Here is a 68602-nt window from a genome sequence, read left to right on the forward strand (position 1 = left end):
CTAAAATTCTAATTCCAGACAGATTGGGGAAATGTTTGCTCCTTAGAATTGATAAATGACTTGATTCAATTATCTTTAAGACATCTAATTATTTGAACGATTCCTATTAGTATTTGCTAAACTGAATCTTTTTACTAATTGCAGGTTGCAAGAATATTGCTGTTCATTTACATGTTTTACCATGTCTATTTGCACTATGATCAGGTAACTCTTTGTTTATTGTCAACTCTCTCTTTCTCTGCTCAACAAACTCTTTTAACTTTTTCTTCTGAGGTATTAGGCTATTCTGGAATACGTTCTATACTCCCCGGAAATGTCCAAAGAAGTTTCGATAATTATTCACCCTTGTCAAAATCCAACCATTTTATTTGTCAACTTCGTTAGACGCAAAAACACATCAAAGTCTTGATCTTAAGAATTTTATGGTCTTAATTGTAAGACTAACAATATTATATGAGAGTGAATCTAAGATATTCATAAAATGAGTTTCACAGAAATGCAAATGTTAAGAATGAGGTGTGATACTACAAGATTAGACATGATCGATAGGAGATGAAAGAAACATAGATAGACGATGAACTGAGAGATTGCTTGAGATGGTCGTGTCTTACATAGATGTCCAAATGCTTCGTCCTCAGATGTGGAACCATGATGAAGAAAGGTGTTATAAGTTGACAGGGTAGACTAAAATCCCATGGAAGGAAGTTGTATATTGTGTTATAAGACCTACAATCTCTTGGACTTCATGCAAAGTTGGGGAAAAGTTTAACATAAAGGAAGCAAAAGATTCATACAGGCTATGTCCAATTGTCCATTAGTTGGGAGGAAGACTTAGATATGGGGGTAATGCTTACGTCATGTCTTCTTTTTGGTAGGTTTGTTTCAATCCTTCTACATATTTGTATGCCTGTAGTAATATAGAGAACTTGTTAGGTTAGAAAACCTCAAATCTTTGAATATTTGAATGAAATGGGTCCAAACTGATTGAAATGGATAGTTAGGATCCATATGGCTGATGTCAATTAGATCGAAATTGAGGTGGAATTATCGATAGTTTGAATTTAAAACTGGCCTGTTATTTTCAGTAAAGGATTTTCAAGAAAATGTTCAAAAACAAATTATATTATACTCTTAAAAGAAGTCTCTTGTGCAAGATTCTGCAGTGATATCCCATATAACTACTACCAACTCATTGATACAGATTTTTTCATAAGTAAAGCCTTTTCCCTCTTATTCATAGCTTTCACCAGAAAGTCTATTATTAATTTAGGTATTTGAACTTTAGATTGAATTAATGAAAAAAAAAACTTACTGATGCAAATTACAACGGAAAAGAATGAATACGCTTCTGCTTACAAAGATAAGAAAAGAAAAGGCAACTCTAATCAGGAAATGCAGATAACCTTAGTACTAATTTATCCAATAGATTCTAGAAGAGACACTCTGATCTTGAAATATCTTGACATTATACTCTAGCCATATGCAGCACTAGTAAAAAGTCTCTCATCGTTGTTGGAAATTTTATCTTGTATTGCTAGAGCCTTCTTCCCTCCAAAAGCTATAGATTTTGTGATAGCAAAGTTATTTAGCTTCAAGGAGTAGTACATGCCTCTACAAAAACTCCAATTTGCAAAACGCAAAAACACATTGCTCAAGATTCGTTACTACTTGTGCATGGCACCCGAAGTATGAAAAATTTCTTGTAGACTGTCAATATGCAAAAGGTCATGAAATTTGAGTAAGGGAAGATTCCTCCAGTGAGATACAAGAAGTCAAAACCCACCGCGGAATTGTCGATGCACCTTCGTGATTGTCTCAAAGACCAATGTCTACTATTAAGACACGCATGCATCTTGTAATCATAAAGTGGACTTATTGGGATCACAAAATAAATTAGCCTCTCTATTTGATTTATGTCAGAAAAACTGTGAAGCCCCCTTTGTGATGTGTTACCTACATGAGGTACAGAATGAGGTAACATGAGGTACAGAATGATGAAATGGGAGCATCATAAGCCTTGAACTCTAAGCTATGATATAAATGTTGATGGAGTGCATTATCCTTTTTGAGTGTTACCATACCTTATCAGTTCTAGTAAAACCAATAAAATTGGCTCTTAGAAGCTTACAAGTACAGGCAAAGTGCCCAGAAATATGAATAGCTTAAAGGTTATGCTCTTAACTAAAGATATAACTAGCATATTGTTGAATTTAGAAAGCTTCCGATCCTTCAATGTCCTATTTTTTATATCACTTCTCTTTCAGCATACATGCTTTCCTTATTTTATTTGTTGTTTAGTTTTGAACAAAGTAAACACGGGGCTGCAGTTGCACCAACTATAAGTAGTAAACACAATATAATGCAAATTTGTATCGCACCTAAGATTTAAAATTGTCATTATAGAACATTAAAAAAAATAAAATATTCATATTTACACATGGAGATCAACCAGAAGTAGCAATAGGCAATCTAATATTTATTGACTGAGAAAATTTTAAGATATACTAGTAAAGAGACCTATATGAATCTATAGAATATTCACATGAAGGAATTAACACTAAGCTTAATCTGTCTCCCCTGTTGAACTTTTGGTACTGTGCAAACCATTTTCTTCACATATCATGTATAAGATTAGACAGCATATGAAACAGACCTTCTGCTGGTTAAAAGTTTCTTCTTGCTGCAAAAAAGTTAATTATTGGCTGGTGAGTAATGCTGTTCTTGAAAGTGATGTTTTATTTCTATATTATATATGAGACATGGATCTACATGAATATCTCTGCAACAGTATACGAGGTTTGGAAATAGAAGAGGGGATTTGGAAATAGTATAAGATGTTCTTTTTTCAATACTCTTTTTCTTTTCCCCTCATTTGTTTCCTTTTGCGTACTTCAAGGAGTTTTAGGGTGCTTCATTTCCTTTCTTTCCAATAAGAGCAATCTATTTATTTTCTCATTCAAGATGTGCTAGTATCAAATGATTTCCATCATTTACTTATTTTTGTCTTTGAAACATTAACTGATTGCAGGTCATTCACATGCACATTTTCGGTATTCTCTTGGTTTTTGGAGTTCCGTCAGCTCTTGGTGTAATGAACTTAATGTGGTTTGGCAAAATTATCAAGGGGTTGAAAAAGAATCTTTCGAAAAGGGTGTGACAAGATGTCAGTTGTTAGTTTAATGCATTTTTCCCATGAACTCCTCTATACTGTACAAATGGGTTGTAAGGTAGCTAGCTGAAAGGGGAAGAGAGAAGGGTTAAAGACCTCGGAAGAATAGATTGTAAAATCAACAGAAACGAATTCATGTAACTGGATACTGGCAAAGCATGTTCAAGAAGCACACATATTCTATATCTATTGTGTGAAGGAAAGTAGAGCAATTCAATGAGAAGCCCCAACGGTAAGTAAGTAACACGAGCCCTGTATAAGTGATACAGTTGTTTTCATGCGATAAACATCTCAGAGCCAGTAATTCCACTTGCATGTTAGCGTGTTCATATGATTTCGTTGTTTCCTTCAACTTTAAATTAGTCATGTACGAGCCATCTCATTTTGCTTTGATTCTTTGTTTGGTGTCACGCCTTCAAGGCGTGTATAGATTTTGGTGTACTATCAGATTTTTCATTTTCCTGTAAAGATGTAAGTGTTCAAATGTGGAGAAATGTGAACTTTCTGTTCTCTTGCAAGTATTTAATGTTTTGCATCAAAGATAACATACAGATGAGAAATGAAATACATTTTGATGGAGATTTAAGAAGAAATATGTGCATCTTTAGTTGAGCACACAATTTCTCTTCCCAAAACAAGAACAAGTCCATTTCTCTATGCAAATGTGAAACAAAATCGTAATTAATCTTAGTCAAACAAATAATGGTAAGGACGGACCTTTTCTCAAATGAAAATGACAGATAAATAGATGCAGAGTGTAGCATGAATACCAAAACAACGAGTATCAGTAGGCATTAGGCATTGAAGGACGACTAAGCAGAAAGGCTAAAACCAATAAGAAATGATAGAATCTAGACATGGAGAGGTCCAAGTGGATATGAAAATAAAGCATACGAGCATACAGAAAATAAACTAAAGTACAAACAAAACGTAATCGGACCTCAAATCAATCTTAGAAGAGAACACTGAGGCTCCCTGTAGCTGGTCAAATAGGTCATCAATCCTAATTCGAGGTTAACAATTCTTCACCATCGCCTGAATCAAGTAGGTCATCAATCCTAATCCGAGGTTAACGATTCTTCACCATCACTTTATTCAGTTGCCTATAGTCAATGCACAGGCACATCGTACCGTCCTTAACAAAAAGAACGGAAGCGTCACAAGGTAGCCTTTAACACATGACATAGATGAGTCTTTTCCTAAAGTTCGATGATATATTTGAGAGATAAGTGTCAAAAAGAAACACCCACACTATACCTTTTTTTTGAATTTCATACGTAAGCGATTGAAAGTTTGAGTTTCATACCTAAATTATCACTTTTTAGTTTGAGAAACACAGTTTTCTCTTTTATACCACTCTCGTCATGGTATGTGTAATACACTCTCTCTCTTTTATTTTAAAGAATTTTCACATCACACTCCACATGGACAAAATATCCAACCTTGACAATTAATAAATAAATTATTAGTATTAGCTAAAATTAAAAATTAAAAAACTATTATAAAAAAATAATATTTTCTTTATAAAATAAAACGTAAAATATTTTTCTTACCCCACACCATTTTTTAAAGTTTTTTATTTTGCTAAAATTTCTTTTATAAAAGTATTTTATTTTTTACTTCATCTCCTCCCCATCATCAAATACTAATTTAGATATTATTTTATTTTCTCAAAAATATAATTCTACCCATCCCACTTAACCCTCAAAAATATTTTTTACTTGCTGCCACAAGAATTTTTATATTTTTTAGTTGTTTATGTTATATTCGGTACACTAGTAGAATTTTTTTCTAAAAATATGTGTATGTGCATATCTAAAACAAAATAAGAAAAACGTAAAAAAATAAAAATCAGGAGCGAAAAATTAAATAGGATTGGGTAGATTTTTTTAAAATAAAATAATACAAATATGAAAGTTTTGCAAATATTTTATAAATGATTTTTTTAAAAAAAAGGATGGCGTTATCGCGGTGGAGGGGGTACATGGAGGAGGTGGTGGAGTGAGATAAGAAAAATAATTAAATTTTTTATATGAATAATAATCTTTAATTTTTTTTAAATTAATATTAATTTTTTATTATTTACTTTTTATCTAGATAAAATATTTTATCTATGTGAAATTCCATGTGTCAAAGTTTTTTCATATAAAAGAGAAAGTGCACTACACACACCATTGAAGTGTGTTTCTCAAACTAAAAAGTGATTAGTTTAGGTATGAAACTCACACTTTCAATAGTTTAAGTATGAAACTAAAAAAAAGTGAATAATTTAAGTGTGTTTTTGGCACTCGTCTCTATATTTGAGCATTTTTTTTCTTTTTTAATACCCCACAATCTGCCTTAAATGCAATTGAGGTAGCTAAAATCCTCCGAATCTTTAATGCTCTAATAATATTAAAATTTGCAGATTAAAACAAAAAAAAAAGTTTGTTATAGATGGTATAAAGTAGTAATGAAGAGACAAAAAATTAATTGTATTTTATGGAGTTAGACAAAAACAAGTGCAGGCAGGCAGTTACATTGTACCTTATACTAACTTTGATTCTTCATTTTCCAATAGTTTCATGTCATTTTCCAATATCCCAAAGTTTACGATAAAAAGCGCAGCCACCTTTTTTATTTAACAAATATTAGCAAGTACAATTCATTGGTTGTATAAACCATATACTTGAAAGTGACTAACTCATTATTTTAACCAAATTAGTATAAAGCAGTCAAATCATTGACATTTTTCTACAAATAGAAAAAGCTATGTTGTATACTTAAAATAATCTCTTTTTTTTTCTTTTTTCATTTTCTTAAAAATTATTTGGTAAGTTTTTCAAAATTAACCCCTTACGTTTTCAAGTTTTTATGTTAGTATGAATTGAAATTGAAAGCTATGTAGTAGGAATTAATTCTAAAGGTAACATGGAAAAATAGAAATATGATTTCAATATCGAATATTGCAGGTTGAACATTTATTTCGAGAAAATTTGGCTAATAAATTCATTTGAGTTGCCAATTGGTAAAATAGCCTTCTTTGATAATGTTTCACACGGAGTGACTCAAACATATCAGTAGCCTAAAATCAAATTTGAACGGAGATCTTAAATTTTAATTTTAGACTAGTTAATCCATATAATTTTCTTGGAAACAAAGTATTTTAAATTTATCAAACTTCTAATCATTTTTAATCTAATGTGCATATTATTGTGGTTAAAAAATATTTTTGTCGTAGTGACTAATGTATTTAGCTAGGGAGTTGGGAAGCCAATTAAGAAAATTTTAGAAGTATAGGGGTGTGAAGTGTAAAAGCAGATCAACAAAGGGGTAAAATGAAAACAAACTAAATAAACAAAAGAAAAAAGATATTATGACAAGGTGGCGTAGTTTAAGGAATATAGCGTCATGTCCACATCAGATTAAACTTCCCTGCATTATGATCTGTCTCGACATTGCTGTCGTCGCAAAGTAAGGATTAAGAGTTTGGGGTTTTAAAATTACAAATTAACTTTGCTGTCTCGACATTGCTGCTAATTTAGAGTCGAAACCAAGATTTAGGAGTTTCTAAAATTTCTTTAAAAATAAAAAGAGAAACTTTTAATTGATAGTAAGGTTTGAGAATTCACAACTCTAGGGTGGAAAATATTTTCACAAGTTAATATACATACTTATATATTTATTTATTTTTCTTTGCACTTGTTCGAACTTACAAATCCTCATCTAGCTCCACCTTTAATCGTTATCGTACTTTGATTATGATATATGGCCTCTTTGTTTTCAATACTATAAAGCCAACCAAGGCAAGTACAAATAACGGGTATAGTAGAATAGATGAGATTTTTGGTTCATTTTTTTTTTTAAAGTTATGATAATTGTGTTATATGTAACCAGAAATGTTTTAATATACATAGTTGAAATTCGAATAACCAGTAAATTTTAAACAGAATGATTATTTTAATTATTTTTAAGAAAAATGAAAAATCAAAACCGGTTCTTGTTGGTAGTGACATGGTGGCCACTATCTCAAATTATGATCATTTGTGAATCATCATGCTTCTACTTTTTGTTCATAGTAATGTTTTTTTGTTTTGTTTAGTCTAAGATTCATTTTGATGAAGTTAAGATTGTTTGGTTTGTATTAATTTAAATAAAACTTATACAAGGATTTTTGACATCATAGGGGTAAAGAAGAATTTTGTATCCATCCGTAGAGGACATTAAATTCTTAAATTCATTTTAGATTAATTAAATTTGGAAAAATTAATTCAGTAGTCGTTTGTACATTAACAAAAAAATAATGTATATTTGAAGAAAAAGAGTATTTGGAAAATAGTTGAAAACGAGTAATACAAAATTAGAGTTAAATATTGATGTTTTGCTCTAATGTGCATTTTATTAAAGAGATTAAAAGACTATGTTTAGTTAGTAGCCTTTCGTTGATAGTGAGCGCACTACGCAAGTTCCTTTGATTCTGTTAAGATAAAAAATCAATATTAAATTGATAAGCCTAACTCATCGAGTTAATTAATTATAAACTCAAACCTCGTATACATATCAATATATATCGTGACAACACACCTATATATAGAGTGGTCCAAATCTGTGTCAGATGCGCCGTTTCTCGTAATGTCATCATCTAACTAATATGAATTAGCAAAACGATTTAATTTAATTTAATTTAATTTGTTCATGGTATTATTAGTAGTATCATTTTGTTGTGTGCATTTCCACGTGCAAACCACTTCTCATTTACTTCCATAAGGCAGCTTTTTAAACTCAAACATGACACCCTCTTTAATTAGCAGTTAAACACTCATTAATTATAAGTTTATAATGATACTAAAACTAATCTATAGTCATATATAATTGATAGAAATAATTAAAATAACAGCACGCCTAGTAGTTTTTCAACTGATTGATACGTACGAAATTGACTATACCTTTCTAGAATGACTAAATCACTATAAGAAAAGCCATGCAAACTCATTTCATTTTCAATTAGATTCCTCATTCTTCCACGCATCTTGATTAATTTCACGGTGTACTAGTAATTAACTATGTATAGAAGGAATCACGTAATATAACGCAATCTTGACTAAAATCATGGTGTATTAGTAAGTTTGGATAGAAGAAGTCACCTAATGTATTTTGTCTCCGAGAGATTTGAACCTAAGACTTGATGATTCTCAGTCCACTGGCCATTGGTACACTTCCTTATTTCTTTATTGAAATACCCATTAACAATATATAACAAAGAAAAGGAAAAGCTAATTCATCATTCTTCACCATGCAACATCTGTAAGCACAAAACATCTAAGTTAAAGTTCAAGAAACCCTAATTCCCTCCATTAACACAAAAAATTGCTATAAATACTAGCTTCCTCTTGCCTTATTTCATGTTAAGAATTTAAACATCAAGTAAAATGACAACACCTTTTAGCCTCTCAACTTACTTCTTCATCTTCTTCTTTCTTTCTAGTGCATTGCTTCATTTCAACCAATGCTATGCAAAGGAAAGAAAGCCTTCTTATTCCTTGGTGCTAAGCTTAACTCATACGAAAACCAGCCTTACGATACCTAAATCATCGTATAATTTAGTGAAAAAAAACTCAGAAACATTGGACATAAGGGAGCCATTGAGAGAAGTGAGAGATGGTTATTTGATATCATTGAATATAGGAACACCCCCACAAATTATCCAAGTGTATATGGACACTGGAAGTGACCTTACTTGGGTACCTTGTGGGAACCTATCATTTGATTGTATAGATTGTGATGACTATAGGGATCACAAGCTAATGTCAAGCTTTTCTCCTTCATTTTCATCTTCTTCCTATAGGGATTTATGTACTAGTTCCTCTTGTATCGATATCCATAGCTCCGATAACCCTTTTGATCAATGCACTATTGCTGGATGCTCATTGAATAGTTTACTTAAGGGCACTTGTTCAAGGCCATGTCCTTCTTTTGCTTACACATATGGTGAAGGTATCGTATCGGGAACCCTAACTAGGGATACTCTTCGAGTCCATGGGACTAGTTCAAACCCTAATTCCATTAGGGAAGTCCCAAAGTTTGTCTTTGGATGTGTTGGAACAACTTATAGAGAGCCTATTGGGATTGTAGGGTTTGGTAAAGGTCCACTTTCTTTGCCTTCACAATTAGGGTTTCTTCAAAAGGGTTTTTCACATTGCTTCTTGCCTTTCAAGTTTGCAAATAACCCTAATATATCTAGCCCTCTAGTTGTAGGGGATCAAGCCATTTCATCCAAAGAAAATTTCCAATTTACTCCTATGTTGAAAAGCCCTATGTACCCTAATTTCTATTACATTGGCCTAGAAGCTATAACTGTGGGAAATGGTGCCACTACACAAGTTCCCTTAACCTTGAGAGAATTTGATTCTTTAGGCAATGGAGGAATGTTGATTGATTCCGGAACCACTTACACTCACCTACCTGAACCATTCTACTCGTCTCTTCTAACCGCCCTTCGATCATCCATAAATTACCCACGTGCTGAGGATATCGAGGCACGGACAGGGTTTGACCTATGTTATAGGCTCCCATGCCCTAATAACAACCTTAATAGTCTAGTTACCGATGATTTCCCTTCAATAACATTCCATTTCTTGAACAATGTTAGCCTTGTTTTACCTAATGGGAACGATTTCTATGCCATGGGTGCACCACGAAACTCAACAGTGGTGAAATGTTTGTTGTTCCAAAGCATGGAAGGTTCTGAAGAAGGGCCAGCTGGGATTTTCGGAAACTTCCAACAACAAAATGTGGAAGTTGTGTATGACTTGGAGAAAGAAAGGATTGGGTTTCAAACTTCTGATTGTGCCTCAGCTGCAACTTCTCAAGGGCTTCACAAGACATAGCTTCATAAATAAATATTAATGAAAGCAATTGGATACTGCTAGCTGCTTTTGTGTCCAATAAGAACTATATATATATATATATATATATATATGGATGGACCTCAGCTAGGAGTTGTGATTTTAAATTTAGTGCTTTTGTTTTATGGTGTTTTTATGTATTGTTGAAGAAAGTTTAACTAAAAAAAAAAAAGGATGAATATTGTTCAGTCCAAAGGACTGAGCTGGATGTATTCTAGTTGTTGGGAAATAAAGAATCATTTTGAATTGTATCTACAATACTTTCAACAATATGATGTATCTATCTTCTTTTTTTTAATATAGAGAAAACAGTACCAACATGCATGTGCATTACATAATATGGATTATCGATACAATAACGTATAATCACAATGTAACCCGAAAAATTGATAAGTAATTAATTTTGAAGAGGTCGAGAAACAGATTGTTAAGATTTTAACGTAGGAAGTATTGCTACAAAGAATTGGGATGAAAATCCTACAATTTTTATTACTGTAATGTATGCTACTATACATATATATTTTATGTAATTGATAGAAAAAAAAGTAAAAAATTATTCTAGCTTCGAACGATAATTAAAACGAAAACTATACTCTTTCACTGGAAGGATATGCTTTAGTCAATAAAGAATAGAAGAGATAAAAGGGGACAGTGAGTCAGTGATATTATGATAAGTGTAATGAGTTCAGTGTAGTTTTTCTGTATCATGTTATGATTGGAACTTCCTTTGGGTTGATTTTGAGGTTTTATTTTAGAGTTTCAAATGCTATTCCTCTTCTCCAAGGTTAAAAAAGATGGATAAAATTGCAAAAAATACTCGTCAGAAGTAGATTGACATCTTGGAACAACAATAAAGTTGCCCCTCGAAGTGTTGTCCTCCTTCAAACGCAGGATGCTTTATGCACCGAGTTGTCGTTTCTCAAGTATATTGTTTGTTCTTAACGTGATTGATGTTTACTAACTAATCATATATCTATATCATTAGAAAGCATAGACATAATCTAAAACAAGTCATTGTCTATTCTAGAACTCAGATTGATCAACTCAATCATGAGTTATCCTCTAAAAGAACATTTCAGTATAACGGCCAGGTTGATTTCTTTTGGAGCCAACTTTATCCCATGCTCTATAACAATCTAACTATAGCAGTCAAAAAATTATTCAAATGAACGTTGTTATAGAGAAGTTTGATTATATATGCATAGCAGATGGCTGATTGATAAGTCCCTCCGGTACTACTGCTACTACACATCAATCTCAAACGACTGAGAGCTCCAATGAATAATAAATAGTTATATGATGCATGTATTGTTTAATTGCATACTTAAGCATGTCACAAATCTCATTACATTAGGAGGATTCACAGAAAAGAGTTCAGCACATTGAAGATTTTTTCATGAAATCTGTACAGCGATGGACCATGGGCACAACGAACTCTAATAATCAGCACAAACAAATTAAGCAAAAACAACATTGAGATGAGAAGCACCAGCAGAGATTTAAGAGCAACAAGAAGCACTAGCCGGTGTTTGAGCAGGCCTATCCATAAGAACCATCCCAGATGGATTTTGTGCTGGCTGAAGTCGAGGCAGTCTCTTTGCTGCAAGTGAATAAACAGTTCAAGATATATTCAGGTTGATAAAAAAGCTAGGTTTCCAGCTATATAAAGCAATTAGTCAAACAAAGTCCAACTTGGAGAGACTCTATTGCAGAGAAATTAATAGGTACGAAGTACGATAAACCACCACAACAATTAGAAGTTCCAAAGGAACCAGTTATTCACTATATGGCGAGATGTTCATTCGAAAATGATAAAATTTAAGAGTGATTTTACAATCCAAAGCCTGAGAAGTAATAATTTTGATCTTGTCATTTCTATGACATATAAATGTATCATCATCCACGTTGAATTCCATTTACGATAATGTCAATTGAAACATAGATACTACATGGTTTATTAATTAGTGGATTAAAAATGACAAAAAAAATTATAATTTATGTCGAGTAGTAGTAGTATTTCCAAGGAAAACTCAAACAAATCTGAAGATCCAAAAAAAAAAACAGAAAATAAACACCACATTTTAAATCATCATCTAGTGACCTACTCATCAAAGCTATCCACTATAACTAGTTTAATAATTTCTAATTCCTCTACTTTATTTTAATTTTTTTGTTCCCATTCATGACATGTCATACAAAATGCATATAAGTAGTGGTTTAAAATTGATAACACAACAATAGTGATATCTGTAGCCAATAAGAGCATAAACATGACTGATCTACCACAAATGCAAGCTGGCAGCCCATAACACAACAAAGTGAATGCAAGTGGTTACCTATTTCAGAGAAAACATCATTAACATTAGATGCAGTTTTTGCAGATGTTTCCATGAAGAACAGACCATTCTCCTCCGCATATGTTTGTGCTTCCTGAAAAAGCAATAATACCATATCAGTACTGGTGTATTTCAGTGAAAAATCTGTTATTCGGACACCAGTTCTGACATAATGCTAATTGAGCAAGAACTTTTGAGATCTTCTGGATGCACATTTATGTCATTGAATAGATAACACCAAATCTCATAGATACAAGTCTATATTTGTAAAAAATGGGTCACTGGCATAAAAGATTGACTCACTAACCAACTGAACTTTAGACCATGATATCCACCTAGTAAACGAGAGCAAAATCCAATGATTGTTTAATGTTTTCTTCTATAGTTACATCCAAATGCCGGTTAGGACATAACTAGGTTAGGAACTGCAAAAGAGTTTAGTCCCCAAGGGCATGACCTAACAGTCGAAGAGTACAATCTTGGAAACCAATCCCAGTAGGAAGAACACTATGTGAGTTCTACCCATATACCTATACTTTAGTTGGTATACTTACCCAGTACCCATGCTAGTGTATAGATAAACCCAAATAACTAGTCAAGGTGCACAATTATCCCTAGACCACCTAAATCCCAATCTAGTTTGCGGTTGACTATTTGAATCCCCATTATAATATTATTGTTCCATTTGAACACATTCCATCCCAATAACCAATAATGTACGTTCTCTATCAGTAGAAATTCTCTAAATTTTTCTACTGACATACAAATCTCACTCAGTAAAGTGTATCCAAAACCATCATTCGTCATGATAGAAAATAAAGATATCACAAAATCAAGCTAGAATAGCGAGCAGGCAGAGATATTTCAGTTAAGAATCTAGAACAATGCTAAACTACAGTTAAACAAATGAAACAAGAGGAAATATTCTAATGAAAATGCATAATTGGATGGGAAGCAGAATTGCTCAACTCTTAAGAGTGTGTCTGGTATGAAGGAAAACATTTTCTGGAAAATGTTATCCAATTTTCTCATGTTTGGTTGGGACAAAATCTTGGAAAATATTTTCCAAATCAACTCATTTTCCTCAAAATTAAGGAAAATGACTTCCCTTCAAAAATTAAGGAAAACATTTTCCTTAATTTTGAGGAAAATGAGTTGATTTGGAAAATATTTTCCAAGATTTTGTCCCAACCAAACATGAGAAAATAAGTCCAAAATCTACTTGTTCTCCAGGAAAACATTTTCTAGGAAAACATTTTCCATGGAAAACATTTTCCTCCATACCAAACACACACTCAGTCTCTCACAAATCCGAAGACTTTTCAACAAGATCCTAATAGGAAAATATCAATGCATGTTTAAATTATTATGTGTGCGCCTAGATTTACCCACTTTCACCAAATTTGTTTTTCTTTTTGATAACTGAGAAATCTCCGATAGTTAGCGGTTACACGGTTCGAGACTCAGTGGATAATGGGTCCACCCCTCTACTTTTCTCCACTTGTACCAGGTTTTTGTCCATTAATCACATGTTGCACTCTTACCACTAGACCAGAATTAGAGTGCATCTCTTGGGGGATTGACAAGAAGGGTGCTCCACTATTGGTTTTTTAAATAAAAAGAATTGCTGTGTATGATGTTGTTGTTGCACAAACCACATTGCAAACTATACCTTAAACTCCTTGTGCTTTATACTTAACATCATTGATGTATTGGAATTGTTCATATTTTTATTGGCAACTTCCAGCCAAAAAGAGCCTCGTTCTTTTGTTGTGAGCTGGTTTTTTAAATAAAAAGAATTACGGTGTATGATGTTGTTGCACAAACACATTGCGAACTATACCTTAAAACTCTCCTTGTGCGTTATACTTAACATCCTTGATGTATTGGAATTGTTCATATTTTTTCCTTGTGATTACTGGCAACTTCCAGCCAAAAAGAGCCTCGTTCTTTTGTTGTGAGTTGGAGAGAGAAGTTGGAAAAGTATCCACATAGATGAATAACCTATTCCTGAACAACAGCATCCCTCTCTGCCACTACTAAACACTCTCTCCTAACAAAAGGTTGCCCAATATTCCCTTCTCTTCCCCTTCGCTGTCCATATATGAATGCAATTGCAACTTTCTTAAGCATTCTGAGAAAACGAACAATAACTACTACAAAATAGTGCGATCATCGGAAACAACCTCTCTACCTCTCAATGTATGTGGGTAAGGTCTACATACACTCTACCCTCCCCATACCACTTGTGGATTTAAACTGGGTATGTTATTGTGGTTGTTCCTCTTCAGCCATCCAACACAACTTTCTCCCTGCCCTCAATAATTCCCACTTTTTCATCTTCGCTTCTTACAGGTCCTTGAAGATTTCATCCACCCACCATTTGCCAAAAAGTCCTCCTAATAAAAATTTCATATATATACATGCATCCTTCATTTACTCTACATATCTATGTCAAAGCGGTATGATATGAGTACTGTACTTACAGAAGATTCTTTAAAAGATGCTAAACCCCACCCCCACCCCCCACCCCCAAAAAATAAAAAGAGAACACATACCTTTAGTCCTTTACTGAATACTTAGTTCCATATCGGGTTACCAGTAGCAGTCAATGTAATGTTGGTCTACCTTCCTTCCCTGAGTTCTTTGTTTTTTTCTTCATTTTATCTTTGCTTTGCGGTTTATTTCTTATTGTTACTTTTCTTTTCTTACCTTAATTTCATATTGTGTTTCCAATAACATTTTCCCACTCATTCATATGGAATACAGTACTTTCTTTGGTGAGGTTTCTGACATTAGGTGGTTGAATCTATGAAAGATGTGCAGTCCAATACAAAATGGAAATAAAATTAGCACAAGAAAATTGCAAGTAAAATATGTGCTTACTATTAGAAATTTAGAATCAACAACCAAGAAATTACTGACATTTTAATTGAGCCAAACAAGACATTTATTTTCATTTCAGACTAGGATCTAAGGGTAGGAATTGAATTGCTCCCCTCTAAATCCAGTTCAAGGGAATTTTTATCGAGGCACCAGCACTTAGGCACAATTAGTACACTCAAACTGCATCTGTATCTGGTATCCAAGGCGATTTGACATATGAGAACCATCACCCCATTTTCATGCTCAGTTAATGAGCTTCAGATCATTGCTATGCATGATATCTCTGCCACTACAATGATAAACCCCGAAGAACCTAACCTATTATAGCCTTTAGAAAAATCAAGTACAACGAAATTTTTTATTTGTTATGCACACTAGCATGCAAATAAGGATATCAATGTTTTATCCTTGAAAATGAAGTTACTCTATACCGCTTTAGAACAAAAGATCCATTAATTCTGAAACTGAAAAGGCACTATTTTGGGATATATTACACTTCTATCTTAGAAAGTGATCAAATCATAATAAGATTCGGTTCTCGTTCTTTATTCCCTGGTGCAATTAAAAATTGCACATCAATATTTTTTCATCAACTCTAATTGACTGAAAGAGTGAGTGGTGGGCCACGACCCAATTGTTTCAAAATGCAACCCAAAATAATAAAGGGACAGTGGGAAAGGCAACAAAGAAACATAAAAGAGCAGGCCAACATGAAGCTCTAAGCATGTGTGTCTTGTTAATTTCAGTGACCAGTTTTACTTTTCCAAGTATGGTCAGTAACATGAGAAGGAGAAAATGGCACCGGATATCTCAACCCCTTAGGGTACAGCTCCTAAACCCTCGATATTGTTAGATTCAGCTGGTCATCTCAGGCTTGTAGTTGAAACTATCACTCACCCAACTCTTACATAGTTGGGCAGGTTACAACATCATATGCCTAAATTGATAGCCTAGCCAGACCTTTAGTTTTGTGGTGCTTCAGCACATCACTGACTATAGCATGGAAAACTGTGATTAGTTAGAGGAATAAAATGCACTAACCTCAGCAGCCACTTTTCTTGCATCTAACAAATCTGCCTTATTTCCGGCAAGTGCCATCACCATATTTGGATTACCTGGGCCCAATGTGAGATAGAAAAAAGTAAGACATATGAACAGACAACATGTTTCATTGAAAGAAAAAACTGATGTATGTATCACATGAGAAAAGGAACCAGTGATTAGCTCCTTTGATATGGCCAAACATCATTGTGTGACAATGTTCAAGTTCAGACACACCCATGGGTGAAGCACTATTTCCAATCCATACCCTCATATTACCCTCTAACAGAGAGTCAAAAGTTCAGAGAGTTTTTCAGCATTTTTTGGCCATCAAATTTTATCGTAATTCAAGCAGCTGAAACTCTCCCTAAGTATACATAACCTATTTCTTACATCAATTGAAGATAGGAACATTTAAATACAGCCTTGCAATAATGAGTCTTAAGATGTCAAAGGTACCTTGTGCTTGAAGTTCCTGAACCCATTTTTTTGCTCTATCAAATGATGCCTATCAATAATAAAATGAGAATCTTAGTTACCAAATCTAACATGCTAGCACTTACTGGAAGCAGTATAGAGTGGATAATAAGGATTTGACAGGATCTGGCTAAAAACTTACTTGATTTGTTATATCATAAACAATAATAGCAGCTGCAGCTCCTCTGTAATACATTGGAGCTAGACTGTGGTATCTCTCTTGGCCTGCTGTATCCCATATTTCAAATTTTACAGTTGCATCATTTACTGCTACTGTTTGAGAGAAAAATGCAGCACCTATGGTTGATTCCTACATAAAACATAAGCAAGTTAAATCAAGTCTCAAGGTCCCAATTTTAAAATGTGAGTGCAGAAACCATTCAGCTTCAAATATCTAATGGCAGACTAAACACCTACCTGAAATTCAATAAATTGTCCTTTAACAAAACGCAGAACTAGACTAGATTTTCCAGCTCCAACATCCCCAAGGAGCACCTAAATCCAAAAGACACTTCATTAGCTCATCAGTGTCAGAATCAACACATCACGTTCATAAAGAAAAAACTAAATCATTAGAATAATCCTTTTTTATCAGGACCACATCCTTAGAATAAGTGAAACAATGATCCCCTAGTGTAAAGTGTATTCATTGAAACAGAACATCAAACATTAAAATATGGAAGCAGTAAATGGGGAAAAGGAGCACAGAAAAAATTGAAATTCAAGATTGGAAGTACTAACCAATAATCATAGTACAAATAACATGGATTATCATGAAAAATAGGTACACACTTGAAGAAGTAAAAGAGGATAACTCATGGCAAAAGTAAGTATAATATATTCCAACCAAGCAACACTTCCACAACATAGCTCTACAACATAGCATCAGCAAATAATAACCAAATGAAAGATCAAATTTAGCAAATTAGAGTACAAACAAACAAACTTTATCAGCAAGGCAAAATTTTGAGAAAGAAAAAAAAACCATATCTAACTATTAGATATAGAAAAGAAAGCAAGATAAATCATTCCAATTGAGGAATTCTATGATCAAACCCAACACCCAAAATAAACAAAATACTATAGGTCATGAGTTATGATTCTGAAGAAATAAAGTAAACCCAGATCAGAGATGACAAAAAGAGAGAATCTTTACGAAATTTAAGCTAAACCCATAAGCAGAATTGATAAATCAAATATGAGAAGGAAAGCACACCAATTTGGCGTTCATATTCTTGTTTCCACTGGTCGCCATAGCTGTAATTGATCAAAATTGGGAAAGAGAAAAGTGATTATTTGAAGATTTAGCGATTGTTTCAATTAGGGTTCTGATCAGAATTTAGACTTCACAAAGACGATAGAGGAAGAAGAAGGGTTGACGCCAAGAAATTGCAAAAAAAGGGACACTCAACCAAAGTTGTTTCTCTCTCTTGTGGATGAATGATGATGAAAAAAAGATTCTTTTTATTTTATCTAGAAATTTCCATTTTTTTTTATTCCTTTGAATTTTTCTATAAATTAAAAAAAATTAATGCAAATTTGCTACGTATTTTTTCCACCATCTATCCACCTTTCCTCTTTGTCTCATCTCAAACTCAATAAATGAAAAAAAAAAGTATGGGAAGGTTTGAACGTAAGATATAATGGAAGTTTAGTAAGTAGTTGTTTAATTTACCTAATTTTTTAGGTGAAAAAGATATAGATACCTCTCTTTTTTTCCTTTTTATTAGTAATATATGAGATATAAAATTGTATTGGCACTAGTTGAATTTATGTTATTTATTTATTTTTATCTTAATTTATATAACACAAAAAATTTCAAAAGTCAATTAAATATTATATATATTTTAAATTTTAACTTACTATAATTTACCGTGCATTTTCAAATAACACCTTTTTTTCTCCCCGTTTATATGAAACAATAACCTCATGTTTTTTTTAAAATATTTTTGAAGTTGTTGATTGTGTAATGTTATTTGTGGTACTTTGTACACATATTTTATAATACTATTTTTTTCTCCATATTTATGTGATGTTTATAGAATTTGAAGGGTCAAAAAATTGTTAAATATTGTGAAATGTGATATATAGTATTTTTTATATAATTTGTAATATATATTTATTTTGAAATATTTTAAATTATTTATTATTATTGCAAAATATTATCTTTTCTTTATGTAAAATTTTAAATAGATAATCATCTAAAATCAAAAGTGAGACATAAATTAAAATAAAAATAATACAAAATAGTAAATTGTCACTAAATGGGATTATGTTTTCCCGAACAATATGTAGTAATTACTTGTTCTCACTTCTCAGCCGACATGAAAAAAGTAGGTTGATCCACAAATATCAAATTGAGAGAAAAAAAAATTTATAGTACATATGCGCAATTATCTAAAGAAGTGTTACTTGTGTTATTTTGTGGTACATTTATAAAGCACCAAGATATAAAAGATTATAGTAGCAAATAATAAGCAAATTAAAAAAATACCCCTATCACACGAATAGGCATGTTCACGAATAACTGGCTGTTTGTAGACTCTTATAATGGATAGTAAAGTAAAATAGTAAAATATAGGTTACAGCATAGTATCTTTTTTACTTTTTTTTCTTGTTAATTATTGCTTTATTAGTTGTATTTTGTCATCGTTATTTTGGCTTTAACTAGTTTTGTTTCATTAGTTGTGTTTATTTTGCCATTTTAATATTGTTAATCTTTAAAATTGTTTTGGTAGTTTTAGTAATGTGTCATTGTATGATGAGGGTCTACCAATAATGTGTATCTATCCCTATAAAGATAGAAAACGAGATTTTGTTTGATATAAACATTGGTTATACATAAAACTTGATAAATGGGGTAGAAATATAAATTACAAACTTCCCTTTTTTTATTCTTTTGGAGTAATAAGACACCATTGCTTACCTACTACCACTTTGACTTCTACTACAACTTCTGTTCTATTGACCAATAATAATTGAAGCAATAAGTACGAAAAAAAAAACTAAAAATTGTACTAATAAAAACAACCAATAATATATCCAATATAAAGCATATGGAGTTGGAGTTAAATAAAATTAAAGGAGAGTAATGCAGGTGGTTTTGCCTGTCCCTACTAATGAGGTATGTTCTGGTACTAGACACAAATAGGGAAAAGGCAAGAGTTTGTGTTATATCTCCTAAGTGACTCGAATAAGTAATACGACCATGACAAAGATTAATGTCATGACAAAGATCAAAAGCCACTGGAAGCATGTAGTCTTGAAACTCCGAGAATAGACGTCCATAGCTCTGGAAGTTGCATGCCCTGTACTTGCCAGACTATGCTCAACTGCTTTCTCAGTTGAATCGAGTATCTGCATCCACATTGTATATGAAAACTATGAGGACAATATAAACAAAGTCACTAGTAAAACCAGAGACTGAGGGAAGAAGTTTGTAACTAGAAATGATGAATCTGAATAAATTTGAGTACTAGCTGTTTTTTGTTTCTATTTCGCACTGAATTAGTAAAGAATCCTCAAACATATTGTAATATCAGAGGAAGACTAATGGCCTCATTGCCTCCTAAGACGAAATAGTTTAGATTGTAGATGGCAAAATCATTCTCAAAGCAAAAGCTGTATGAGGAATTTCCCGACAATTTAAGCAAAGTGAATTGAAACAAAAAAACTTACCTTTTCAGTATTTTTGATGGATTGATTCATCATGAGACTGCTCTCTTTGAGCTGCCGTGCCAAAACAACCATTTCATCAGTCAAATCCTCCTGAAGTTTCCTGCAAAAGGTGGCAACATCTGATAGTTTTATCAAGTAGAGTCTACCTAACTAACCTCACCCCTCTCTTAGAAAAATAAATATTGCACAAATAAGTGATTACTTTCTCTGGTTACTTTTCTTCTTCAATGAAAAAGACTAGACAAACATATGGCAGTGGCCAGTGGCAAAGAGTATGCCCCAGCCATGAGTCAATCTAGGATTTATCTAACCATCTCTAAAATTAAAACAGAACTTCATTATGAAATCTACAGATGAAGTGTAAACTATAGGAGGAAACAACAACCTTTGTGCCCTAATGTTCATCTATATACCATAATTTGCATCAACAACCTTCCCCACCAAGCGTCATCTTCTGGGTTCTATCTTCACAACGGTTTCCAACTCCCACATCCCCCCCACCCCACCCCACCCCAACACACACACACCTTTTCCTCTCTTTTTTCAGTATTAACACAACTTTTTGACTTGTGGTTGCCTTCCCATGAAATGTTCTTTCTTCTTTTGTCCAAATATTTCAAGAATTTATCAGGCACTAGAAAAAAAGACTTAAAAGTAGGGTGGACTGATGTCTAACTCTAATCAACTGTTTATGAGTTAATCTTCCCCACATTGACAAATATTTTGTCTTTCAAGTTGCTAACCTTTTTTCAAACTTTTCCTATACTTCAATAGAATTATGCTTTTCTCCTGAAGGGAGCTCCGAATAAATTGAATTCTCCTGCTTTTGCACCCAGATATATTAGCAAGTGTTAGCTTATAATCCATACTACTAATAGGATAAATCATACATTACTTAGGTTTATATTCAAACCTGAAACAACTTTCATAGCCAAATCGACCACCTTAAGGAACATCATATGTTTTTCCTTGTTTAACACATTAACAGTGCATCATTGGCGTAGAAACTATGTGAGGTTTTATGTTAGTCTTCTTATTTTCCAAAAAGATAGATTTCAAATCATTGTCCTCTGGACCTACCTTAAATCCACTAAAACAACATTTCTCCATTGTCTAGTCCAACATTCCACCAAGACATTTCAGTAACAAGAATAGGAAGAAGATCTGCCTAGCTCGAGATAAGAAAAATCAGCATAACTCCTATTTACTAATGTAGAAAATTTAACAGAGAAATGTTTATCCAACACTTGATTTCTACCAAGATCCATCTCTTTAAGCAAAACCAAACTTAACAGAGAAACACAATAGTTTATCCAACTCCTCAATTTCTACCAAAATCCATCTCTTTAAGCAAAACCGACCACTTCACACGGCCACTTCTCTACATCTAATTTACAACGGACACCTACTTTTCATTGTCTTCTTCTTCAGTACAACTTCTCATTAGCAACTAAGTTGATCCTATTATCTGCCTCCGTTCACAAAAGCATAGTGACATTGAACTACTTTAGTAAATATTAACTTCGACCTTACAAATACCTTTGTTAGTATGTTATCCATGAGAATACTCCCATAAATCTTTTTGAGTTCCTTTCTTCTTTTTTTTTTTTTTTTTTTGAGAAGGGGAAGAGGGGGGTTAGAGTATTCCTACACCGTTCTGGTTATATTTAACTAGATCAACTACACCATAAGAGCAGATATCTGTTACACTTTTTTTTTAGATGATGCATACCTATTACACTTTTAGCCACACATGGCAAGCTGTACCTTCTCAGGAACAGATATTCATTGGGAAAGCCTTGGAGGAACAGAAGTCAACAAATAAAAAAACTGTATAAATATTAATACAGAACAGTAGTACAGATAGAGTACCTGTGCTTCTCAATATGTGTCCGTGCAGCATCATCCAGTTTGACTGCAGCTGATGATTGATCAGAATCAATGGTATCTCGAGATCTCTCCTCATTGTTTGAATGGACCCTGTTTCATTCAAAGAACAACTGTCAAGAGATAGAATTATAAAACAAAACATTGCAACGGCTAAAATGCAGGTACCCAAATCTTCTTCTCAATCCTTCGGAAGCAGAATTCACACTTTCTTCTGCTTTAGGAGTTCCACTGCTGGAACTCTCAGCCACAGGTTCCTCGGGTGTATGCACATCAGACTGGACGTGGTTGAAGATGATTATTTGTTAATCATATAAATAGAAGCAAGAATATTTTCAAATAACTACTACCATATGTCTATAAGTTGAAAGGTGACTCCAGAAGAGAAGACTGAAACACGTGCAAAAACATCAAAAGAACAGAGTATGGCAACAGAAGTAACAGTAAGGTTAATGAAGTCTGAATGCTGAGCGCTATGGACTAAAGGCAAACAATAAGGCACTAAACTTCAAATACAGTCTATTTTATTAAAAAAATGGCAGCTCCTCCATATTCCATCAAAATCAGTAAAATAACTCAATATGATATGTTTTCGTATAAGAAAGCAAGGTGAATCTGAATGGTAAAATCACAAGAAATGACACTAGCACGTGCATACCATGGGCACAGCTAACTTGGCAGCAACAGTTTCAATGTTCTCAGCGTATTCATTCACCTTGGCTTTTGAAACCCTATATTGGGAGACAACGTGAAAATTGAACAAACGTCAGGAAGAAAGCATCTAGTAAATTTATTTATTTATTTTAACAAAAGAGATCCAATAAGAACATACACCCTTAAGTAAAGTGTTTCAGGCATTAAATCAATCCATATTAGCTTTTTCAATACAGGAAAAACTCTCAATGACTAGTTTATAGAAGCTCAAAACGTTCTCCTCATACAGTAAAGAAAAAATTTAGAGTTGTTAGAACTATATGCTGAAGTTCTATTCTAAACACAGGAAGACAATAATTCCTTTTATGTCATCCCTGGTCATTTCACTTATAACAAAAGCAGAAAAATGCAGAAAATAACTGCTTAGACACACCACCAAACGGTCTGCATAGAGCATCATAACTTCCTCCATAGAAGGAGATAAAATAGACTACTTACACTGTCAGGATGCAATTTTTTCATTATAGGCAGGATATTAGTCCACTCTATAAAAAATATAACTAAAATATGTCCAATTTGGAAGAGGGTAGGCAGAGTTGAGATCAAAGGAGGGTGAGTTTCCATCAAACCGACCATGATAAGGGGTTTCCACTTTATTGATTAGGTAGAGTGAAAAGGCTAGGAAGCATACATTTAAATTCAAATGATAATTCCCACTTCGGTAATAATACAATTTCTTTAATAATTTAAATGATAATTCAAACTAAAGAAACAGAAGGCGAGGACATTATAAAAAAATAGTCACTTATAGTAAGGAAGCCAACAGTCTGGAAATTTTTGTAGCAGCATGTAGTTTTCAGCTAAGTTGTGTGGACTCTTCAATTTTGATGCCGGACCCGTGACAGATTCTTCAAAAATACACTACAGATGGAGAATCCGACACGCACCCACTAACGATTTTGAAGAGTCCAAGCAACATAGAGTTTTCTTCAAATTATCTAATTGGAAAAGAACAAAGCATATAGACCTTGGTAATCCATCAGAATTCCTCTCGTCAGCCAACTGCTCCAGTAGTTCCCGCAAAGTGGCAACATACTGTGAAAGATGTAACAAAAGGAAATAGTAAATGCATATGCCCAATGAAGAAAAAATTCAGATGACAAATTGTACATGCAATTGCCTATGCCATGATTTTCTGAAAAGCTTTTCACAGAAAGTAGAAACAACCTATGCGGCAAGTTACAGCTGTGTGCACAGAAAATTATCAACTTTCACATATAGCAACTACATCGGAGAACATACAATGGAAAAGGAAAAGATCAGCTTCCTGGAATAGAGGCTCCATCAGAGACATCAAAGGAACATTTGATGCATGTTTGTTCAGAAGATTAGGGAAGACAAGGAGGTATTACTATGACTATATCTCTCATCCTACATCTGATTACAAAAATACCGTAGGTGGATGAGCCTTGCTGAGCCCTGTTCATCCTGGATATGGTGATATTGCAGTACTACTAATCTTAATCACCTTGTTGAGATCAGAAAAGTACTTTCGCTCCAAAAAAATATATTTGACAGGTAAATGTGTTGAATTGTATACAAAATTTGTATTGCAAAACCCAAAAAGATGTATCCTTAGAGAATGCAACTACTCTGTATGCACTAAAGTCCCAATACTAAAGCCATAGAACACTATCATTTTCCAATACAGTTTTACTCAATAATAAACAAAAATAGGAGAGTATATTTAATAAGGGACAGAGTTGACCATTAGCCTCTCTGTCCATAAAAGGCAGAACGGTTCATCTTTCCCCAAACAGTCCATATAAAATTACTTGAGGAAAGACCCACTTAGTCAGCCCAAGTAGGATGAAGAAACATAGCCTTCTTTATGGATGGACTCGTACTGGTATCAGAACAATGGAAATCCTTGTTACCCTTCATTTTGTTAGTGAATCAACAGAGCTACCAGTTCACCTGAAGCTGCTCAAATATTTAAAGCTTCCAAAATAGGAAGAAGACTTTCCTAAATGCTTACGGTCCACACAGATTATATGAGCTCCATTAAATAGCACAACTCCTAAGTTCTTCAAAACCTCTAGCAAAATAATAGGCAAGAGGAAGAGAAAAAAAAAAGATATCAAAAAGCATATAGCCATCAAAGCACTGCTAGTCAATACCTATAAGGTTCATTTACACAGGCCTATGTTTATAATATCTTAATTTATATCTATAAAAAAAAAACAATCAAATCAATGAGCTGATAAATTCACCATGTTCACAGCAAGTCTCACATACATGCAAACCCAAGCCATAGGGAAGAATGAAAAGAAAAATAAACAAACACAATTATCAATTCTCTATTAAGTGTTGAACTTGAATGACCTGTGCATACATGTATAAGCTTTGCTTGATTTTGCTGCTGTGGTGCAGTTACAAGTAACCTCTTCAAGTTCACTTCAGTTTTGCTCAACCCCATGACACCCTCGAGGGAACTTTCTGTCAATAGCTGATCAAGAAAATCAAATCTTTCTGAAGCTGTCTGTAATCTAGCAAAAAATGTAGAGCAATATGCAAATTTTTTACTCATTACATCAGAATTCAGATTATGTTTCTTCTTTATATTAGAATTTCCATCTAGCTCTATCATGCACTTCTAGCATATCCTTCACATCTTAAGACCACGAACTAACAAAGTGTACATAGTCCTAGTTTAGACATTCATATTTCCTACTTCAATTGCTTAATAATCACATATTCAACTATTTGTAATTCAAACTAAACTAACAATTGAAGCAGATTAATGGAGTAATCAACTTCACTACAAAATAAATGCACCATGATCCAATCAAACAAAAAGGCCCACTTGAATGCATACTATAACCAACTCAGGAACTAGTCATTTAATAAACAAATATCCCTTTTTGAAATAATTATAGTCACATATGTAAATATATTCATCTCTCTAAAGCAACATGAAAACTACTAAGATAGCACTGTCACACCCCATGTTTAACCATAAAACAACAGATTTTCGTTTTAAGTTCCAAGAGGGTTTACAAGACTGAAAGTGACAAAAAATGTGTTTCAAAAGGGAATCATTTTTAAAATTGGAGGCGCCACTTCACATTGGATTGTGGTGTGCCAAGTCACTTTGATAAACAAATATCGCTTTTTGAACAAGTTTGATTCTAATAGACTGGTCAACGACACAGATTCTAGTTAAGGAATTCTATTGAACGAGAGGAAGGTGTGAGGCACTCCTTGAGTCTCGTGGTTTTAGCATGGTCGCTTTAGATAACTTGTATTGGCTCAAATAGTAACTCATTTGGAAAAACTCAAAGAGATGCAATCACAAGCACCAAAAATGGGTTCAAAACAAAATCTAAATTATTACAAACCGAAATAAAAAGTACCTATCTAAGTATCCTACGTTACATGTCCATGAACAGTCTCCCTCCTTTACAAATATTCTTCCGGAAAAGTACATTGATTTTATTGAAAGCAAATAAAGACACATGCAATTAAACAGACCTAGAATTGCCTACCAACCCAAACACTACCTATCATCCGTAACAACATAAAACTCCTTTTACTTGTTGAAACCCGAATTCAATATTTAGCAAAAACCCATGGGACAATCATTCCATAAACCTGAGCTCAACACTTCATTTAGTTTCAGATTACTTCCTACAATCCCTTTACTTTGTCTAACAACAAATATATTCAAAATTTCCATCCAATATTTAACAGTGATAATAATACTAGATGAAGAAATATCACAGAAGAAAAGAATCTAACGGCAAACATTTCAATTCGTAACACATAGATCTATTAAAAATTAAAATCCAAGCACTAATTAATAAGTATAGGATTAGTAATGAACCTTCTGTATAGCTGAAATCCCTTACCAAAATTGAATCGAGCCGACACAGCAAAACGAACGAAGACCCAACAACAACGAAACTGAGTATATGCCTTGACCGGACGACTAAACCTCGATCGGAACTTCAAACCATACAATTGAACCAACTCCTATGTCAAAACCGATACCGTCGAGAGTTTACCCCGTCGTCATCAGATTACCCAGAGAATCAAGTTTGTTCACTCTGTTTCTGTATCCGTTTTTTTCCCCAAAATATTTTGCTGTTCCTCCCTCCGAGTATGAATTTTTGTGATAAAATTTAAAATGATGGTCTTTTATTTTTTAAATATAAATTTATAAATTATGGTTAAAAAAATTGGACATTATAGGGAGAATTAAAATATTTTGATATCTTGTTTATAAATTATGTATAAGATTATGTAAATATTGAGAAACTTTTGATAGTTTTTGCAATTTGTGGAGTTTCATGTTATAAAATAAATTAAAATAATCAAATTACATGTCTAATTAAAATTTCAATATTATAATAATTTAATTTTATATCGCATTTTCAAATGATTTTATATTTTTATATCATGTAGATATAGTACAAGTATTGAGAACTTAGAGTTTGATAATTTAATTTTTAAAAATACTAGTATATCATTATGATATACCAATTAAAACTTTTGATTTTAAATACATTAATGATATTCATATGGTTATATAATTATTTTTTTGAATAAACTTTCCATCACAAAATTTATTTATTTTTCATTTTGTAAACTCCATCAAGTTCCCATGAAAAGAATGTATACTTGGAAAAGAAAAGTTGAATTTCCATTGCAACTCTTTTCCATATCTCCTAAAGGAAAGGGAAAAAATAAAAACTAAAGCCCCTTTAAATTTGGTAACATTTTATAAAACGCACACATAAATTACAAAAAAGTCCCAATTACCTCTTAAACATAGATCTTTGGAACAATTTACCCATAAATTATGAGAAGTCTTAATTATCGCTTCAAACATGACTTTTTAGAAGTATTTACCCCATAATATGTTACATGACACTAAAATATTATTCCATCTAATTTATATGACTCAATTCTTTTTTAATTAATCTTAAAAGGGGTGACATGTTTTTATATTTAATAAAAAAATTATTTTTCCCTAATGAAATGATTAATTGGCACACAAATATTTATAACTTAAGACCACAAGATCAAAAAATAATTTCGTATATTTGACATAATTTTAATTTAGAAATATAATATCCAAAAGTTTTCTATATTTTCTTAAATTTTATATCAAATCAAACTAGATCAGTATTTTTGAAATCGAGGGAATAGTATAATTTAAAAATAAAATGTTAGTATGGGCAAGTTGTGTCAGGAAAACTGAAGAAAGCATACACATCCAGCCAATAATAATGGGAAAAGGAAAGCCCAAACCTTTCCATGACTACAAACCTTCCACAAAACTGACATGAAAAATAACACATAAATGGCCATTTTGCAATGCTATTCAAGGCCATTTATTGACTGGAAGGTACCTTTGACCAGTCCTTTTGTCATGCCCTACACACAATTTCTTTACTCAGACTTGCCCATTACTCTCTTATTATTTTCTGAAACTGAAATATGGTATAGTAGAAAACAACACAACATGTGTGCAGAATCAGTAAACACAATAGTTCATCTTGACTGCTGCTTTGTCATGTTTTGCCTTCAATGAACCAATTATTTTCTTGATTCAGTATGAATATGGTATTTGCTACCTCCCACCAACGTATATATGAGATACCATATGCACTAATACGACTTAATCATAAGGAACATATCTTTATCTCTATTGCCATTTGAACTATAATCTTTTTATATACAGAACTCAATAAACACACTGGCTTTGAGACAGTTCAGCTTCACTGCCTTTGTAAATATATCAATGTCTCCTGTAATTTTCATACCACTTTATTGATAGCTAAGTCACATTCTTGTGTGCTTAGATCAGAGAGCTAAGTTTAGAGGTTACATTTCAAACAAAAGAAGTACTTTGTGTTGTGAAAAGTTGGATCAATGTGAGAACTCCAAAGAAAATGACTTAAATTGCATTCATAAATGAATCGATAATGTTACAATCAGCTCATCAACTTAGTATCATATAAGAAGATCAGTATGAATTATGAAACAACATAATCATACTATTCAAGATTGACAAAGACACATGATGAGTAGCTATTTAGGATCAGTTGATTGGTTCTTGTTACCAGCCAAAGCAAGGATGGAATTAGCAAGTTTATTGATAGAGTCAACAAGTCCATTAATCCCTTCTTTATTGATCTCAACTTTTGACTCCTCAATTTGTAGCCTTCTCTGATGCAAGCTTAAGAGTTCTTTGTGTCTTCTATCTCCTCTTTCTTCACAAGACTGAATTGCTTCTGCTATAATAGCAGCACTCTTGGAGATGGCAGAGCCAACTTCTTGTGATGCATTGTCAATGTTGCATTTTGATGTGCCACTAGTTCCTTCACCTCCTCCTCTCATTCTTCTTTTCTTTGCCGATGAATCTGAACGCTCACTGCTATGATCAGGATCTGAGCTATCACACATCTCCAAAACATAAACAGATGGGGTATATCATAAAGGAATTTTCATTAATACTAAATGCTCATGATAAAATATCACCAGCTATAACAAAATTGAATGAATGAAATAGTTTAAACTGTCAATGTCTTTCTAGATTGATGTGTTAGATTGATACAAATGCAAATAAGATCCATTTCCAACCCGATAATAATCTTGGGATAAAATTTAGGATTCTTGTCTCATGTTTGATTCGAGCTATTAACTAACTCCACAATTCATACTAATTAACATAGTAGAATTATTATCTCATACAAAATATGATATAAAATAATCTCATAGAATATCTCAACCCACGATATATATATAGATATATATATATACTTGCTCATCTTAACCTTCGTACACAATCATAGATGAATAAGTATATTTTTATTTCAAGAAACTAAACAAAAAGGTCGTCTTCGAAAAATATCAAGAATGCAGCATGAAAATATGTAGCCAATTTTATTTTTTTATAACAAGGCAAACTTGCAGCCGCTACTTTGGGTGCGCACAGGTTAAACCTCTGCTCCTATACAATAACTCGCAAACCATATAGGAGAGGTAACCCGCACTAGGCCAAGCCTAATGCGACGGACCTAGAAGGCAAACTCCTTGCTTTTCGAACTTGAGATGTTCAAACTTGAAAGTCCCAAGCCCTAACCACTAGGCCACCCCGAAGGGTATGTAGCCAAATTAACTAGGAACAATGAAAGGAACAGTTCTAAATAAATCATGGAGAAACTAGAAAGATATCAAGAATATTCAAGATGCAACACATAGACAGGGCAAAAGAACTTTCTCTAAAGCAATTATGTCAACTATTAAGCTTTTCCAAAGCAAATGAGAGTGGACTTTAAAATAGTACTAGCTACTATTTAAATAGTGATCATTAATAAAATAAAATTAAAATTAGGAGATAAGAGTACCTACTGTGGTAAAAGGAACATTAGTAGTATAATCAGTTTGTGTTACTGTTGTTGTAATTGGTGGAAGTGGCAAAGGAGTAGATTGTTGTTGTAATGTGGGAGGTAAAGAAGGCAACAACATTCTTTGACTTTTTTTGTCCATAACTTCAACTAATGCTTCATAAATCTCAGGCAACATATTAGTAGGCAAGTTCTTTTCTTTCCTTTCATTCTTCTCAATCTTCCAATAAGATCTTATAATCCCTTCTCCACTACCTTCAACAACTCTTCTTTCATATTCCCTTACTTTCTTGAAATCTCTCATGAGATTATCCCATTTGTCATTACATTGATTTTGACTCCTCAAACAACCATTTCTCCAACAATAATCCTCTACCCATTTCCATCTTAACTCTGTTGGTTTTCCCTCTTGCCTTCTCATTCTCCTTTCATCATCCATTTTTTTAGCTTCAATTAGAATCATTGTTTCTTTTACTGTCCAATTCCCTTTTCTATAGTCCCTAAACATGCTACTACTACTCCCTCCTTGATCACCTACCAACCTATCCATGCAAAATAACAATAAAGAACCTAACTTTATGCAAAAACAAGAAAAAGGGTGTTCTTTTCTTGGCTTGTATTGCAAAGTTAAGGCAAAAATAGCAAGAAAAAAGAAACACCTAAAAAAGTATGGACTTTTGGGGTTTATTTGTGGTTTTGAAATTTGAAAATGGAAATTATGAAAAACATGTAGAAATAATCACCATATAGTACCTTCTCCTCAAAATCTTAAAGTTGAAATCAAAGACTATTTATCCACTATATACCCAAAAAGTTGGACAAAACTGGAGAGGGGGTTTCAATTATGGACAAAGGAAGAAATAGAGAGGAGTAGAAACAGAACTAGCATTAAGCAATGAAGAAATTAATAGTTCCACTATAAGAAAAGGCCAAATAGAAATTCAGTCAAACTGACATATCCACTGCACCCAAAAGAAAATAAAAAAACATCACACAACGAGAGAGGAGTGTACTGTAGAGTGGGGTTTGGTGTGTTTTGCTTGGGGCGCAGAGGGAAAGAGGATTACAAGAGATCGTTTCACGGAGTGTATTATACAATAACTTTGTATATAAATATTATTGGTATAACTCCGAAAACATAAAAAATAATTAATTCGAATTATTAGTATGAATAACTATCCTTCAACTCACCGAGCATTCTAGGACCTTCGAGATCATTTGTACAGTTGTACTGGGAGTACTGCTTATTTTATTCCATTTTATACGGCATTGCACTAAATAGAACGAATAAAAAAAGCCAAATATCACATATATTATTTTTATTGTGAGATAATACATAACATTATGTTAAACTTCTAATTATCCTCTTACCCAAACAAGTAAACTTTTTATTTGTTTTTTCTTCATTATAGTATTTTTTTTAAAATGATATAAATTCCATAATTTTTATTTGAAATAACAATTTATCCCTAATAAGTTTTTAGTTAGATTAATTCTTTTAAAATTTTAAAAACCAAATACAATAATTGAAACTATAATAATTAATATGTAGCTCGGATACACTAAAAATTAGCTCGAACACACAATATGTAGCTCAAATACATTAAACACTGGCTCGGATACATTAAAAACTAGCTTTGACACATTAAATATTAGTTTCGATACATTAATATGCAACTCAAACACATTAAAAAAATAAATTTTTTTAGAAATAATAGGAAATAATGGAAATAAGTAATACAAATACGTATATTTCTATAATTTGTCTCTATTTTTTTGGGGATACTCCTTTTGAATCAACCAACTGGGTCATGGCAGAGGTTGCGGCCCAAAAGGTCCTGGAGGCCCATTTATGTCCATTGGGCCCCTAAAACAGTCTTTAAATAGCCAACAACAGCAGAAGCAGCTCAGGCTGAACAATAACAATAAGTTAAAGCATCAACATTAGAAAATCAATAATATTTTGACTAAAATATGGAAATGATAATATATCTCTAATAATCCAACAAAAAAAAATGTTCAAAAAATAACTTACGTCCCACGAACATATAACATCAAATATCAAAAAAAACTGCCAGGTCTAGGCATAGGACTCTTAAATTAAGATTAATCAACCACCAAAATTTTTCAACAGATAACTCTTATTTACTTTCAATTTTGAGTTGGAGCTATATATATATACTAGTTTTTGAGCACGTGCTTCGCACGTGTGTTTCATGTGAATTTTTATATATATGTTAGAATGACTAAAATTTCATGGAAATATATATGTAAATTGTAATGAATAATAAAATGTAACAATTACAAAATAAGAATAAAGACCTACGGCAATAAAACATTCATAGAAAACTAAATTAAGAAGTTTAAGAGAGAAAAAAAGACAAAGAAACAGAATATTTAAGAAAAAATACAATATAGACATTATTCTTATAAGATTGATGTATATTTAGATAAAAAATAAGTACAAAATTAGTACATAACTCCCTGAGTTCTTATCGACTCCTTTCATATCCTATCAAAATTGAAGAGTCTTCATCATCTACTTTTACTATAAAATAAAAATAATAGCCTAATAATCTTGATAGGGGTTTCATGAGAAGTTTTATATAAATAGAATAGAAGGAATATCAAAAGATATTTTAAAGTTTTAGTTTAAATATTTGGAGGTTATGAATATGAAAAGATGAGAGTTACAAATATTAAGAGTATAAAAGTTGAATAAGTAATTAGAAAATAATAATAATAAATAAATGAAGAATATGAAAAAAAAATTAAAGTTAGCAAACCATGTAGAAAGAACAACTAAAGTTCTTATCATGTAATTAAACATCAATGAATTTAAATTTGTGAAGCTAGAGTTAGTCTTTGATAATAATCAAGAGGACATTATCAATGTGTGTCTCCATTTTGTAGATTTGCACCTTTTAATTTATTAAATTTCGTTATTTATCATAAAGAATAATACTTTATCCATATCAATTATTTTATTCATGAGAGGGGTTAAGGAAAAAGTTATAAGAAGAGAAAAATTAAAGAAATTTAGGTAAAGATTTTTTTTTAAAAAAAATTATAATTATTATATACATATAGATTATAGATGATAAATATCAATAAATTAGATATTCAATTAGAAATTAATCTTAGGAAGTCTAAAAGTCAATTAACATTTAATTAAATTTATAAAATCAAATATTTAAATATTTTATAACAATTTAATTTATAAAAGGGGTAAAACCGTAATTCAACTTTCAACTTTTTTGTTCATGCTTTTAGTAATATATGATATATATATATATATATATATATATATATATATATGAATTGAGTTGCTACTAGATAAATAGTACTACTTATTACATTGTTCTAATCTACCATTTTTTATTCTACTAGTCAAAAAATAAACCTCAATCAAATCTTTATTTCTAAGCAAATATTTTAACTTTACTGAAAAATACTTCAATTTTGATTAAAATTGTTGTTATGATACCAAACTTTACGGATGACCTTTTAGCCCTTGCACTATTAAATAGTGTATTTTAAAGATATATATGTGTCCACGTGGACATGTTACTATTTATAATTATACAATATTTATGATATCCACGTGGGCATATATATCTTTAAAATATTAAATAGTACAGAAATAAAAGGTCATTTCCAAAGTTTAGTATCATTACAATAATCTCGGTCAATGTTCAGATTTATTTCAGATATTTATCTCTAAAATAACTAGCTCAAAAATTATAATGTAAGGATAATTTACCCCGCGAACCAATGAAACTAATACTATCTCTGTCTCAATTTATGTGACACATTTCGCTTTTTGAGAATCAAACAAGTTAAGTTTGATAGAGAATTTGCTAATGGAATGCTCAAATTTTTTAAAATGAAATTTATATATTTATAAACTACCTAAAAAATATTATAAGTCACAATAATTAATAATTCAAAATATTTAAAAAATATATTAAAAATTTACAATAAAAAATTGACTTGCTTAAATTTCAAAATTCGAAATATGTTATATAAATTGAGACGGCGGAATTAGAATATAAATTAGGTTATCCTACGCAATGTTTGACAAAATCTTGAATTGGAAAGCCAGTTAAATATTCGTTAACTTGGATTTGAAGCTTGCTCTCCAATGGTGTCCTTGTAAGCAATCAACCCTATTACTTCTCTGTTTATCGTCTTCACTCAATGGTTAGATCATCTTCTTCTTCTTCTTTTTTCAGGTACAACACTGGACTGGAATTGGCAAATCTATTGTTAGGATCAGACCTATTGAATCAGTCATGGGAAGCAATTTCAAAGCTTCAAAAACAGAATCTCACTCTTTTGGAAGACCCATCACTTCCTTTCTCTGTTAAAAACCAAATTTATGAAAGCCCATCAAAGGGTTCTATTATAGCTTTTGTATCTTCACCCAATTGTGCTGTTAATCATTTGCAAGAAGAGTTTAGAGAGCTGATTTCTTCAGATCAAATTACGTCATTCGACTTCCTTCGCACCAGAAGTAATACTAGTTCCATCTCCATTCATAAAGCTGCTTTTGCCCTTTTTGCTTCTCTTGAGAATGAGCTCTCTCTTCTCAAACAACAGGTACAGAATTTTGCTTCCTTTTTTGATATGTACATTGAACGCGTTAGCATAATTGTGTTATTGTAATTTTATACATGTATTGTTGTTCCAGAAATGACAAAATTGTTAGTTAATTGGAGTAAATGATCCTTAATTTTGAGATGTAATCTTTGAGTTGATCATTAAAATGTATGACATTGTATAAGGAGGTAATTCATGGGATTAGAGCTGGATGATTAATTAGGGGTCGTTAGGTATAGGGATGGAATAAGCAAAGTTATACCATGGATTAGACCTCACTATGGTGGGATCAATAATTTCGGGACTAACTAATACTTCTAACCAACTGCACGGTGGGATAAATAATCCCGGGACTAACTAATAGCTCTAACCAACCGCAGGATATGATAATCTTACATATTATCTCGGATAATCCGTAATCCCTCATACCAAATGACTCCTAAGAGTATTGTGAATTGGATAGGAAATGATGAAAAGTTATCTCAGTGTTTACATTCGTGAATAAAGATGAGAGTATAGTGAGGATCACTTTTAGAGTTCAAGAATTATACACATATTCTTCAATTGGTTGGAATACGATATGAGTAATGAAAAACACAACCAGTAAGAAAAGATAGTTGGGGATGACCACGGCAGGATGCTAGGAGACTAGAGGAGGTCGCAACTCGCAATAATCCATAAGCATGGGGCCTCTGCTTGCAGAGGAATTGCTAACGTTAGACAACTAAACACAAAGTTTAATTATCCCTTCTTTAGCAGGGAGGATGATTAATAGTAGTAACCAAACACGAGATTAATGGAAGAAAGATACCAATGATTGCTCTCCAGCTTATAATGTGCAAATGAAATGTAAACTGTCGGCTGGATTATTTCTTATATGTGGAACTGATTTTGGCATTGTGGCTTTGTCTGCTTCGATGCAGTTCACCAGCAGCCAACCTCTAATTGTAACTGGACATTCTCTGGGAGGATCAGTTGCATCTCTCTTCACCTTGTGGCTGCTTGAGAGCCTTCCCAGCTATGGTGTGCAGCATATCCTCTGCATTACTTTTGGGTCCCCACTTCTTGGTAACAATGGCTTTCAAAAAGCCATGTCAGAGCATCCGATGTGGAGCTCTTGCTTCTTGCATGTGGTCTCAGATAAAGATCCAGTTCCAGGATTCCTGATCTCAGACCATAATGCCTCTGCTGCTACCTTGACTACTCCGACCTGGTACATGCCATTTGGTACCTATCTCTTCGGCTCAGAATCAGGTTTCTCTTGCTTCGAGGAACCACAGTCGATTCTGGAGTTGTTGATGATAATGAGCTCAAGATGTGCTGAAAGTGAAAATCTAAATAACTGCTCTCAGGTTATTGATTATGGACATATCTTGGAACAGTTGAAGAACAAAGCCATTTGCAGGGGAATCTCAGAGCTGCCTGACACAATAAGTAATCCACTTCAAGCAGGTACCTACCTACTGCTAGAAGCAACTGGAGTTGGAAAGGTACAGGTAAATACACTTCCTTGCTACTTGATCAAATTGTGATGTTCCCACTTTGATTGTTCATCTACCGAAACACAACGGGAATCTTGATGAAAGATAAAACTTGAGTCATTCAGGTGCATATACAAGTCGTAAAGTAAGAATTTTGTGTTGAAGTATTAAAGAATGCACAAGGCTATGTTTGTTGGTGGGATAGGAAGGCGTATAACATGAAATTAACTTGAGGCGAAAAATTCTTGGTTAAATGGACTAGAAAACGCCATACAGCAGAGTACTTCTTTCTTTTTCTCTTAATGTTTATTTTTGTCAGCAAATTTCAGATATTTGTCTCTTAACTGCTACAGGAAAATGTTAACTTGAGCTATCTTGCAATGAATATTGCTAAAAGAGCAGAGGTTCAGGCCAAACACAAGCAGAAGCTTTTCGATCCTTCCAAAATAAGTAAAACTAAGAAGTCCATGTCTTACCTTGAATGGTACATGAAAAACTCTTTGGAAGAGGCAGGGTATTATGACAAATATAAAACCAGACGTTCCAGAAGCAGAGACGAGATTGCAAGCACAGAAGACCTAATCAAGCATCACAGAACTTTGAAGCTTTTCTGGAAAAGAACAGTAACTGAAGTGGAAAATTTGCCCTGGAAGGAGGGGAGAACTCGCCGAAAGCGTTTGCTTTATGCTGCAACAAACTACCGAAGGATGGTTGAACCACTCGACATAGCTGAGTATTATGGTAGGGGAAAGAGAGATTATGTACTTCACGGAAGAAGTGAACATTATAAACTACTGGAGAAATGGTTAACTGGTGAAAATACTCAAACATACCAGAGAAGCCAAGCCTCTAGTCTAACAGTTGATTCTTGCTTCTGGGCTTATGTTGAGGAAGCTATGATCTCTTGTCAAGTGTTGAAAGATGGACAAAGTAGTAGTCCACAAGACCAAGAATCAGCTAGAGAAAACCTGATCAAATTTGAGCAGTATGTAATGGACATGGTTAATAACTTCTTGGTGTCTCCTGAGATTTTCTTGTCTCAAAGCAGCTTCATGCTGTGGTGGAATGAATACTCCAAAGTTGTAGGAAATTCATATACCTCACCATTGACTAATTTTATGAACGATGGATTTCGTAGATATGCTTAGCAAGTTATATCTCTGTAGGAAAATGTAATCTATAACTTAAAACTACTTTTCTATTAGTTCTCTTTAATGTAACCTGTAACTTTATAATTTGAGCTAACAATGCCTAATTAGACAGACCTCTTCATACAGATCAAAATTAATACTCTTACCGTTAACTATACGTTTTGGACAACTCGATTATTTTTTTTAGTACTTCACAAGCTTTTCGGAGCTCATCTATGAATTCTATTTCACTGAGGAACATAGAAATAAATCTGAAATTACAATCTACGTACTTAATGGTTAATGTCAACATGTCTTGAGGAAATTCTCATTAAAATACGCAGCTGCCAGCATAAGTAATTTGAGTGGTGGTAAGTACTCTATTCTTATCAGAGGTTTCAAGTTCAAGCTCAGAATCAAGATTAGTTGAGCCACAAAGTAGGAAACCCAAAAAGAAAAAGGCGCAGCAGACTGTTCAAATTTTTCACAAAGAGATGAAATGAAACCCAAAATTGATAAGTAATTCCACAAATGGTCAATGGCTATAAGATGTTTAACTTATGCCTGCATATTTCACAGTAAATAATTTTACAGAAGCGCAATTACACTCGCTTTTAAGTTTAGAAATTTTACAGGATTTTGGCTTTTGAATCAAATATCAGGATTCTTGTATTTGCCGCAGCCTAGATATTGTTAAATCTGCACCACCAAATCCATCCATTATTGCTTTAGCTCCGGGAAACTCAGCTCTGGCCGTTGAACTTTCTCACACACAAAAAAATATTATTATTCAGAAATAATATCCAGCAATGTTTATACTAATAAGTAAAAGAAAATTATCAAAAAGTAAAACTAGCTAACACTAATTTAGCAGGATAGATGTGGTACTAGTCTTATTGTGGAATGAAGTGACACATATTCTCACCCACATATAATATAGGATTATTTAGTCAATCCAACTAATTTAGGATAGAGTAAAGCTAATTGATTGATATATGCCTAGTGTTAAAGACAAAAAGTATTTATATTGCATTCAAGAATTTGGTATTTAAACTTGGTTTTGAAAAATCAACCTGCTCCGGACCACAACGCAAGGCATGCCAATTCGCTCTGCCCCAGCAACACCAGATAGACTTCCAGAAACAAGCACACAATTGTGCACAGGTACATCGGCATATTCTGCCCCAGCCCTCAGTGCAGCCACAACATTCTGCAATCTATATTAGAAGTAAATAAAGTATTAGACCACATTTAGATAACTGAACAGCAGACCTACTGTGTGCCAAATTGCAGTATGCACTCAATACAAATATGCATGAATTTCAGATAGCCACAAATGCTTCTGAGTAATTTGTCTTCAACTACAAATCAAAGCTCCAAATGTGAGCTATATGATCCACTATGTAACATGGACTCTTACTGCTCCTTTGACATGCTTTTGTCCAGGATGTACGATATTGTATAATATGGCTATCTCACAACATACTCTTACTGAACATTCAAAGTCACTGTATGAGTCTATAATAATATCTAGCATTTGCATCCAATTCTGTGTAGACATTGATTTGGCAGTTTTTCCTAAGATCATCTCTGTAACAAACAGAAATATCACCAACTAGTCTGATCAATGTGAATTCAAGTAACAAGGAATTCATTCAAACATGGCCATGCCAAATAAGTGTAATGAGTGAAGGAAACATGGTCTGAAATAGCACAAATGAGATCAATAAGAAGCTAATGCATTTACTATGATCCACCAGAAATGGAGAAGCAATTTCTTTTTGGACCAGAGTTCCCTTCCCCTCCCCCTCTTTTTTTTTTTTTTTTGACAAGTCTCATTACAATTAATTCACAGCAAATAATATTCTTCTTTCCTTGGGCATATCTCAAAGTACCACTAGATACATGAAATGTCCAGCTTCAAAGCATGTGGGAAACAACATGTTAGCACCCTCCATGAAGCATCTCAATTCAAGTTAATTGTTGATAAGATCCCCAACCATGTACGGATTGAAGTGCAGTTGATTATTGATTTTGACAAGTTTAATCAAGCATCTTCATCCAGGTAATATAATTTCTGGTGTAAAACTGAAAGTAAACCATTAAAACAACAAAATAATTAAAAAAAACAACAAAGAAAAGAATGATAGAACTAACCCTTCACTTGAAGTAGTATCAATGTCGACAGTCAACTTTAGTATGGAAGCAACCTCCTTAGCAATTCTTTGCTCCTCAGCGGAAACTGGGTCAAAATAATATAGAGGAGGTGTGCAGTTTCTTATGTTGAAAAATGGTACAAAGAGAGGCAACCAGCTTATGCCATGATATTTTAGCAGATTGTGCAACGAAATTGAACCAGATTGTCTGAGACAATTTACCTGCTTTTCTTGCTTCTTTAGCCAGTTGCTCACCTAGGTCAGATGCCACCCCTTCGCCTAATACAAGTTGGCCATAGGCACTTCGTTTTACCTCCTCAGTTCCAATTATTTTTATCTTTGCCATTTTATCATTTCCAAGCTTCTCAATGATAGATCTGTAGTGAATCAAAGAACTGGTTACTTTTCCAATGATTGGAAGAATGTATGCAGACTCTTTCACATCAAAACAACCCAATTTCTTATGGGAGGAAACCAAAACGAGTTTTTTGACAGGCAAGTGTAGAAGTATCACTGATGTTGGATAAAATGGGAATTACTGCATGCCAACTAACAGTCCTCTCTAACTAATGTTGCAACTTGCTTTAGAGATTTTACTTATTTCCTGATATGAATCAACCTGCAGAATCATTTAGTTTATATGATGACGTTCTAGCAACAAAGACCATAAAAAGCCGTTAAGCATATAATCTAGATCCAAGAAACGGATTGTTTTTTTACTGATAATGGCGTTTGGGTGATTTTGCACACACCTTGACTATTCTACCGACTACCTACTGCCTTCTCAGAATAGGTACAAGGTAACTTTGTCCATCAAGGCATAGGCAGATGGAAAAATCACCTAGTGTGTTTGTCTCTCATCATTTTCACCCACTTCATTAACCACCATGACACACCCTTGGGTGCTTTAAGAAACATCAATTTAACACTGGCAGATCCCCAAATTCAACAGTTTCAAGCGTTCGGCATTAGCAATTTAGACTAACGTATTCAATTCATTCAACCCTACCTCACCCTAAAGCTATATAAAGAACTTAATGTTCAAGAAAAAAAATTCTTATAAATTCATATTTGAAATGCAAAGAATTGAAATTAGCAGTAAACCTGACTTGTTTCTCCCCACTTTTACAGTAGGCTGTCAGAATCACTACTGGTACACCTTCTTCACATGCTTCATCAATAAATCTGCAAAATTCATTACGAGAACTATGACAAAACTAAGGAAGATCAACCAATCAAATTAATAAATACAAAGACCGCGGAATCAAACTAACTGTACACGGTTAATCGAGATGCTAAAGAGTTAGCCTGACATGCTAATATTCTATCCTGCAACCTCTTTCTTAATTATCGTGGAAAAGTTAACTTTAAGACATTTGAAAATGTTAGAACTAAATCTATGGATCAACGATGTGATAAATTGCTGAACATGTCAAAATTTAGATGCTTAAACCAATGAGCTTAGCAATGTTGCCACTAAAATCCAGTACACCCTCAAGATGAGTGTTGTAGAGATGTGAATGCTAGATGTACATGTGGTCATACAAGACTAAATAAGATTAGAAATGATTGCAGAGACATGGTGAATCTTAGGAGGTAAGCTGTCCTTGGAAGATGTTGTGGAAGATTAAAGCTAATCCTAAGTGGCTTGTTTTGGCCGAGTAGCAGCTAAAATACCTGCCTCACTCAAGATATGCTTCAGAGAAGGGGATTCGCCCTATGTAGTAGGTGCTTCTTTTGTGAAAAAGATCAGGAATCTGCAACTAATTTATTCCTCCATTGTAAACAAGCTGGAAAAATTTTGGGTCTCTTTTTTAACATATGTGAAGTGCAATGAGTCATGCCTTGCAGTATAAGAGCTCTATTAGAAATCTGGCTAAGTCAGAAAGTTGGCAAAAGAAAGAAGAAAATATGAAAATCACCCTCTTTGCATCATGAACACCATTTGGTTGGAAAAAAATAGCAGATGCTTTTGAGAGTCATGAGGTCTCAAGTTCAAATCCTAACGTAGGACGAAAAAAAATACTAGGTGATTCTTCTCATTTGTCCTAGCCTTGGTGGCCAGAGTTATTTGGTACTTGTTGTTGATGATAGATGATAGGTATCCCGTGGAATTAGTCGAGGTGCATGAAAGTTGTCCCAGCCAGGCGTACACCATGGTCATCAAACAGAGAAATAGCAGATGCTTTAAAGGCAAAAGTTCTCATATTACTGTTCTGAAGAAAAGATGTCTGCAAAATTTATATTTTTGGTGTAACAGCTATCTCAGATGTCTTAGCTTGTACTTTTCTGTATCACTGTTATGAATGTGCCGAGACTAGTTATGGAAAAGCAGCCCAATACCGCATTAAGTGGTTATGTGTTGGATCCAGGTTGATAAATACCACATTCCAGGAAAAATAGTCTTATGTACATTGTTGAGTGAAGAATCTAAATCCTCTCATCTCCACTCTTAGTCTGAGCTTCGTATCGCCTTTCTTCCGCTATCAATCCCTAGTCTTACTTCCAATAATCAATATTTTTGTATGTCCATTTGGGCCTTTTCCCATTTGAGTTGTTGAATTTACTTTCTGGAAGTGTAATTGAACTTAAGACTTATTGATATAGTTGAGAAGTTGGTTAATGTTACATTAGATTTGAATTCATTATATTCTTGGTACCTTTTCAATCAATTTTTACCCATCTTATTTAAAAAATGATTGCATCCGCAAGAAGGTTCATGTAGCAAATATCGAGGATAAAATAAGAGGCTGTCTCTTGAGATGATATGGTCATGTCCGGTGTTGAACGGCAGATGCACAAGTCTGCAGATGTTAGAACATGGTGGGTGAAGGTGTTAAGGGAACGAGGTAGACCTAAAAATCAGTTATACGAAGGTTTCTCAAAGGATCTACAATATCTTGGAATCCATGCAGACTTGGTGAAATATTAGGCACAAATCACAATGAAAGAAAATTATCTATATATCCGATACCTGTTAGTTGAGAATATGTTTCGCCATATTAGCATTTCTACTCTACATCCTATGCTTTTCTAGGAGTTGAATTTATATGCTACTAGAAAATATAAGGAACTGCAGGTAATTTTCATTTTTATTTTGCTTAATATTATCATGATATGAATTTAAGTGGAGTAACATAGTCACTGAGTATTCCGTAGCTGGTCCCAACTTGTTTGGGATTGAGGTAGTTGTTCTTGACTTCTTGTAAACCATAAGCTTTGCACACAAACTAAACACTCAAAAGTGTCAAGGATCCGAAGATTGTTACATATAGAAAGTCACAATATCTGAACTACAAGTGGGTCTCAAAACTGCTGGGTGTGGAAAAATATAGCTCAATGAAACCGACAAGGAACCATTACTTCTAGATATAAAGCAAAAAAGTTGTAGATTTCCTCTGTTGAATTTGACCCCGAATTTCTATAGGAAGGGGCAAGCGAGGTCATAACTCATATAGTAAAGCAAACAGGGATTAATCCCAGAGGACCTATTGGTTCAGCTACTGCATTAACCTATTGCATATTTAACTCCACTCTAATACAGCTATCACCAAACAATGAGGACTATGACTTGGATCTCAAGATGAGCCTGATACCAACTCAAATTAGAAAACATTGAATAACTCTAGAATTCTGAATGCATTCCCTCTAAAATTTGCTAAAAATAATAGGAGAAAAACCTGAATAGCCTCAATTTTTAATAAGAATAAACCTAAAAACCTGACAGCAGCATATAATACTAAAAGTAAAATCAACACGTAAATCTTTAAGCAAATAAAGGGAACATGATTTAGAGCTTCGACCCAGTGAAAGAAGATCTTTCTCTCCTTCTTCACTTAGCACTGCATTACCCAAATAAAAGAATGGAGTAACCATAAGAGACCTCACTATGATGCAAGATTAAAGGAGAAATCTTCCGCATGGCTCAAAAATCACTGAAGTTCAGACGAGGATATTACTTCATCATGAAATAAATGACCATTTGTGGAGAAAACTAAATGCATGTAACACATGAACAAATGACTTGAAGCAAGAAAACTACTTACTCTTCAACACCAGGTCTTAAAGGCAAGGTTTTTGACATGACAAGTTCATCCAATGCAATTCTCTACAAGCAATGAACCCATTATTCAGATTAGTACTTCAACCAAGATCATGTAAGCAATATTATATGTAGTTAGAAAAGAATATGAAACCATTACAAAACAAGTCCAATAAAGTACTCTCTCCATCCCAAAAAAGTTATCTTGATTCGGAATACAAGAGTCTAACTTATGTTCGGTGTGAATTCATAAAATCTTCAATGTTTCTGAAACAAAATTGACATATTTAGAAACTTAATAAAAAATCTATAAGTCAATAGTTAACAATTCAAAATATTTAGGAAGTATATGAAAAGATTATGGTCAAAGAAAATATTTTGCGACTGTCCAAATAGTAACTAAGACAATCTTTTTGGGACAGAGGGAGTATAAAAGTGGAACAGGAAAACAACAATTATCACACTGGATATAACAGTGAGTACAAGTACGAGAAAACACAATAGGAAATTGATTTTAGTAGGAGCTCAAATATTAAACAGTGCAAACAAAAACAAAAGAAAGGCGCAGGAAACAAGAACTATGAGATTGCATATAACAGAACAGTTCAAACATGTACTTGAAGACAGAATTGCAATTTGATTTAGTCAATGGAGCAGAGCTAAGCATGCCAACAGCTCTATGGGATTACCTTATCAGTAATGTTATTTTGAGTTCTTACATCAATTTGAAGCTCTATGATAACCATTAACCACTAAGAGACATGGGGGCAGGAAAATATTCTGCAGATAGCCTATTGGAAGCTATAGAAGGTTTTACTACTGATATCTAAAATATACCAAATGAAGTGAAAGAAATTTATCATCACATGTTCAACCTATCAAGCTTTACTTCTGAATACATACCTTCTCTCGCAGAACAGTTTTCATAAATGTCTCCTTCTCACTAGTGGGCAGTGATGTGGGCCAACCAATCTGAATAAAGAACAAGCTTATTTAAATTTGGAAGAGTACTTGAATTTTTTTTAGAATGAATACAAGGCACATATTAATGGACTTTTCTATGTGAGCTTACTCTATTAAAAAACAAGACCAACATCCTTTCTTCATCACCCATGCTCTTCCTGGAGAAAGCAAGAATAATATGTTTATGTAATTAGTCAGAGAGACTACTTAGGATGCTGTAGACTAGAGGTCAAAAATGAAACCAGGAAAAGATAGAATGTATTATTAAAATCAACTATGCAATACACTCTGATTCAGATAATATATGTATGCCTCAACTAAATCACAAAACCTCATGAACATCGTACTTTACAAGATCCTGATAAACTGGTTGGCTCCAATTTGCACAGTCCAATCCAAGCTTCCGGAATGCTGACATTAGTAGAAGAAAAAAGACATTTAGATTATCCCAGGTAGGCTTGTTTTCTTTTGTTTGTTTTTGTTATGCATTAGCTTGTGCACCATATTGGTGCATTCAGTCGTTAAGAATGACTTTTGTGATCATCACAAAAAAATGTCATTTCATAAAGAAAAAGATCCCATAAAGCATAGAATTTACTCTGTAAAAGTACAAAAAGAAAACCTCACCTGTGTTGAAGGCTTGGCGGTTGCCCAATCGGTCCACATCCATTAATACCCTAAACATATAAAAGTTGTCAAGAAAACAAAACAAAACAAAAAGTAACTTCCAGAGGAAAATGATGCTGAAAATATAACACAAAGATAATAAGCACATAAAAACCTTGAACATAAAATTAGATACATATATTAACCCTCCAGATTAACATAATCTCAATATTAAATCTGTTTGATTCTTTTTATTTCCCCTTGGAGAAGAAGGAGAGGTGAAAGTAAAGGAATTCAAGCATATGTTGAATTTCAGCTAATTTATCTAATTCAAATACTCAATTATTATTTTTCCATACCTAAAACTTCTCTTCTCACATTTCACTTCTAAATGTCAAAATATCAATGTTTTCACGATTGAATTTCACAAACAAAATGACAGTAATTGCGAAAAAATGTGTTCAATTTGATAATTGAGTAGTTAATACAAACAGGGCATTACATAGCACGAAAATACAATGCAGTCCGTAAAAAAGCGAAAAACAAACAAACATAAAAGCTCATGAATTATCAGAATGCACACACAAAAAAAGGACGAAAAGTTATTGTACCCTTCAACTTCGAGAAGAAGAGCGAGTTTCTGAGACGGAGTTTCCTGGGTAGTGTTGGAGAATGAACTTGACGAATTGAGAAATAATCCATGAGTGTACAGCTTGCCATTGATAGAATTGAAGTTTCTGGGGAAGAAAGAGGGAAATTGTAGGTGTTTTCTAGGAAAATCGTACAGTTTGGAAGAATTTTTGGTGCAGAAACGCAAAGTGTTGAGAACTGGACATGAAGCTCTTTCTATAGCCATTGTTGTTTTTCTAATAAAATCAACTCAACAGTTCATCAAGTAGATTTTTCCTCAATTTTTCTTTTGTCAAATTAACATTTTTAGTCCCTCAAATAGCAATAAATTATATTTTTTAATCCTTTATAATTTCGCGATAAAATTTAAGATTAACTTTTTTCGATATCATATTTGAAATTATTTTATCCAATTGAGAACAACATACAAGTACCTACTCAGCAATTAGAAGAAAATTGTGTTTGGGTACATTAATATAACACTACTTGTGAAAAAGATATAATTAATAAATTGTACCCAAAAAAATAGACTAATAAATAAATTTTACCTAATTTGGTTTGATTTTAGTTGCTCACTTAACTATATTATGTTTGCATTAATCTCATAATTGTCTTTTTCTATACAATGTTTCCATTAATCTCATAATTGTTTTTCTCTTATTTGTTATAATCATGTGGCATCAAATGGCAAGAAGATTAACTTGAGATTCTTATTCTCATTTTATGGCAATAAAAAGCTGATATTTTTTTTCAATAATAATTGTCACATAAACCTAAAAATATATATTTATAAAAGGTTATAAAACTTAATCTCCCTAAGAACAATTTGGTTTCATGGCCACCAAGCACAATTATAGTCATAAACTCTGTGTAAAATAATTCAGGCCTTTTAGCTCGTGAATTTTGGGCTTCTTGTGCTATTTGTTTGTTTGGACCTATATACCAACAATAGAAGTCCTCCAATTCTTGTAAGCCCAATCAGGACGAATCTATCTGCATTCGAGTTTTGAGAATAAAATTGTCTTTGGTAAAAATTATTACGGCAAATGACAGAAATCACACATTTTTAAGGTAAAATTATCATTTGTACTTTACAAGTTTATAATTATAAAAATCTCTCAAATTGATACAATAATATAAGCGTTGATACATTAATCTGATTCGTGATACAATTTAATTGTTAAGTAAGATACTTTACATTTTATACATGATACACTATTCTGATGTACATTTTATACATGATTCACTAATCTGATGCGCGAGATACATTAATCAGATGCGCTGATACATTAATCTTATGTGTGAAAATAAGGAATTTTGAAAATTTGTAAAACTAACAGGGGACAATAGTAATAAGAGAACTTAAAGGTAGGATTTCTGTCGTATCCAAATTATCTTACTCTCAAGTGGAACTATGGATTTCTGTCATTTATCCAAGTTATTTTACTCTCAAGTAGAACTATTCGCTCGATTCTAGAATAGTCAAGCCTCAAAGTGAGTGCCAAATTTCTAGCTAATAATAAATTTTTTTAGAAAAATAAAGGTTTGTTTATATAGTTTTTTTTAATACTCTAAAGGATAGTCAATTGAATATTCTTCTTCGAAAAAATATACCATCTATATAGAAAATAATATTACATATTTAAGTTAAAAATATACCTTTTATAGGTATATACTTAAAATTTATGCACTCTTCATGAAAATTCATAACTTTGCTGATATTCCACACAATCTCTTCCTAACCTTATGGCTTGCTTGTGAATGGTAAGAGTCGGGACGACGGAGATTGTTCGGTTAAAATCATTATTTTTCAATTAAATTTTGTATTTGTCTTAAAAATATATTAACTATGCATAAACTATTACTCACTTTGTTTGCAATTGTTTGTCATGTTAAGGTCATGCATATCCCTCAAGGAAAATTTAATACAAGGTGTAATTTGACCAATATAACCCTACTATATCAAGAATATCAAAAGTCCACCTAACTTTTCAATTGAACAATACTATCATTAGGGGCAAATATGAAAAAAGGTGATTAATTATTTCTTAATTATTTAAATTAACAATTAATTTTAAATATCTATTTTTTATATATCTGTCAAACAATTATGAACGAAGAGAATAATTCAGAACAAATCAATGGTAAGAAAAGTTTTTTTTTCCTCAATAAACTTGGAAGTACATATACATGTTTACATATAATAGTTCACTGAATTAAATGTTTTATTGACTTGTGAAACCAAGCAGTATTAATCTTATTTAATTAAAGGGTTCATCCACTTCTCAAATCCATATGCATTGACATTTGACACTTTGACAGTTGAGATTAAAAGGCTAATCATTTATTTAATTTGTAGATCCGTGAAATCTGGCTACTGCAATATTGTATAATTACACAAGTGACTGTTTGAATTTGGATATCCAAATAATGAATTTGCATATACAATCCGCGATTTTATCATCCGAGCAATTCTCTTTCATCGTCGTAATATTATTTAGTCCATATTTTCCCCTTTTTCATTTCTTGAATGTTGTAATTTGATATCTACTATATTTTGAGCTGAAATTTCTCTTAATAATTAAATTTAAATTGAACTATCATTTGAAGTTAATATTTTACCGATCCAAATTAAATATTTTAATTTGGGAGATCATTAATATTCTATCGATCCAAATTAAATATTTTAATTTGTGAGACCATTTATCTCAAAACTCAAAACTCAAATCATTAGAAAGAGAATGCTTTTATTTTACGATAAATTTTAGGAATCATATAGTTTTAATATGAAATTACAATTTATCCCTTTTTAATTTATAATTACACTAAGCCCTTAAAAAGTAACACAAATCGGATACATTAATACGTAGATCGGATTTATTAAAGAGTATTTCAGATACATTATACCACAAATCGGGTACATGATATATGTAACGGGTACATTAAAAATTACTCTCGAATACACAATATGTAGATCGGATACATTATAAAATAAATCGAATATATTAAATATTAGCTAAAATACATTAGTATATAGCTCAGACATTAAGAAAACCAGAAATTTTAGAGATTTTTAGAAATAAAACGAAATATTAAAAATAAGAAAAATATAAGAGAAGTATTCAGTAATCTTTCCATTATTGGATTTAGTTTATCTGCAGCAAAATGTCTTGTTCCATTTACATGTTACTTCATTTCAAAATGATATAATACATAAATTGTATTCTAAACTTGATTTCAAATTTTAATTTTGACCTTCAGTTTTCATAATGCACAGACAATCATTTTAACTATTCAACTTTTAAATAAATAAACAAATGAGTCCTATATGACACAATACACATAAGACAAAAAATGACATGTAGGACATGTGTGTCTATTTGTTCAACTTTATATAAGTTTAAGTGTCTAATTATGCACGCACTAAATTAAAGAGCATAAATATAATTCAAAGCCAAATTAAAAAGTATATTTATATATTATGCTTTTCAAAATAAATAAATTTTCGAAGATATGACACACCATTTAAAGAAGTTAGTTGAACACAATTATCGAAGATTGTCAATGTTATTCTTTTGTTTCTTTCCATACTTTTTAAAACTAAAGAGAGTTGAAAATACTATTAATGTGGAGAAAAAAAAAGAGCCAACTATGAACTTGTGAAAAGATCATTTATATTTGAATGTACTTAAAGTGCCATAAACTCATTTATTTGGACCAAAGGAAGTATATTTCTAACCAAAACATAATTAGCATTTCACAAACGATAAAATCGTAAAATTGCTTGTTTCATTTCATATTATTTGATCCTTATTGATCTGACACTATCCTTTAAATGAATTTAATTGAGGTGCATTTTACTAAATTAGGTATCTGCATTCCCTGTAAGATTAGCATTAAAACAGAACACATAGTAATATAAAAAGAAGAAAATTTGCTTAGGAAATATCAACCAGAGTCCAAAGCAGCATATACAGTGGAAATTGTAGTTTATTTAAAAGGCCTGCTTCTGCTTGATCCCAAGTATATCATTTACCCCGTCAAAAGAATATGATACGGTGAATAAGAGGTTTCAAATTCAAGTCTTGAGTATAAAAATTTTTTAGCAGAGAATGACTCATCCCGAATAGGACAGTATGTACAAATTCAAAATAATCGAATTTTAATATAAATATCGCGCACCGAATAAATTTTGGTGAATATTTGGCATTTGCAAATTGTCTTTTCCTAAGTGAGAAGCCGGTTAATGCTGAAGCAACAACGTGGTCTTTTGCATAATACCTTAAGCAACAGACAAGTTAAAAGAAACTTCTTTTCTTGAGATTGCCGTCTACAAAATAAAAACGATCTGAATAAAGATAAAATAATAGTAAAACTTAATAATAAAGTTTTTTTTTTTGGTTTTATGTCCTGCACTTTGTAATAATCGTCAAATATAGTCCTTGGAGCATTGTGCCAAAACGGATTATACTTTAAATTTTAAAAAACCTTTTTATTAATTTATTATAGGTAATTTTTATACCTATCAGATTACGTTAAGATAAACACAAACTATCCGGTTAAGATTGAATACTTGAAAATAAGGACATAATACTTAACAAAAAAAAGATAAATATATATCTGAACTATCATAAATGGTATACATATATTCTCCGTCATATTTTTGGGATATTGATTCCATGCCGTCCAAAAACTAGAGCATATATATATATCCTTTATACAACGGACATACACGTGTCATAATCTTATCCATCGATTCGATATTTAATAAATGTCGGATCCATAATAAGATTGTGACACATATATGCCTATTAATATAAAGGATATATATAAACTTTAGTTTTTGGATGGAAAGGGCGTCAATGTCCCAAAGTATGATAGCGGGTTTGTACATACCATTTGCAATAGCTCAGGGGTGTATTTATCTTTTTTCCAATACATAACATGTTTTTAATTTGGTTTTATCTATGTCTTTCAATTTTGATGTGCAAAATCAGACAAATTAAATTTATATAGAATTGAACAAATAAACATACATATCCAACTCGACATCACTTGTGTTATATCCAAAGTTGGAAGGTATAGATGCAGCCGATACAAATTTAAAAAAGGCTGGTGAAAATTAGTTGCATAGAACATCTAATGTTTTAAATGCAATAATTTTTTTTATGGAGGACTAAAGTTGTAAATAAGGGTATATTTCAAGGATCAAGAAGGCAATTTTCTCATAATTTTTTTTCCAGTTAAAGTTAATGTGTTGTTATTAGTTGAAGATCAAACATTGGAATAGACATTACATTTTCTTTTTTCTCCATTTCCCTGAAATGGAAGCAGGAAGAAAGAAACAGAAACTAAAATGGAGCAAACTGTATACATTCTCATGTTTGAATCCTCAAACTAATGATGGTGATCCTACTTCTTTTTCCTTTGTTGCTAATGCACCATCACCTCAAAGTTTCATTGGTAAGCCAGGTTATTCAAGGGTGGTCTTTTGCAATGAGTCACATTTTCACAGGCACAAACATTACAAGTATCCTAACAACTATGTATCCACAACAAAATACAACATTGTCACCTTCTTTCCTATAGCACTTTTTGAGCAGTTTCGTCGAGTTGCCAATCTATATTTCTTGTTATCTGGTGTGCTATCTTTCACTTCCTTAGCTCCATTTAGTCCTCTTAGTGTCATTGCACCACTTGTTTTCGTCGTTGGGATTAGTATGCTTAAGGAGGCTATGGAGGATTGGAATAGATTCTTGCAGGTACTTATAAATGTTTTGATTGAAAATATCTTAGTGTGTTCTGTTTTTACTTTGTGTTTTTGTTTTGGTATTGTAGGACTTGAAGGTGAATGCAAGGAAAGTTAAGGTTCATATAGGAAATGGTGAATTTGTAGAGAAAGCTTGGAAAGATGTATATGTTGGAGATGTGATTAAAGTTAACAAGAATGAGTACTTTCCAAGTGATCTTTTGTTGCTTTCATCAAGCTATGAAGATGGTCTTTGTTATGTTGAGACTATGAATCTAGATGGTGAGACTAATCTGAAAGTTAAGAGAAGTTTGGAGGTTACACTTGGTCTAGATGGGGATGAACAGTTTAGGAATTTTTCAGCCACTGTTCGTTGTGAGGATCCAAATCCAAATCTTTATACATTTGTAGGAAATTTGGAGTTAGGAAATGAATCTCATCCTTTGTGTCCAACGCAAATTCTTCTAAGGGATTCAAAGCTCCGAAACACTGATTATATCTATGGGGTTGTGGTGTTTAGTGGACCGGATACAAAGGCAGTGAGGAACTCCACAAGGTCCCCATCTAAACGTAGTCGAGTAGAAAGGAAGATGGATTATGTAATTTATCTCCTTTTTGTCATGCTCATTTTGATATCGATGGTATCTTCTATCGGTTCAGCTGTACTCACGAGATCTTATGCTGTTAAGTGGTATTACCTTGAGGTGAAAAATGGTACTGATTCATCTTTTGATCCATCAAAGCCGGTGGAATCATGGTTGTTGCAATTCATAAGGGCTTTAGTGTTGTATGGATACTTGATACCGATTTCTTTATATGTTTCGATTGAAGTTGTGAAAGTTCTACAAGCTATGCTCATCAACAAGGACCAGAAGATGTATGATGATGTAACAGATAAATCAGTTGAGGCAAGGACTTCGAATTTAAACGAGGAGCTTGGACAGGTGGAAATGATTCTGACTGACAAAACAGGCACATTGACTTGTAACCAAATGGAATTTAGGAAATGTTCAATTGAAGGGATTTCGTATGGGGGTGAGATCACAGAAATTGATCTTGCAGCATCGAGGAGAATGAACGTTGAGGTGGAGAGATATCGGTTCAGTCTAGGTGGATATGATCCCACTGGTCGAAGCCTAGAGATGTTTGAGTTCTCAATGGCTGATACAACAACAGAGAAGATGGCCCTTGGTTTCGATAAAGGTATGGAGACACCAAATACAACAACTCCAAGAAATTCTATTACAAGAAGAGACATGGCTATTAAGGGATTTAACTTCAGGGATGATAGACTAATGGACAAAATGTGGATTAATCGATCTAATGTATCAGATATGATGATGTTCTTTCGCATAATGGCTCTATGTCACACCGGTATTCCTATTGAAGATGAGAGAAGGGATAGAATGAAATATGAGGCAGAGTCACCGGAGGAAGTATCCTTTCTGATAGCTGCACAAGAGTTTGGTTTCAAGTTCTGTCATAGAACTCAGTCTGTGATGATTGTTGAAGAACTTGACCCTTCTTCCGGAATGGATGTTAAAAGGTGACTTTCAACTAATTTAATTCATTTTCTTCTTCTTTTCTTTCAATCCCCCATTTCTTCTCATTACTTAACTCATTTTGCTATTGCTTATAGGGAGTACAAGCTTTTGAATCTTTTAGAATTCAACAGCTCTAGAAAGAGGATGTCCGTGATAGTGAGAAATGAAAATGGAGACATCTTTCTCCTTTGCAAAGGGGCTGACAAGTAAGATGAAATTACTTGCATTACTTCAATTGTTAAGTGAACAAACTATTATTTAGATTTTCTAGTATGTTTCTAAGTCTCTCCGTTGTTCCGCAGTGTTATTCTTGATAGACTTGCAGATAATGGTAGGACATACCAGCAAGCGACAACTGCGCATCTGTCAAACTATGCAGAAGATGGATTGAGAACCATGCTTTTTGCATACAAGAAAATAAAGCCAGATGAGTATGAGAAATGGAACTCACTATTTACACAAGCCAAGGCTACTATAGGTCCAGAAAGAGAGGATCTACTAGAAAATGTCTCTGAAATGATTGAGAAAGATTTGATCCTGCTAGGTGCAGTAGCAATTGAGGATAAGTTACAAAAAGGGGTAAGCTTTCTGTTCTTTTATCAATCTTCCACATGTTCAATTGTCCTTCCGCCTACCAGAGTCCCGAATCTTGGCCAAAGAGGTTAATATAGCATCATATGATAGTCTAGAGGGAAAAGTCGAAAAGCTCTATTTTCACCAACATCTTTCTCCAGCCTCCTATCAAAGCTATATTGGCAAAAGGGAAGATGAGAAAGCTAGTGTGACACGGAGGGGGGCGAGGAGGAGGTGTTGGCCAAATTATAACTCTAATATGCTGCATTAAAAAGGACAGACATTATGCATCTCTTGTAAAGTAAACTTATTTTAAAAGGATGGAAACGATTCTGCCCGACTTCTTTCAGGTACCCGAGTGCATAGATAAACTAGCACAAGCTGGATTGAAGATCTGGCTGCTAACTGGCGATAAGACAGAAACAGCAGTGAACATTGGGTGAGAACTTTTTTTCTTGAGATGGCAAAAGTATGCAGCTTTTGAAATATTATCTATTATTCAAAGAATCTAAATGAAGCACAAAGAAAGGTCACCCTATAGCTAAATCTACTTCTTCTCAAATCTTGCAGATATGCTTGCAGTTTACTTCGGCAGGACATGAAGCAAGTTCATTTGACTCTAAGCAAAGAAGCTGAGTCGAAAAATCTCATAAAGGTGAAAACAAATATCATTTGATTCGAGTAGAGAAAAGAATCATGTGGAGTAAAATAGAATTGGTATTAAGGTAGTCAACTTTTTGTCTAGTTTTTCAGGTCATGAGAGAAGATATATTGGGTCAGATTGAAAGATACAATCACATGGTCATTAAAGAAGACACAAAGGATCGACCTTTCGCGTTGATAGTGGATGGAAAAGCTCTTGAAATCGCCTTGAACAATGACATAAAGGACCAACTTCTAAGACTAGCCGTTAGATGTGATTCTGTCATATGCTGCAGAGTTTCTCCCAAACAAAAAGCTTTGGTATGTCATCATTTTTTATGCTTAGAATGGTCTAATGTAGAAAAATCCTTTATCATCTGCTTGAGATCAGATAAATGAAATGACCTTTTCAAATTCCTAAAAACTTAATCTTTATCCAAAAATATTCTACATACAATTGCATATTCATGTTTCAATACACAAGTTTATATGAGTAAATTTCTGGCTGGAATTTCTAGATCACAAGATTAGTTAAGCAACATACTGGCAAGACAACTTTAGCTATAGGCGATGGCGCAAATGATGTAGGTATGATTCAAGAAGCAGATATTGGTGTGGGAATCAGTGGCATGGAAGGAATGCAGGTAAATGCTTTGGTAAATTCTACAGCTATTGAAGCCCAATCTTCAAACTAACTTCTGATGTTGATTACTGAGATTTCCAGGCTGTTATGGCAAGTGACTTTTCAATGCCACAATTTCGTTTCCTGGAACGCCTACTTATAGTCCACGGTCACTGGTGTTACAAGAGAATCTCCAAGCTCGTGAGAGAAAAATCCTTCTTTTACTTCCAAGACTGAACATTTTCTCCATCCTTAAATCTCAGTGCACTAATGACAATTTTGTTCTTCATTTTGATGCTGCAGATTCTATATTTTGTCTACAAGAATGTCGCTTTTGGCCTCACGTTGTTCTTCTATGACATCCTTACCACTTCCTCAGGTCAAGTTCTATTTGATGATTGGTACATTGTCATCTTCAATGTCTTCTTGACATCCTTGCCTGTGATCTCCTTGGGTGTGCTAGAACAGGATGTTTCATATGAAGTCTGTCTGAAGGTAAAAATCAAGAACTCACACTAATCCACCTCTAGACCCCTCCTAATTGTTTACCATTGTGCATTGTTAGGTTTCATAAGTAACATGATGTGTTTGTTTTTGTACTACTTAGGTTGAATATAATAAAGGGACTTATAAGTCCTCAATAAAGGGACTTATAAGTCCTCACAAAGGCTTTATAAAAAATCTAATCACTCTTTTGATGTTTTTCATTGGAGAAGTTTCCAACCCTTTATCAGCAAGGACCAAAGAATATCTGCTTCAGCTGGAAACGAATCATTGGATGGATACTAAACGCGTCATTTACATCACTAGTAATCTTTACAATCAGCATCAGTGCACTTTCCCCAGCTGCTTTCACACAAGGGGGAGAAGTGGCAGACATTGGACACATTGGTGCAATCATTTACACTTGCATAATCTGGACACTGAACTGCCAAATCGCGCTAATAATAAACCATTTCACTTGGATAAGTCATTTACTCATATGGGGTAGCATCATTTTCTGGTACATATTCTTGTTCTTGTATGGAATGATCCCACCAGACTACTCGAAAACAGGATTCCACCTCTTAACAGAAGCCATGGGACCTGCAGCAATGTTCTGGATTGTTACATTGTTAGCTGTTGTAGCCTCACTACTTCCATACTTCATTCACATTGTTATTCAAAGATCATTCTTGCCTATGGATGATCATTTGATCCAAGAAATGGAACATTTTAGAATGGATATCGTCGATGGACCTATGTGGTTGAAGGAGCAACAGAAATCCAATGAAAAGACTAAAGTTGGATTTTCTGCTAGAGTTGATACCAAGATTAGGCAGTTGAAGGAACAGTTGAACAGAAAGAAAAAAATCAATGTTTAAGTCTGTTACAAGTAGTCATATAACTATAAATGTGTGTAAAAAAAAAAAGAAAAGTGTCTTTGTATACTCATAAATATAGGTTCTTAGGTACTTCATGTTATTTAGCTAGCTCTGTACTTACCAATAATTTAGAGATGTTTGATTTGCTATACATGTAATGTTTGTACTCCAAAAAATTTGATGGGAAAATTACAGCCCAAAGTCAAGTACAAGTAATGTATACTTTATACTAAATATACATATACTATATAATATACATACCTATACACAACATATACAACTGAAGTGTATCGATAGTGTCATGTTGGTAAACTAGATGGCCGAAGGGTACATTTATGTAAGTTCCCATATTTTGTTGGAAAAATTAGCAATTAAGACAACTTTAAGAACATAATTAATCAAAATAACATTAATTTAAAATTTTTAGTGATAATGACAAAATAGCAATATGTTATATTAATTTTACGTATTTTTATTAAATGTATGTATTTTCAGATTTTAGTGTATTTTGGTTTTATTAAATTAATATATTAATGGAAACTCATTGATTGGACCAAAACATGGTCCAATAACATTTAATGAAAAAAAAGAAATTAATTAACTTTTTGTGTAAAGTTCCAAGAAAGGTAAAAATTAAAATCAATTCAAAATTTTCAACCAAAATTTCAAGTTCCTTGTTCAAATTTTCCAGATTTCTTCATCAAAGCCATTGTTATCAAGGATTCAAGCAGATTTTCGAGCTAGGTTCATTATTAAAGCAGATTTCGTGGTGGAAAGGTTAGTTTAAATTTCGATTTCGATTTTTTGAGCATTTTTTGTTCAAGTTCTGATTTTGTATATCAAGAATTTATGGACAATTTATGTGATTTTTGTTTTAATATACATCATACATTTATGATTTTGTATTTTTTGTCTATTTCTTGTGATTTTTTTTCAATTTTTAAGATTAGGTAGATTATGAAAAGTCATTGATTATCAAGGATTCAAGAAGATTTTTGAGCTAGATTCATTATTAAAGCAGATTTCGTGGTGACAAGGTTAGTTCAAATTTCGGTTTCGATTTTTTTAGCGATTTTTGTTAAAATTCTGATTTTGTATATCAAGAATTTATGTATCGCAAGCTCAACAAGAGAATGAGTTCTTTAATGTAGTATTCATAGATAATGTTCCTCAACAGTCGCATGGGTCTCTGTAAGTTTGTGTTTCTTTTGATTTTACTATCATCAAATTATCAATATTATATTGTGTACTAACTTTTAATTTCTTATATTATAGGGATTATGGTATTTATATGCTAGCTTTTGCCGAATACCTATCATATGGCCAAGGTATTCCAGCGAATATTTTGGATGCATCGAGTTTACGCTCAAGATATGCTACACTTCTTTGGAATTATGGCCAACAAAAGAATGATGTCGGAGCAATAAGTGACAATGAAGCACCTCCACGATATAGCAGATTCAATGTAGCAATGGAGGAGATTGATACAATTCAAATAGATTAGTTGTTGTCCATTTTTTGATGTGTAATTGGACATTAGTTTTTGTATTCTATGAAACGATTTTAAAGGGTTCCAGTTCTTTTGTGTTTATTAATGTATAAAATCTTGAAGTTATGGTTTCAAAGGTTTTGAGTTAATATTAAAGTGTTCAAGCTTAAGTATTGCATGTGGGGTACACAAAACTCATTTTTGATGTTTAAATGCAATACATATGATTCTACCAACATACATATGATTCTACCAACATACAATATATATAGAACAAATATAATGTAGATTAAAATCATGGATACGAATACATTTCGTTATAAAAGGTATACCAAAACAATTACAATAATCTATCAAAATGTATGCATTCATATGTTTCAAATGGATGTAAGACTTGATATTAAATTATTAAATTGTAAATACAATTAATAATACTAACAACATAAAAAAGATCGAATACGTATAGCGAATATGAATACTTTTAGAGAGAAAACGAAAACAAAAAAAAAAAATTGTTTGCATTAAAATGTTACAAAAACAATTTATATTAAATTATAAATACAATTTAACTTGAATACAAGTAACTGCAATAATTTTGTTTCTGACTCATACAAATTTAACTCATACATTCTAGATAGAGCAAATACAATATAGATTAAAAACATAAATATGAAAACTTCCTCAAAAGATATTAATACCAGGGATACAAATACATTTCAATAGAAAACGAAGAAAAAAAAATTTGTATTCATTAAAATGTTACAAAATATAATTTATATTATATTATAAATACAATTCAAAATGTATGCATTCATAAAAGGTATACCAAAACAATTACAATACAATAAAAAGGTATACCAAAACAATTACAATAATCTAACAAAATGTATGCATTCATATGTTTCAAATGGATGTAAGACTTGATATTAAATTATTAAATTGTAAATACAATTAATAATACTAACAACATCAAAAAGATAGAATAAGTATAGCGAATATGATTACTTTTAGATAGAAAACGAAAACAAAAAAAAAATTGTATGCATTAAAATGTTACAAAAACAATTTATATTAAATTATAAATACAATTTAACTTGAATACAAGTAACTGCAATAATTTTGTTTCTGACTCATACAAATTTAACTCATACATTCTAGATAGAGCAAATACAATATAGATTAAAAACATAAATATGAACACTTCCTCAAAAGATATTAATACCAGGGATACAAATACATTTCAATAGAAAATGAAGAAAAAAAAATTTGTATTCATTAAAATGTTACAAAATATAATTTATATTATATTATAAATATAATTCAACTGGAATACAAGTAACTGCAAAGGTTGTGTATGTGAATTCGATTATATTTGCAGAATTCGAATTGTATAATAAAGCTTCTTTATCAATTGAATAATAGAGGAGACAAATTTGTTTGTATTCTTTTTTTAAATATGAAGAATAGGGAAGAAGAAAAAAAACGTTCAACTTAATATATGCCAAAAGTACAGCTTTTAAAAAGTAACTGAAGGATTATTAATACTACTTACCTTTTTTATATTTTAATTTCCATTTTTTCTATAATTTTTTTTTATAAATATACATATCATATTAAAATAAAAAATACGGTATTCCTAATGTAAACTAATTAAAACATGCTAGTATTACTAAATATAGAAATATTGTTACTGTGTCACCAAAAAAACTAACATATTGCTGTTTTGATAAAATTCCCTATTTTGTTTATGGAAATGGAACATGAATGAAATGCTGGGCCTAGAAGCATTCATAATGGGCCTGAGGCTGAATCTGGGCCAGGCTAAACAAGCTAAGCCTCAATCACCAAGATGTTAGCCCAAAATCATCCTTCATATTTGTGCACTATATATTCTAATTAGGTTGAGCCCCAAATATATATTTTGTTCACTATTTGATTGCCAATAAATTAGAAAGTGTGTGTGGGCGCGTAGGGGTGTGATAGTTAAGTCGGATAAAATTTGTAGCGAAAATAAAATAGAGAACGTATAATTGTAGCAGAATATGAAAAATCTGTCCACGTAATGAAATGTTGTTATAAAAGATGATTATTATAGACAAGTCTGTCGATATAACTATCTGAAAAGGGAAGGTAATGAAATGCATGCAAGCTACATGTTCTTTTTTTATTCTTGTTTTTTAGGTTAGACCTGAAGAAACCGTTAATTAAGTAATTCAAGTGAAATTAATTGTTTTCTCCATATAAAGTACTACGACAACATAGCTTTACGGAGTGTGAGGGTTGCTCAATTAGTTGAGCATCCTTTGTCCTTTATTTTGGTGAAAGATCGAATACCATCACGCTCCGCCTCACCCCCAATATAAACAAAGAAATGAAACAAGACAACATAACTTATGGTCTCACCAAAAGTACTAAGTTTTTGTGAACATACTAAGTGACTTTGATAAAGTATCGACTCTATATATATCATCACTTGTAATTGTTGTAAACAAAATGAGTACATGAGGATTACTATGGTAATAATTTTGCATACAAAATATAGACAACCCAAGAGACAAAAAAGCAAATAGTTGTCCCCCCCTTCTCCTAATGTTTTCAAATAAATTAAGATCAAACATTATCAACACCAATTGTTTACTTTCTTAGAGTGCTGACAATAAAATCATCTTTTTGTTTGCTTTTGTTACAAAAATACTTACAAGAAAGAGTACTACGGACCCCTCATGGACTCTAAAGAATTTGGTTCCACATTTTTGGTCCCTTTAAAATAATTTCTATACAAAAAAAATAAAAATATTAATTGTAGGTGTTAGCTTTAAATATGAGATATATTAAGTGGATAGGCAAAAGGCTATATATAAATAGTTTCACTTGTTGACTTGGGTTAGAGGCCAAGTGAATTTGCTTGCTTTCAACTATCCAAGAATATTAATCTAAATTGAACCAAAAAATTATTTCGTAACATATAAATTGTTCAAGACTATATAAGTAGTTAAATTATTCATCCCACAAATGATGTGGCATAATAAACCGTTGCATGATGTGGGACAACATCATATGAGTGCTCGAAAACTAGCTAATGAGATGAGATTATCAATGATGTAATATTATTAAAGAGAGCACATTTTTATTTATTTTGTTATTTTATTTTCATGATGGGTCAAATACTTAAAAATTAAATAAAAGAAGAACTACATAGTGGATGACAGTAAGACTCGAATCAAAACCTTTGTCTGATATTATATGTTAAATGCGTGCCTATCTCATTTAAGAGTTTAATTAAGTTATTCGAGTTGGACTATACTTTTGTTTCCTTAGTTCTTATTTATTCAATACATACAATACCGTGTTTGGTAGGTAAAAAAAAAGTACTTTACATTTTTCTATAATCTCTAGAAAAATAAGTTTTGCAAAAATAAAGAAATTGACTTTCTAATAGAAGTAACGAGAACGTTCATAATTAACATTTTAAGTTAACTATCTTTTCCCCACTCACCCGATCCCCCCAAACTTCATCTCTTGACCATCCCACCCCCCACCTCTGAACCACAACTCGCCGGTCATCCCTTTCCGTCTTCGCAGTGTTTGTAAATTACGATATAAATACTTTTAAGGTAATATTTTCTTACTTTCATACCAAATATTAAAAAATAAGTAAAAAATTTATTTACTTTTCAAAAAGAAACATTTTAACTCATTTTTCGTGAAAAACATATTCCTTCATACTAAACACTCCCTAAATCTTCTTTCTTATTTAAAATGTAATTAAAGCTTACTCTAGGCCCATGGTTAGTTAGTTATTCACGTTAAACATTATAATGACACCATTTGAGTGAAAAAAACTAAAAAAAATAAAATAAAATGTACTATTGAAGTGTAAATATGAAGATTTGGTATCGTGAGAAGTAAATTTATTGGATTTAAAGTGGCTGAGGCCTGAGATGCATATTTAAATGGGTTGACCTTATTTTATATATTAAAAAGTTAGTCAAAAGACAGTACGTTTGCAGAAGTACTAACGAAGAGAGAATATATATAACACAAGCAAATATAAATATCAAAATTTCTTCTAATTAATATTTTCTTTAATATTCATCTGAGAGAGAAATACGATAAATAATTTGAGACAGAAGAAACTATACTAATTGAAGAGAATTAATGCTCATATTATTTAATTAAAGAGATAAAAACTCGACGCGAATCATCACTTACGTTCATGAACTATTGAAAGCCTTAAAAACATCTATTTACTTGACCAACTATACTTAGATACACACCGGTTCTGTCACATAACATGACAAGTGGTCTCAAATTCTTGTGAAACATGAGACTCTTAATAAAAAAAATCGAGAGAAATGTTGAAAGCACCCTTAAACTTGACGAGTATTTTACTCATGTTACAAGATTATGCGATATATTTAAGTTCAGTTAGCTAAGTAAATAAGCGTTTTAAGACTGTTGATAATTTAAAGATCAAATCAATAATTCGCGCGGAGTATTTTCAATACTTGTCTATTTAATTAATATATGTTATGCATACTTAAAGTGGGTATTTTGCATCATCATTAGTGTGTTTCATAACATTTTAAGAACTTCACCAAAATTTGTTCTTAGAAGATCACCTGACCATAGTTTCTTAGGTTTATTTTAATCTAATATGCAATAACTGATAGACATTAAATAAAAATATTTTTAAAAATAATTTCAATTAATAAGGTCCTTCGAGAAGAAAATGGTACTCACATTATTAATTAGTTGTTTGCTTAAGGACAAATCAACACGAGAAAAAAGATGTGATAAAATGAAGAGAGCACTAACTAAAGAAATGTTTTTCCCCAAAAGTCAAAGTCATTATGCCATTGTCAAACATAATTCCTCAATCTTTTTGACTTCCAAAATTGGACTACAAAAATTAAAAATGTCGAGATGTTAAAAGAAATGATTGAAAGATTATAATTTTCCTATCCCCATTATAACTTTAAAATATATTTGGGTTGGAAGAGTCTTAGGATCAAAAACCAAAAAAGGGCAAACAAGAAAGAGTTTAAAATAAATATCATACTATTATTCTTCAAAGTTTGAATATTTTATGTTGAATTTAAAATAATTTTTTATTGTATAATATTTATATGAGTTCGGAGCCTAAAGAATATAAAATATTTATAAAAATTTTAAAATGGTATATAAAATTTTATATTAAAAATAACGGTAAAATCGCTAGAACAACAACGATTTACTCCACCAGAAAAAGCAAAATGTGATTTTTTTAAAAAAAAATCAAATTGCTACCTAGGCAGCAATATTCAATTTTGTTTTAAAAAATCTTTTTTTTTTGAAAATCGCTGCCTAGGCAGCGATTTTCAATTTTTTTTAAAAAATCTCTGCCTAGGAAGCGATTTTTAATTTTAATTTTTTTTTAAAAAAAAAATTGCTACGATTTTCAAATTTTTTTTTTAAAAAAATGTAAGTCGCTGCCAAAGACGGCGATTTTCAACCAAAAAAAATATTTTTTTTTAAAAAAAATTGAAAATCGCTGCCTAGGCAGCAATTTTTCAAAAAATTATTATTATTTTTAAAAAAATGAAATCGCTGCCTAGGCAGCGAATATTCTAAAAAAATAATCACATTTTGCAAAATTGCTGCCGTAACATCGATTTTGCTTTTTCCGGTGGAGTAAATCGCTATTGTTCCAGCGATTTTATCGTTTTGGTTAATATAAAATTTTATATACCGTTTTGAAAATTTTATTAATATTTTATACCCTTTAAGCTCCGAATTCATATTTATATAATTATATTTCATTAATTATTTCACTTTTATTTATACTTTTCATTATTATGTATAATGCATAATTTTTGCAAGTAATTTATATTATTTAAAAAATTATGATACATAAGAATTTTTTGTATTGAATGATTATAAAAAAAAATATAAATTATATATGGTGAATATTTTTAAAAAAAATTATTTCATGAAATAGTGAAGAGACAAAAAGATAATTTTTTTATATAAAATTTGATGCAGTGAATTGAAATCAATTACACCAAATTTGGTGCTGACACCAAATGGAATTACTTTATAAATAATCTATTTATGTAATACTTTTTTTTATATCTTCTGCATGATATATTAAATTTAACTATATAGTAGTCGGTACCCAATGTTAGGTAGTGAAGAGATAAATATTGGAAGACTTAGTTAGAATATACTATAAATATATATATGCCATTATAAAAATGTGCATAAAATACTAAAAAACAACACACAAAAATAAATTCTTTCTGCCTTTGAATTTTTTTACAAATTTTTGCTGTTATAGTTTTGAATATTGTTAATACATTTCTCGATTTGTTCATAAGTTGCTAATCAAATAGATGCCTTCTTATCTTTGTTCAATGGTCAATAAAGCATTTCGGCTACATTGTATTATTACTATCCATACTCCTCGATCTAACATGTGTTTCGCGTAATAAATTATAATTGTCTTGTCATATTTAATTGTTTTTATCGATTATTTCGTCGATCTAATTTCACTTTTTTTTAAAATTATTTATATTTAACCTATCACGCTTCTGCTTCATATATCTCCTCCTCATATACTTAAATCTTCTCTCTCGATTACTATTATTTTTGTAATTTTGATCAACATGATATATAATGAAATATTTTTGAAAAGAATAGAATTGTCTTTATACTATTTGAAATTGTTGAATTTTTATTCATTTGTTACCATAAAAGCGTGTAACATAAATTAAAGGAGCATCATTTTTTTGAGTACTTAGTAGTAAATTATAATTGTCTTGTTATATTTAATCATCTCTATCGACTATTCCTTCGATCTATATTTGTCTTTTTGTATTTAATCTTTCACGCTTCTGCTTCATATATTTCCTCTTTACATGCTTAATTCATCTCTCTCGATTACTATTACGTTTGCAATTTTGATCAAACATGATATATAATGAAATATTTTTTAAAAGAATAAAATTTTCTTTATACTATTTGAAATTGTTGAATTTTATTCATTTGTTACCATAAAAGCGTGAAACATAAATTAAAGGAGCATGATTCTTTTGAGTACTTATTAAATAAAAAACATTTGCATTGGATCTATAACCAAAGAGTCCAAATTATTATGAAAAGTCATCCATTAGATGCTCTTACTATTTCTCAAAATTCAAATTTAGGACACGTGTGGACTATTTGTATGTACAACAAGAAGCATGCAAAAGAGGATGAGTAAACTAAATTATATTTTTAGTTTACTATATAGTACGTCGTATACATTATTAATTATTATCTTTGGCAGTATTTATCTGACTTTAATTTGTTAAGGTCTCTTTAAAATATATGCATGATACTTTGAGTCATTTTTCTTCCAAAGGAAACATCAATTTCATATTTGAACTCGCACTTTGTTGGTTTAGAAAGGAAAATAAATTAACCAAAGGGTTAATTAGATCAACACTTAATAATAATCGATCAATCAATTAATCAAAAGGTTAATTAGATCAACACTTAATAATAATCGATCATCAATTAATCAAAGGCGAAATTTAAAACTTTTTAGTAGTGACTTATTGTAACCTAACACCCTAAGACTTCAATATTATTACACAACAAATTAATTGAAATGCACTTTTATCATTTTATAGAAGATCAGAGTCCACTATTTTCAAGATTTAATTTAATTTTTTTTTATAATATAATGTGATTTTTGATAAACAGATCAAATAAAATTCTTCTACAATTAGGGTGTGTGGGGTATAAAGGAAAATATTTTTAATTTTTTCATGTTTGGTTGGGATAAAAGTTTTAGAAAATATTTTTCGAATCAACTCATTTTTCCTTAAAATTAAAGAAAATGACTTTCCTTCAAAAGTTAAGAAAAACATTTTTCAAAATTCTCATCCAACTAGAAATTACATTTTTTTTAAAAAAAACATCAATTTCTAAAAAAGATTTTCAATTTCAAAATTTTATATTTTCACGCCCCCCTCCCCCCGGACTCCGATCATCCCTCCACCCCCTCCAAAAAAAAAAATTATTTTTAAAAAAATATTTTCAATTTCAAAATTTATTTTTCACCCCGATCCATGACCCACCACCACTTTACCCAACCCTGGCACCCCCCCTCCAAAAAAAAAAATTATTTTTAAAAAAATATTTTCAATTTCAAAATTTATTTTTCACCCCGATCCATGACCCACCACCACTTTACCCAACCCTGGCACCCCCCCTCCAAAAAAAATAGATTTTGTTTTTAAAAAGTATTTTCAATTTCAAAATTTCATTTCTTCACCCCTACCCTCGACGCTCACCGACCCAATCCTCCCCTAAAAAAATAAAAAAATTTAGTTCATTTTTAAAAAATATTTTNGACATCCTTAAATAAATTTTCATAATGTTTTTAGAAATTATTTTCAAACTTCAAAATTTTTGTTATTTCACCCCTCCCCTTCCTCTGCCAGCCCCCCTCCCCCCAAAAAAATATTTTCAATTTCAAAAATTATTTTGCACTCTAGTAAAAATAAAAAATATTTTTATACATAATCAAACACTAAAAATATTTTTTACTCACCAATAAACATAAAAAAATAAGTCATAAATCTACTTATTTTCTAAAAAGACATTTTCTAAAAAAACAACTTCCGTGAAATACATTTTTCTTCGTACCAAACGCACCCTTAAAGTTAACACATTTTCTAACGAAAGTCATCTACAATTAAAGGTTTAGAGTTTGAGCATTATCAATAATAGTAAAAAAGTGTTTGATGATAGGTACTAGTTCTATAGCTTTACGAGCCTTATGTGATGTGAGTTTTGAGAATACAAATAGGTATAACAACAATATATATATATATATATATATAAAGTGGTGTGTGAAAGGAAGTTATCTTCGTTCAGAAATATTTATCACGTTATGCTTATCAAAAGTCAATTTGATTAATTTTTAAAGGTAAATTAGATCACATTAATTTAATATTTTAAATAAAAAGTTAGATATTCTAAAACTATATGAAAAGTACTATAAATTACAATTTTTTGCATATTAATATAATAAAAAAATGAATCTTAAAATGTTAGTCAAAGTTTTTATAATTTAACTCTAAAAATAGAAATCATGACAAACAATACCAGACGAAAAAATATATTTTTCTTTTCATTTAACTAAAGAAGTAGACCCAACATTTACTTTCTTCTACATGAGTTGCTTTCCTTTTTTCACTTTAGCAAACCAAACAAGAAAAGGAGAACTTCTCAAACCTCCCTTTTTTCTTTCCTTTATATGTATACTTCTCAAATAAAGAAAACCCCACCACCAAAGACAGTCATTGGTAAAAACTCATTCATTCTTAATTAGAATTTTTGGTTAATTGAGTTTTTTTAGCTACAAAGCCACCTTTGTTAATGAGTGCTTTACTCCCAATGTAAGATTTCTTTATGCGAATCTAAATTTAATCAGAATTGAATGACTATCAAACACCAATAGTAAGACCAAAAAACAATATAAAACTTGGTACAATTCTTTCTTTAACATAATAAAGAGTAACATAGTAACACCTACATGAGCTTCAACCCCACCAAAAAATCTTACTCCTCCGTTTAAAAAATAATGATCTAGTTTGACTTAAAATAGAGTTTAAGAAAAGAAAGAAGATTTTTTTAATCTTATGGTTTTAATTTAAAGTTATGTCAAGTGTACCAAAATGCTTTTTAATCTTATAATTTTAAATATACTACGTGAAATGTTAAAGTTAAAAATATTATAAAGAAAAATAAATTATTATTTTTAAATATACTAAAATAAAAATAGAATCATTTTTTTTAAACAGAAGAAATAATCCTTTTTGTTTCCCACTTAAATTATGAGAAAAAGTAATTGAAGTTTAAAAATTGGGACTATGAAATGTAAATTAATTATTGAAAAAGAAAAAGAAGGCGCCAAAAAGATGTCTTATCAGGAGAAATTACTTTTAATTTGTTAGACCAAAATCTGTAGAGACTTCCAGCTTTGGGACCCTCACGCACCCAGGTCGCAGCCTCTCATTCCCCACTTCAAAAATTATATTTTTTCGTTGTCAAATTTTGATTTGATATAAAATTTTAAGTCATATTCAATTAGAAAAGATGTTATATCAAACGTAATTACAATTAAATTTTGACTTGTTTTCCCTTTGATCATGACAAGTGAAACAATAACACAAAACTTAAATAAAATGAATTATCTTCAATGACGATACTCAACTTTTTTTAAAAAATAACACTCAAATAAGTTAAGGAAATCTAATATTTATATAGTATATGTATATCCTCTTTTAAATTTATTTATAATATAATCTTTTAATAAAGAACTATTTATTGACACTTTTGGAAGGGTGAGTTTGTTTAATAAAGATATATTGCGTCTAACTCAATTTAAAAAATTAACTCAAAACGTAAAAATTATTCAATATATTAGAAAGAAATCAAATATACTAAACCGACACATATGGAACTCAACACTCTATTGTATACATGACTAGAACTAGACATCTGAAACATGAACAATATAAGTTAATAGTCAATAACTATCTAT

General features: G+C 31.8%; 8 protein-coding genes and 1 long non-coding RNA gene across 18 annotated transcripts in view; 5 read left to right on the plus strand and 4 right to left on the minus strand.

The window, feature by feature from the left end:
* LOC107011768 (transmembrane protein 56-B-like) overlaps nucleotides 1–3690 on the plus strand; it is a 9468-nt gene extending 5778 nt beyond the window's left edge. The window contains exons 8-9 of the mRNA XM_015211399.2: nucleotides 145–204; nucleotides 3029–3690. Of these exons, the coding sequence (XP_015066885.1) occupies nucleotides 145–204; nucleotides 3029–3157 (189 nt within the window). The 3' untranslated portion in view covers nucleotides 3158–3690. The remainder of the gene's footprint in view (nucleotides 1–144; nucleotides 205–3028) is intronic.
* A 4767-nt stretch (nucleotides 3691–8457) lies between these two features.
* On the plus strand, nucleotides 8458–10035 carry LOC107010033 (probable aspartyl protease At4g16563). The gene has a single exon (XM_015209308.2). The coding sequence runs from the start codon at nucleotides 8578–8580 to the stop codon at nucleotides 10033–10035; it is 1458 nt and encodes a 485-aa protein (XP_015064794.2). The 5' UTR covers nucleotides 8458–8577.
* Nucleotides 10036–11326: 1291 nt separating this feature from the next.
* LOC107011396 (ras-related protein RABF2a) lies at nucleotides 11327–18245 on the minus strand. Its single transcript, XM_015210890.2, has 7 exons — nucleotides 18010–18245; nucleotides 17211–17288; nucleotides 16936–17103; nucleotides 16776–16824; nucleotides 16317–16390; nucleotides 12390–12483; nucleotides 11327–11653 (listed from the first exon to the last, which is right to left on the minus strand). Exons 1-7 carry the CDS (start codon nucleotides 18046–18048, stop codon nucleotides 11553–11555), a joined length of 603 nt encoding a protein of 200 aa, XP_015066376.1. The 5' UTR covers nucleotides 18049–18245; the 3' UTR covers nucleotides 11327–11552.
* A 1543-nt stretch (nucleotides 18246–19788) lies between these two features.
* On the minus strand, nucleotides 19789–27200 carry LOC107011394. Of its 7 annotated transcripts, none has more exons than XM_027914581.1 (8): nucleotides 26924–27200; nucleotides 25398–25521; nucleotides 24040–24107; nucleotides 23017–23089; nucleotides 22527–22636; nucleotides 22344–22451; nucleotides 20472–20571; nucleotides 19789–20150 (listed from the first exon to the last, which is right to left on the minus strand). In XM_027914581.1, the coding sequence occupies exons 2-8, from the start codon at nucleotides 25407–25409 to the stop codon at nucleotides 19974–19976; spliced, it is 648 nt and encodes a 215-aa protein (XP_027770382.1). In that variant the 5' UTR covers nucleotides 25410–25521; nucleotides 26924–27200; the 3' UTR covers nucleotides 19789–19973. The 7 variants fall into 7 exon arrangements, with proteins under 7 accessions (XP_027770382.1, XP_015066374.1, XP_015066369.1 ...); XM_015210888.2 differs by having other exon boundaries at nucleotides 25408–25511; nucleotides 26924–27199; XM_015210883.2 differs by having other exon boundaries at nucleotides 25408–25521; nucleotides 26924–27199.
* Nucleotides 27201–28955: 1755 nt separating this feature from the next.
* LOC107009462 (trihelix transcription factor ASR3-like) lies at nucleotides 28956–31535 on the minus strand. Of its 2 annotated transcripts, none has more exons than XM_015208802.2 (2): nucleotides 30431–31535; nucleotides 28956–29470 (listed from the first exon to the last, which is right to left on the minus strand). In XM_015208802.2, exons 1-2 carry the CDS (start codon nucleotides 30978–30980, stop codon nucleotides 29112–29114), a joined length of 909 nt encoding a protein of 302 aa, XP_015064288.1. In that variant the 5' UTR covers nucleotides 30981–31535; the 3' UTR covers nucleotides 28956–29111. The 2 variants fall into 2 exon arrangements, with proteins under 2 accessions (XP_015064288.1, XP_015064287.1); XM_015208801.2 differs by having other exon boundaries at nucleotides 28956–29486; nucleotides 30435–31532.
* Nucleotides 31536–34481: 2946 nt separating this feature from the next.
* On the plus strand, nucleotides 34482–37797 carry LOC107008960 (senescence-associated carboxylesterase 101-like). 2 transcript variants are annotated; one of them, XM_015208186.2, is made up of 4 exons: nucleotides 34482–34585; nucleotides 34666–35032; nucleotides 35956–36528; nucleotides 36867–37797. In XM_015208186.2, the coding sequence occupies exons 1-4, from the start codon at nucleotides 34575–34577 to the stop codon at nucleotides 37659–37661; spliced, it is 1746 nt and encodes a 581-aa protein (XP_015063672.1). In that variant the 5' UTR covers nucleotides 34482–34574; the 3' UTR covers nucleotides 37662–37797. The 2 variants fall into 2 exon arrangements, with proteins under 2 accessions (XP_015063672.1, XP_015063673.1); XM_015208187.2 differs by having other exon boundaries at nucleotides 35956–36522.
* A 335-nt stretch (nucleotides 37798–38132) lies between these two features.
* Nucleotides 38133–46307, minus strand: LOC107011684 (CBBY-like protein). The gene is made up of 11 exons (XM_015211273.2): nucleotides 46022–46307; nucleotides 45432–45481; nucleotides 45152–45215; nucleotides 44914–44962; nucleotides 44745–44813; nucleotides 43846–43907; nucleotides 40904–40984; nucleotides 40022–40176; nucleotides 39801–39885; nucleotides 38717–38860; nucleotides 38133–38404 (listed from the first exon to the last, which is right to left on the minus strand). Exons 1-11 carry the CDS (start codon nucleotides 46264–46266, stop codon nucleotides 38302–38304), a joined length of 1107 nt encoding a protein of 368 aa, XP_015066759.1. The 5' UTR covers nucleotides 46267–46307; the 3' UTR covers nucleotides 38133–38301.
* Nucleotides 46308–51331: 5024 nt separating this feature from the next.
* Nucleotides 51332–56768, plus strand: LOC107011683 (probable phospholipid-transporting ATPase 4). The gene is made up of 11 exons (XM_015211272.2): nucleotides 51332–51802; nucleotides 51879–53335; nucleotides 53429–53539; nucleotides 53636–53912; nucleotides 54257–54345; nucleotides 54477–54561; nucleotides 54660–54869; nucleotides 55067–55192; nucleotides 55273–55371; nucleotides 55474–55665; nucleotides 55887–56768. The coding sequence occupies exons 1-11, from the start codon at nucleotides 51365–51367 to the stop codon at nucleotides 56532–56534; spliced, it is 3732 nt and encodes a 1243-aa protein (XP_015066758.1). The 5' UTR covers nucleotides 51332–51364; the 3' UTR covers nucleotides 56535–56768.
* Nucleotides 56769–57136: 368 nt separating this feature from the next.
* Nucleotides 57137–58129, plus strand: LOC107011685. Of its 2 annotated transcripts, none has more exons than XR_001455915.2 (3): nucleotides 57137–57311; nucleotides 57480–57571; nucleotides 57810–58129. It is a non-coding gene; the product is annotated as an uncharacterized LOC107011685 (long non-coding RNA). The 2 variants fall into 2 exon arrangements; XR_001455916.2 differs by having other exon boundaries at nucleotides 57485–57571.
* The last annotated feature ends 10473 nt before the right edge of the window (nucleotides 58130–68602 follow it).

This window comes from Solanum pennellii, chromosome 2, assembly GCF_001406875.1.
Source record: "Solanum pennellii chromosome 2, SPENNV200".
Taxonomy (NCBI): domain Eukaryota; kingdom Viridiplantae; phylum Streptophyta; class Magnoliopsida; order Solanales; family Solanaceae; genus Solanum; species Solanum pennellii.

Bases quoted from the DNA above. Each gene is read 5' to 3' on its own strand.
- LOC107010033 (XM_015209308.2), top strand. From the start codon at position 8,578: ATGACAACACCTTTTAGCCTCTCAACTTACTTCTTCATCTTCTTCTTT.
- LOC107011396 (XM_015210890.2), bottom strand. From the start codon at position 18,048: ATGGCGACCAGTGGAAACAAGAATATGAACGCCAAATTG. The intron at 17,104-17,210 runs GTAGGTGTTTAG...TGTTTTATGTAG, and splicing joins GACAATTTATTGAATTTCAG to GAATCAACCATAGGTGCTGC. The intron at 11,654-12,389 runs GTAACCACTTGC...ATTCACTTGCAG, and splicing joins TGATGTTTTCTCTGAAATAG to CAAAGAGACTGCCTCGACTT.
- LOC107011394 (XM_015210888.2), bottom strand. From the start codon at position 25,491: ATGGGGTTGAGCAAAACTGAAGTGAACTTGAAGAGGTTACTTGTAACT. The intron at 23,090-24,039 runs GTCTATATGCTT...CTCCCAATATAG, and splicing joins AATTCTGATGGATTACCAAG to GGTTTCAAAAGCCAAGGTGA. The intron at 22,637-23,016 runs GTATGCACGTGC...AACCACGTCCAG, and splicing joins CCAAGTTAGCTGTGCCCATG to TCTGATGTGCATACACCCGA.
- LOC107009462 (XM_015208801.2), bottom strand. From the start codon at position 30,980: ATGGATAGGTTGGTAGGTGATCAAGGAGGGAGTAGTAGTAGCATGTTT. The intron at 29,487-30,434 runs GTAGGTACTCTT...TATGTTTTGGAG, and splicing joins CTAATGTTCCTTTTACCACA to ATGTGTGATAGCTCAGATCC.
- LOC107008960 (XM_015208186.2), top strand. The intron at 35,033-35,955 runs GTACAGAATTTT...GCTTCGATGCAG, and splicing joins TCTCTCTTCTCAAACAACAG to TTCACCAGCAGCCAACCTCT. The intron at 36,529-36,866 runs GTAAATACACTT...TAACTGCTACAG, and splicing joins CTGGAGTTGGAAAGGTACAG to GAAAATGTTAACTTGAGCTA.
- LOC107011684 (XM_015211273.2), bottom strand. From the start codon at position 46,266: ATGGCTATAGAAAGAGCTTCATGTCCAGTTCTCAACACTTTGCGTTTC. The intron at 45,216-45,431 runs GTGAGGTTTTCT...TACTAATGTCAG, and splicing joins CCGCCAAGCCTTCAACACAG to CATTCCGGAAGCTTGGATTG. The intron at 40,177-40,903 runs GTTTACTGCTAA...GATTCACTACAG, and splicing joins AGTGGGGAGAAACAAGTCAG to ATCTATCATTGAGAAGCTTG.
- LOC107011683 (XM_015211272.2), top strand. From the start codon at position 51,365: ATGGAAGCAGGAAGAAAGAAACAGAAACTAAAATGGAGCAAACTGTAT. The intron at 55,193-55,272 runs GTAAATGCTTTG...TGAGATTTCCAG, and splicing joins GTGGCATGGAAGGAATGCAG to GCTGTTATGGCAAGTGACTT. The intron at 55,666-55,886 runs GTAAAAATCAAG...TCATTGGAGAAG, and splicing joins CATATGAAGTCTGTCTGAAG to TTTCCAACCCTTTATCAGCA.